We start from the raw sequence: 72,089 nt of genomic DNA, 5'->3' as shown, positions 1-72,089 counted from the left end.
GTGGATTATCAAATTTGTTAGACAAGGGTTTCTATAGTAATGTTTAGTGGTTTTGAATGCTATTATCACTCTTTCCAAATCTTCTGAAAACATTGTTTTTATACTTTTTAAGTAAAAATTTTAAATGATGGTATTAGATGAAAATAATTTTGAGACATTTTAGAAAATCTACTTTCATTTTTTAAAATACTATATATTCAAGATATGTGTTATTCTAGCCAATTTATCTCTTTTACTACGTTTTGTGTTATAGTCCTCTTCAAAGGATACTTTGATATGTTCTCTGTAACTTATAGAGGAGGGAACAGAAGTTCATGTAATACTTTCATTTAGTCAAGATATTTATTGAGCACCTACTATGTGCTGTACTGCTAGGTATAGTAGATAAAATGATGGCAAATGGGAACATGTTTTCAAGAATCCAACATAGAATCATGTTAATCATATAATTAAGATGGGGCACAGTGGCTCACGCCTGTAATCCCAGAACTTTGGGAGGCCGAGGTGGGTGGATCACCTGAGGTCAGGAGATCGAGACCATCCTAGCTAACACGGTGAAACCCCGTCTGTACTAGAAATACAAAAAATTAGCCAGGCATGGTGTCACGTGCCTGTAATCCTAGCTACTGGGGAGGCTGCGGCAGGAGAATCACTTCAACCCGGGAGGCTGAGGTTGCAGTGAGCCGAGATCACGCCACTGCACGCCAGCCTGGCGACAGAGGGACAGAGCGAGACTCCGTCTCTAAAAAAAAAAAAAAGTATATAATTAAATTATTGACTCTATAGTTACATTCTAGAGGAAAAGAAAATGTTCTCAACTTCTGCCTCAGAGAAGTTTGACCTTGGAAGATGACCAAAGAACTGAGATATGAGGGATGAGCAGGAGTGCAGGAGAAAGTCATCCATGCAAAGAAAATAAGTTTTGAATAGGTCCTTTGACAGAAGGGATCGTAGTGCACCATGAACAACTCCTTCGTAGACTGCACGAATGGAACCTCTGGGGTTACTCTTTGGCTACCTTATATGGCCTATGGCTATGGCCCTGAAAGTATGGCTCAAAGAACGACAGTAGTGCAAGGGGAGGATGGAATGACAGACAGGAGCTAGCCTATGCTGGGAATGTAAATCATTCTAAGTATTATTGTCCACTTCAGATTTTTAAATGGAAAAGTTACACAGATTTGGGAAAATCTCTCTTAACTAAGGTGCAGAGAATAGAGTGGAGGGAGTACAAGGTGAAATAAGGGAGAGCAGGTAAGCAGTTAGAGTAGTTGTTCAGTTGAGAAGATGGTGACAATGAAGGCAGAGATAGCCTCATGCACTGATAAAGATAGTATCACTCTTAAACTGTATTTAATCCTACATCCAAGCTAATGTATACTCCTCTCTACACAATCACTACCAGGTTATTATATATGCCTCCTCTTGAGCACCTTCCAATGTTGATGTAAACAAAAATCATATACAGGCTAGTATAACTGAGCAATAAAACACCTAGATTGGATTCAGAAAGTTTGGTTTTAAATCTACTACCACCTTGCATGGCTATGGGAAAGTCTCTTAACCAATCCATGTCTCAGTTTTCTCTTTGGTAAAGTACTGAAAATAGTTTATACTTTAGAGAGTTATGAGAATTGACTAAAACAATGTACTTTTAGGATCTATAATAATATTTAGCAGTAAAAGCCCAATAATTAGATTTTCATATTAATAAATGATGAAATTTGATTTGTAAAGCTATAAAACAAACATTTGAATCAATTGAGCATACTATTTTATGATCATTTCAGGATAAAGTGAATATTTTACAGTGTACTATATTGTAGACTTTCTTTTCACATATTAGGATCCAAGGTACTTTCTTTCATTAAAAATTCTATTGTTCATTTTTTATTGTAGTGTTCTTGACACAGTTTTGGTGTAGGAAAAATACTGGGATACCAAATAACCTGTCTTAGCTCTGGATAATTAATACATTAATATATCTTTAAATGTTAATTTATATTAATTATATTTAAAACTCTGACTTACATCTATAAAATAGAATGTAAAATGAAGTTAAATTCAGCTATAATAGAGAAATAAAGCTGCTAACTTGAGAAGAGTAAGATTTATGGAGCTTGTTAATCCTCTAAAATTACTTTATTGTTTCTCATCTATAAGGTGAGTCCCACAGAGAGAATATTGCCCAATTTTATGCCAACTGTTGTGGCATAAAATATATTTACTTTTTATTGAAGTATAATATTTCTTATTATTGTGATATATTTTTTGCCAAAGACATAAGAATTTGTGTATCTTCCCAAGGAGAGACAATTCTTCATCCTTTCTCTTTAACATAATATAGGTTTTAAGGGCAGTAGGATGACGAAAGTAGTGATAATAATAATTTCTGAAAAAGCCAGTTCAATTATCCTCATCATCGAAAAATTCCGTAAACATGTTTTATGTTGTCACATTTCTAAAATACAGAATGTTGTATGTGTTTTTAAATTTTGTGAAATAGTAAATTTAAGCATAATCTAGCATTCTATTTATAGTGTTGGTTACTCATTTTACTTTTTAATACTAAAGGAAATAAAAATTCTGGCTACGTTATTGCTGCCTCAAGTCATAAGTTTTATTTATGGCCATTCCTTTGCAATGAACAAAGATAATGCTTAATGTCTCTTTTACTCCTTAAAAGATTGGTAATTACTGACAATGAAATATAGAATGATTTGAGATTTAAGAAATGTAAGAATTCCCTTTCCTATAATTTATATTTATTAATTCATTAATTGTTTCAAAAGAATTTACCATGTGCCTTTTAAATGATGGCGAAATACACTCCACTGAATTCTGAGGGTATAGGTGTTTAAAGAAAATAACCCTTGTCCCTACACAGAATGCTTTAAAAGTATGAAAGTATAATGTACACAAGTAATTTATTATGCATATAGTGTACATGGGAAAAAGATCAAGAGATAACTTGGACTGCTAGTTAGGTAACACATCACAAAAGGCCATATGCAAGATATTAGCTCTAACATAGATTAAGGGCAGTCAATGAGAAAAAAATTTAACAAAGAAGAATGATGTTCATACTTCTTTGTATTCAAAAGATCATTTTGGCAGTATCATGGAAGATAGATTGCTCTGCAATAGTGTAGAAGATGGTTGAAACTGAAGCAGGAGTACCAGAAAAGAGAGATAATGAGAATCTTAACTAAACAGTAATGATGAGAAAGCGAAGTAAGGACAGATATAAAATATATTCAGTAGGAAACATATATAGTTTATTACGAAGAGAAAAAAAATGTGTATAGTGAATCCCAGGTTTTTGACTTGGGCAACCAAGTAGATAATGTAGCCAAACAGTAAGAGGGAACCAGGAGGAGGAACAGATTTGTGTGGGATGGAAAGATATGTTCATTTGAATTAAAATGAAAATATCATGTTGTGGCTATATTAAATGAGGTTGCTTTTTATAAAAGTAGTTCTGTGATTCCCTGCGTTAGTCATAGTACATTTATTTATTCAACAACAGTCCCTGAGTAATAGCAATGCCGAAGCAGCGTAATGGATAGGGGTGGATAATACAATAATGAATATGTATGGTCCCTGCTTTTAAAAAGTTTATTGAGTATGAGAGTGGAAATAAGTTACACAAATAATCAGTACTTATCATTAGAGATGTCCAAACCAATTGCTATGAGAATTCAGGTAAGAAAGAATTTATTTGGTGGCAAGTTTAAGGAAATACACTTTTTAAAAAATGGGATTTAAATTATACCTGAAAGACAGAAAGAAGAAACAGAATTTTGATAGGTTAAAAAAAAAAAAAAGAAAAAAAATGTGGGAAGGACATGCTAATAGAGGGAAGAGAATGGGCACATGCAGGGAAGGCGAACCACATAGAAACATCTAGTGGTTACCCAGTTTGACCAAAGTGGAAATTATATATAGAGTAATGATGAGTATTAGTACTGGAAACCAAATTTGATCTTGAAAGAGGTCAGAGAATCAGGATTTGACTTAGTAGCAATAAGAATCTACTGAGAGTTTCTGAGAAGGGGGATGAATGACCTATCAGAGCTGTTCTTACTAACACTAATTTTGAAGCTGGTTTACAAAGAAACCATTTAAGGGACTCTAGCTAGTATAGGAAAGAGAAAAGAGGAAGACCAATTTATGGGTCTTGTTAGATTGTTAGAATTGACAGAAATGAAATAAAAAAAGACACGACAGTGTCAAACCAATATTACTGGATGTATCCTAGTGACATTAACTAAAATTAGAAGGACAGAAAGTTTTTTTGTTGAAAATAATGAGATAAGCCGTGGATGAATTTCACTGGTCATTCAAATGGTGTTGTCCAACAACTTTTGCAAACAAGAAACAAAAGTCAAAGAAGAGTTTAGGCCTGAATTTATATGTTTGTGGGATTATGAAAATCAGGAAAAAATATGATATCCATTGCGGGAATAATGATTCAGTATTTATGATATATATTCTGAATCATCTATTTACAATGTTTTCCTTATTTCAGGTGACTAAACTCTGTAGGTACAGAGATTCTTTGTATCCCAACCACCTAAAACATAATGTTTGATCAGGCTCTTTTGGCTGCAAGGAACAAAGTCATTTAAACAAGCTCAAGTAACAGAGATTTAACATAAGGCTCAATGAGAGAGATGAGACATACAGAAATAGCTGAGTAAGATCCAGAGTAGAATCAGGACGTGTGGGGTTGGAACTAGATTCAAGGCAGCACTAGGGACATCAGAAGCAAAAATTCATGATTCTTCAATGAACACGATCCCACTAGTTTCATTCCTGTGCCTCCTTTTTGGAGTCTTTATTTTTTTGGTTTCTCTTACAAACTGATTTTATAATTTTCTTATTTTTTATTACCTCAGCTATCCTGCTTATTGATAATTTCTGTGTTCTCATAACTTCTGCTTTAGCACGACCCATTATGATCCTGGAATTCATGGTATCTGCATCCTTTCATTTCTAGCTCCTGCTGTTACCTGCCTAATTTTCTCTGTGGATACTAATATCTGCTCCATAGTGTACAATGTTATTGGTCCAATTCATCCCAGTTTTTGCAGAACTTTTCAGGCCTCTTCACCCTATAGGCTGCCTGATCAATCAATAAATCCTCTGACTTGAGTCAGCTGCCCACCCTTTGTCCAGTCAAAAGAAGCCATCTAAGCGGGAGGTCTTATAATAGAAAATATACCACTCAGTGTTAAAGTAAAATAGTTCCTGATTCTTGTATTTTAAATATTTAAAAAATATATAGTCAGCTGTTTCTTGTTAGTATAATATCGTCTGTGATCATGTTGAACTTATAAAGTTAAATTGAATGCAACAGGTGGTAACATATTTGGCTTGATGTCAACTTGCAAATCACAGAACAGGGTCTAAAATGTAGAGGCTGACTTCACTTTGTGGCATATTCTATAAATATTCTTCAGTTATTTTATCAGTATTGTTTTCTTTTTCCAATTCCAGTATATATACTTCAAGTCTGGGAGTGTGTTTTTAATTAATACTGTATTCTCTCACAAAGTTTAATAATATTGAGGTAGACAATTACAGGTATGTTGTTGGATGCTGGTTGATTTCAGGTTTTATAAATTCATATTTCTCAATTTAAAGTTTAAGAGATTTAATATTTATGTGGATATATATGGGTACAAGCATGCACACACATGCAAGCACACATATTGCTAAATACCTCTCAATTATAACTAATATCTCTTGCCCCCAAATCTACATAAATGATAAAGGAATTGTTTTAGGGCAATTTCATAATCAAGCACCTATATATAATTGCTCTTTCTTATCTTATATTGTTTGGCATTTGAATTTTTAAATATACCCTATAGAAATATTAAGGTATACATAATAGAATTAGAACAAGATCCCTTGGACCTTTCTGTTAACTCATTCCTATTGCATGAAATGATCTAAATATGTTTATCATTATCTTTTTTCTTTTTCATTTAGCTAATGTTAGCTTACATCTCTATTAATTAACTCTCAAAGGCTAATAGTGCACTCACAAAAACAGCGTGACTCACTGTTTACTTTAAATGTGTATATATGGGTACTGAAGATTAGAATCCAATTTCCATGTCAGTAAAACATATAATTACTTTTTCCTACTTCTTTTACTTTCCTTTTCTTCGTATTACCAATACAATCAAAAAAGAAGAAATAAATGAATTTTAAACGAGAAAAAGTTTATATTTTTAAACCATTATAGTGACCCCTCAGAAATACCTTTTTTATTCATAAAAGAATCACAAGGATGTTGTATCAAAGATACAATAATCAAAGATGGTAAGTATTTATTATTCAACATGTACTTGGGCACCTCTGTGAGCAAGTAGCATGCAGTCATTGGTAATACCAAAACGAGTAAGACCAATTTACCGCCTTTCAAATGTTTACAATCTACATGAAGAAGACAGAACTGCCAACAAATAAAGTAAATAAAGTGTTATAGGACCCACACTGGAAGTTCAACATGTAAAAAAAATTTAGTCTTCAACTCAATGTGCCTGAAATGTGATTATACTTTTTCCATAATTCAAACTTTTTTTTATTTTGGCTCCCCTTTTGCTGAATATTAGAAACTTAATCTCAGAATCTCAGTCAATTTAGGATAACCTCAGAAAAAATTTTGGGTTTCCTCAGTCAATGCCGGGTTTCCTCAATTCAGAGTCTATCTTCCCACTGATCCTTGAAATTAGATCTATGTTCCAAGGGATTCCTCTGTGCCCAAATATAGTAGAGTAAGAAACAGCAGGAAATGGAAAGAGGATGGTCTGATTAATGGTTGTTATCATATAGTCACACTGGTTTCTGCTAAAAATGTCCATATTCTCATTGGTTCTCTGGTTGTTGGTCCATGTAAGTTGCTGCTTTTCCTTCCTTAATCCTACTTAAACCATAATCTAGATGACTAGATCTCACGTATGTGTGAGACCTTCCAAAGCATATAACAAACACTTGATTTTCACTCATACCACACTGGATACAAGAGAACACTGGAGCCTGTCTCAGGTACCTCTGCTCAGCCACTGCATTTTTGATCATGTGTTACATGGCAATAGAAAACACAGTTAAAAACATTCTGGTCCCAAAATGAGGAAAATGGAAGCAGTTTTAAATCCAGCTGCGAAAACTCCATTAGGTTTCAAGGCCTGGGAACATCTTCTGTAGATTTCCACTGTGTCCTCTGGATCTTGGCTTTGAGTCATCCTTTCTTTTTCATAAAAGGTAGCATGTGTTGTTGATGAGTAGTTTTAATAGCCCCTGCTTCCTGCCTGGATAAATTCAGGGTTAAGAGAGTCTCCTACTTCTTCATATTGTCTCTGTCCCTTTCAGTCTCAGCTGTGAGTTCTTCTCATAAAATATTCCCAATTACTTTGTGGGCTTTTTGTAGATTTCACAGTTCATTCCATTAGACAAAAAGTCATCCACAGATTTTTCTGAGATAATTCATTCTCTATTTTTGGCTTCTGCTGACATGGCTGAGGGACGATGCCAATAAGCTTCCTAGAGGCTCTCTGGTTTGATTGAGAAGAGCTATGATAAATACCTTTAATCTCTTGTATTTAACACTCTGCCCTTTTGATTTTTCTGAGGTTGCGGCAAAAAGTTGTACAGTCACATCCTGAGTTTCTCTCTGTGGCATACTTTCAGAAGCAATCTCTTAATTTTTGCATCTTTTGCCATCCATATAGGCTGAGAATTTCCCAAATCATCAAGTATGCTTCCTTTGAATTGAAAAGTACTTTCCTCAGTTTATCTGCCTTCTCACATTTTACTATAAGCAGAAAGAAGAAACCAGGCTTCACCTTCAACACTTTGCTTAGAAATCTCCTCAACCCAATATCCAAGTTCATCATTTATAAGGTCTGCTGTCTACATTTAGCAATTTTTTCTAAGCTTTCTGCTACTATATAGCAAGGATCTCCCTTCCTCCAGTTTCCAATAATATATTCCTCACTTCCTTCTGAGCACCGACCAGCAGGATTTTTTTTTTAATTTTTATAGATCAAGGGGTTACACATGCAGTTTTTGTTACATGCATATATTGTGTAGTGGTGGCATTGGGCTTCTAGTATACCCACCACTGGAATAGTGAACATTACACTTAGTAGCTAATTTTTCAGACCTCATCCGTCTCTGATGCTTTTCCCTTTTGGAATCTCCAGTGTCTATTACTTCCCTCTGTATGTTCATGCATACCCATTGTTTAGTTCCCACTTATAAGTGAGAACATGCCGTACTTTATTTTCTGTTTCTGAGTTCTTTCAGCTGGTTAAATCAAAGTTTTAAGATCTGGGGTCCTATGACATAGAAGGGCATCATTCCTTTAAAATTAACATAGAATTTGTGTATGTGCGCTTTTTGCTTTTTCTGGTGAAGCTTTTATATTGTTTATCAAATTATTAAGGGTTTCCATTTCTGTTACTTTACAAGTATGATCATAATGTTTTGTACCTTATCCCATAAAGAGGTGAAATCTGTTCCCCCACCTCTTAAATCTAGGCTGTCCTTGTGAATTTCTCTGGCAGAAGTAAGACTGAGTTCCAGAATCTAGTTCTCAAGAGGATTTATGCATCCTTCCTAAACTCTCAGGGAACTCTGAAAGCACCATGTTGAGAAGAAGCCATGGGTAGAAAGTGCACATGGTGAGAGCAAGAGGAAGACTGAGGGTTGGGGGAGGTGCCATATACTTTTAAACAACCAGATCTCATGAGAACTCACTCACTGTAGCAAAAATAGCACAAGCAAGCCATGGGGCACAAACAAGTCATGAGGAATTCACCCCCATGACCCAGACACCTCCCACTAGGCCCCACCTCCAATACTGGGTATTACATGAGATTTGGGTGGGACAAATATCCAAAACATATCAACCATCTTTATATAAATATATAGAATCTCCAATTTGCACTTTTAAATGTTATAAGGGAGGATTCTTTCTCTGAGAAATTAATCATTTTATGTTCACCATGTCCTGACTCAAAAATAATTATGATATATCTATATCATCTACTCTATATCTTTTTTTTCACCCTGTATCGGATCCTTAGTATAATAGTATTGAAAGAAATAATTAATATTTAGGCTGGGTGTGGTGGCTCACGCCTGTAATCCCAGCACTTTGGGAGGCTGAGGTGGGCAGATCACCTGAGGTTAGGAGTTTGAGAGCGGCCTGGCCAACATAGTGAAACCCCATCTCTACTAAAAATACAGAAAAAATTAGCCAGGCATGATGGTGCGTGCCTGTAATCCCAGCTCTCAGGAGGCTGAGGCGGGAGAATTTCTTGAACCCAGGAGGTGGAAGTTGCAGTGAGCCAAGATCACACTACTGCACTCCAGCCTGGGCGACAGAGCGAGACTCCATCCCAAATAATAATAATAATAATTAATATTTAATAGTATTTAATCAAAATGAGGTCCACACCTTAAAATCAAATTTATGTTATTTCTTTCCAAAAGGTTGTTTTATATTTCACCATGACATTTGAAAATTCCTACTATCAGCATGTTCACAATCTTAGTCTATTAAGTCTGTCACTTCATTCTCATTTATTTGTAGACACAAAGAAAAATTTGAATAATTCCAGATCTATTATATTTTACTAATTCTCTAAAGTATATTTATTTAAATATCACTGGATTGGATTAAATTGTATTTTAATCCCATTAACTATAACTAGGAGAAATTGGAACATTCACATATAAACATTATGTCTTTCATAGGGATTCTTACTGCACTATTTATTCCCAGTCAGAATAAACACATATAATACTAATTCAAGTGTGGTCTAATTTAAGTACAAGGTGATGTTTTCAATTCAGTTGTCACTTATGACTTGCAGATGAAGGGCTTTCCTTTTTGATTCATAATCTATTCAAACTGTTATGGGACATTGAGATGCTTAGCTAAACTTTCCACACACATATTCATTGAAATAAATTTTAAAAAATCCTTCAGTTATCAAATCACTACCTCTTTTTCTATTTGATTTTCCTTTTCATTGTTAATTTCTTTGTTCATTTGTTATCAGTGTAACAGAAATATCATTTTAATATAAGTTTTACATAAAGTTTCCTCCTTAAAGTTTAGGATGTTAAGATGAACAAAAGAGAACTACTTGATAAATATTAAGTCGAAGGCAATCTGTTTCCAATGAAGTGAGATAAATCTCATATAGGTATTTTCCCCAGGAGCTAAAAGAAATCTTGATATTTTATTCTAAATTCTTAACCCTTCTACCATTTTCTCAATAGGTAACACTATTCCTAGTTTTATCTGATTTCTCTCCAGTATCTATTGCATAATGAATCATTTCAATAATGATATGCATATCCCTAAATAATGTTTCCTTGGCCTTCTGGTATTCTTTTTTTGACAATCCCCAGCCCCAGTTTGCCTTTATTGTTTGCATTGTGTTCCAGAGATACTGAGAATACTATAGAAAGCCTCAAAGTTATGCAGACACTTCTAATTTCTTCCTAATATAATTTATCTAATTCTTTCCAATATTAATAGAACTCTGATTTTTTTTTAGAGCAGCAATGTGTCTAGCTAATATAATCTACTTCCCTACCTACCTTGTGTAGTTCTGGTAAATTAGATGTGAGTACAAATGTGCTGACAATTATTCAAAAAGTTTTATTTTCCTGATACAGGTGCCAGTTACCACTTATTCACTACTTCTTCCCTCATCTGTTTCTAATGGATAAGAGGAGCTGGTGGTAGAATGCCATTTTGAGACCTTATGGGGTGACCAACCCTCCCGGTAAAACCAGGGACTGCGGAGTTTTCCTAGACATGTGACCTTTCATTTTAAAATAGAGAAAGCCCCAGGCAACATGGAAGAAGTTGGCTATCTTACCAAAGACTGAAGTGAAAATGAAGATGAAAGTTACTCAAGATGGCAGAAGAGAAAGAAGGGCAGTTCCTGATGGCATCTTAGAGCTACCATATAAATTATGGGCTTTTTATTAGACAAGAGAAATAAACTTTTACGTATCAACTCATTAAATTTGGCTTTTGTTACAAATACTGAAACATGCTCTTTAACTGCATTCACAACCTGGATGTACTCTAGTCCATGGGAACCACATCATAGTCCATTTGAACGGGGTCGCCTGAAGTTGTGCAGCGCACAGCCTGTGCAGCTAGCTATACATGGTGTCCCTGACCAAGACTACACTGTCTTAAACCATAAAACCTTTAATGCTCAAATGATGGTTCCACCTTACAGACAAGCTGTTTCTCAGATGTATTCTCTCTCTCAAACATCTCCAGACCATATACCCTTTTCTTTCTTCCATGAGGTGTCTTAGAAAAAAAGAGTCCCTCTCTCTTTTAAAGTGTATGTCTCTAAGTGTGAGGTTGATTTCTTTGCTTCCCACCTCCTTGGGGTCTTAATCCACTTCATTTGGCTGCAAATAATTTACTTTTCTTATTAGCTTTTTGAGATTGTAACAATAAATTTGGTGGGACTCTCACATAAAATTATGATCCCCGAGTTCTATTAAACCAGTTTATCTCCATGTTTAAATACTGTAGCACTAAACATGGACTCTTGAGTGAAATATTAATGCGTTTGTTCACCTGAATTATTTACATTTTAGCTGGGTACAATTTTCTTAATAATATCCAAATATAGAATATAAATATATAGACAATAATGAGCAAATATACAATCCTCCATGAAAAAAAAAAAGAAATTAAACAAAAGCTTTTCCCTAAGGTAAATGCTGGAGAAACAATGTTTTTCCTCCTTTTTAAATTTTGAATCAGTTACAAACTCTAGGCATTCAGAACTTACATAGCATTACTGAGATAATGTGCTTCTAATTTAGATTGCGTTATCCTCCCCTCCCCTCCCCAGCATACCATTCCCTTTTTTTTTTTTTTTTTTTTTTGAGACAGAGTCTCACTCTGTTGCCCAGGCTGGAGTGCAGTGGTGCAATCTCCGCTCACTGCAAGCTCCACCTCCCAGGTTCACGCCATTCTCCTGCCTCAGCCACCCAGCGCCTGTAACTGGGACTACAGGCTCCTGCCACCACGCTCGGCTAATTTTTTTTGTATTTTCAGTAGAGACGGGGTTTCACCGTGTTAGCCAGGATGGTCTCGACCTCCTGACCTCATGATCCGCCCGCCTCGGCCTCCCAAAGTGCTGGGATTACAGACGTGAGCCACTGCGCCTGGCCACCGTTCCATTTTTATATAAAACTTTGCAGGTGAATTGAGAGGGGAGCTTCTGACTCTCATGTATTATGAAGCATTATGCTGGAGCCAGATGCTTTTTGTATGTTTGGAAATAATAAATGGCTGTCTAATAGGCTAGAATCAGAGGCTTCCTTGCTGATGAAAGGTTTCTAATGAGATAAGGAGTATGTAATAGAGAGAAAAGACACTTGGAAATAAGCATGCATTCTCATTCAGTCTATAAGACTTAAATTCATTTAACCTTTATCTTGTTTCTCTAATTATTTTGCAAATGGATAATCTATGTATCAAATAAAACCAGGATGGTATAAACAAGGGCATATTGATTCATTTCTCCAGAGCTATATCATTTGCCGAAGTTGGCTAGATGTTGCCTGGGGCTAGAGTCATCAGAAGAGTCCCCCCACCATCACCCTGCCCACTGGGATGCTAGGCTGGGCCTCTCCATCTGTCCATGTGATCTCAGGGCCTCTCCCCGTGGCTTCCTTGTGTGGTCCCTCTGCATAGCCTCTTCAGCAGGGTAGCCAAATTTCGTTAATGGTGATTCCTACAAGTGAGCATTCCAAAGTAGGATGCAGAAGCTACTAGTCCTCTTCAAAATTAGACCTGGAACTGGCACACTGTTACTTCTGCCACATTCCAATGGTTAATGCAAGACCAGATACAATATGAAGTTGACGGCTTAAGGACATGAATTCCAGGAGGCATGGCTCACTGGGGGTATCTTTGGAGTCTAGCTACCACACACAGCGAGCTGGAAAAAAGGCATAAAATCATGGCTTCCTTTTCCAAGAGTGTGGAAATCTACACATGTACGTAGAAAATAACTGTAGGTTGGTATTTTCAGTATGTTTGTAGAACAGCAATAATCTCTGACAGGGCCCTGTGCTTCATAGTTAAAACACTTGGGGCTTGGTGCACTGGCTCATGCCTGTAATCTCAGCACTTTGGGAGACTGAGGCAGTGGATCCCTTGAGTCCAGGAGTTCAAGACCAGCCTGGGCAACATGGCAAAACCCAGTCTCTACTAAAAATATGAAGATTAGCCAGGCTTGGTGGCACATGCCTGTGGTCCCAGCTACTCAGGAGGCTGAGGTGGGAGGTAGCAGTAAACCGAGATTGTGCCACTAGACTTCAGCCTGGGTGACAGAGCAAGACCCTGTCTCAAAACAAAACAAAAACCACTTGGCATACAGTGTTCCTCAACCAATTTAGTCTAGACTTGTGATTCCAGTTACATCTTTCTGACAGAATACTTTTCGAAAACAGAAGGGATTTAATCAGTATTAAATGAAAATAGAAATATATATTAACATTCCAAAGGAATGATCATATATTAAGCTGACTGGAGAGCACTAATAAGAAATATAGGCACCTAGGTAAGATACACTGACTAGTCAGGATATTTTGAATTACCTTTTGGTGGCCTTTTACCACCTAACTTAGAAAAAACAAAAAACTTTCTGAGTAGTAACCACCAAGCCATAGGCTTGTTGGCTCAAAGTACGCAGCTGTCCCTGCCCACATCATCACTACAGTTCCCTGGAAATGTATGTAGGACATGAAGTGTGGTATTTACAAGAGCCTCTGTGGCCTTAGGATGTTATAAGATGTGTTACTCCCACAGACTCTTTGTTTAATTTATTTTTATGCTTTCTAGTACGTAATATTAAACTTCCAAACTAATACAATCTATCTTCCCGACGTTACCAATGCCAAGGCATACTAGTTTAGCAAGTAACAGACACTTGGACAAAGAAAAAATACTATGTGGTTCTACAAAACAGAGAGTCTGAGGACAATAAGTGAAATAGTATCTCTCATTTACTTGGGAATCTGTCAAATGAATAAATTATTTGCAGCAAGGCAAGTGATTAATTTATTTAATGATTCACCAAAATCCAGTCAAAGGATGCATAGGGGACATAATTGAGAAAGTTTACCTTCACATATGACATTGAATTATTTTCAAATTAATATAATTACATGTAATTATTGCTATTATTGTGTGTGACCATATGACTGACACAGGACTTGGGGATATGAGTTATTACTAAGCCAGTTTCAGCAGTTCTTGGATATTTAAAATATAGTTCAAAGAATACTTCATGGAGGGTATTTATTGGCATCTGAGATTTGATGAAAGGGTGAGATTTGATGAAAAGGTGACTTTGTGGTTGGTGTAGGGAAGTCATTTAAACTACATATAGACTCATAGAGGAAAAGGTAGGAAAAAGTAGTTCTGGGAATCCAACAGAGGGGCATGTTAGATAATCCTAATTTGCTTCTTTAAATTTCTTGCTGCATATTTGAGGTGAAAGAGAATATGAATTTCAGATCCATGCTGTCATGTGTACTGTTGGTGTAATTTTGGGGTCCACTAAGAGCTTTTGCTCTATCTAGGAGCATGGGAAAAAGTGAAGGGTAAAGGTGAAGCCTTGTAACTAGCCACCTAATAACCATAGCCAATGAGTCTTTATTTCCCTTCACTGGTAATTGTGCAAAATAAATCTTATTTGGGGATTTGTTTAATTCTTTGAAGAAAAGGCCTATATCTTACACATTTTATAAGCAACAGCTATTTTTAGGCTTGTTTTCAAGGACAGGAATGAATACAGCTGGCAACAATTACTTTTAAAATGTAAGGCTTAAATAAGCATTCTTTTAAAAGGGTATTTAAGAGGGTAGCCACAGCTGGACGTTCCTATCATTATGCCTCCCATGTCAATCAAAGTTTTTCTATAGTCTAGGTCCACATCAAGTCCAATGAACATACTAACAAAATGTGTATTTATGTAAACATAACAATGTTATTAATAGTAGCATTACAATAATGGTTTGGTGGACCTTCGTTATTTCCAGCTTCTGCCATGGTCTCCTTAAATAGTACATGAGATGAAATAAACAGAGTTCTTTAAATTTGTGGGGAAATCTGAAAGGCTGCCAGTAATAACTCTTTTCCAGATTCAAAGTAACTATCCTTTGAAGGACAGTATGCAGACTGCTAGTTGAAAAAATAAAATATAGCTTGATATGGGTGGTTGATACATAAACATATACATATACACACATAGGCATATACATACATATACATATACATATACATATACATATACATATACATATACATATAATATATACCAAATCCTGGGCTTGGTAGTAACCAGAGAAACTCTCAAGGCTGCTGATCCTGCTAGACACGTGGCATAGCAGTTCAGTGTGCCCTGGCTTGCTGCAGCTGCCTTCCACGTGCAAGAAGCCACTTCTGAGAATCAGTAGTAAATGGAGAAAATTACATGTGAGGTATATCTGAAATATGTGAAATAGAGACTGACTTATCCTGTAGTAGAGTATATAGCAAGTAGGCTGAACTCTTTTTATATAATGCAGAGTTTTTTAAATTTGTGGCATAACCTGAAAGACTGCCAAGCATAAAACATCACTTTGTAAATAAACCTCAGTGACTTACACAAGTTAATTTAGAGGACTAAAATGAGTCCTCTAAATTTTCACAGCCTTTCATGTAAAATCATTGGAACTCTAAAATCATAGATTTCAACTTTTGTAGCTTTTAGGTATTGCTATAATTATTACAGAACTTGCAAATATAAAGAAATTGAAATTTACCTCTACCAAACAAGGAACTGAATGTACTCTATGATGAGAACACAGACATTATAAAAGACTTAATTTTTGAAACTTAGAATTGTGCTTTGGAATATCTCAACTTGTGGAATCTTTTGATGGAGCTGTTGCTTTTAATTGGATGAAACTATATTTTGTATCTAAATGGATTAAAATTGAGATGACATAATTTTGTAGTATTTAAACTTGATTGAAACCATCAAAATAAACGTACATTTTCAAGACTTATATAATGAGCTTTGTTTTGTAAAAACACTTGTTGCACAATATAACTGAGTGAGGTTTAAAAAAATACAACAGCTAGGAAAAGATTTGAATTGAAAAATTTGTACATTTCAATGTAGAGAAATTAGAATGGAGAATATATTTTATTTAGCAGAGTGTGTTTTGAGCTTAATACATATCTCACCACTTAATTTTCCATTTAAAACATTATAGTCTTCAGAGAAGCATTCGTTAAAGCTGTCAGTAATTTCAAATTTATGTGAAACTGTGATGATTTCAGGAAATTTTATGAACAAATTAAAAATAAGAAAGGCCACATTGAAAAAAATTGCATTCTTTGGAAAAATGCGAGTATCTGGTATTGGAGAAAATACAACTAAGAAACTGATTAAAGTATGTGAATATGTACCAAGAGTAAGTATTCTGCTTATGCCACGTTTAACATTTACGTAATTGATAAAAAGAAGTTTCATAAAATTATATATGTGTGTATATATACATATACGTCACTGTTAAGGGTTTTCTATTAAAAAAAGCAAAAAGCAATAAAAATAAAATGTGAAATAAATTTTAAAGCAAAAAACATAAAATTCTAAATAGGTCTGAAGATTAATTACAGCTTAGTTACAGCTGATGTTATTTAAAACAGCATTCCGTGATACTGCTTAGTTATCATAAATGAGGCCCACTAAACAAAAAGTTTCGGTAACTTCTCTACTGGGCAGAAATTATTTTAATTATCGTGTTAGCAAACGGCTTAATAGAAATGATAATGTGATATACATTATTTCTCATTTAAATTTTCCTCTAAACATAAAATTTTACAACCATGAAACTGAAGGAGTCAACCTGTTCAATGACTATAAAGCTGCGTGGCAAACAAGCTAAGTGGGAATTAAAACAGCTTAGGCAAAAATAAATAAAAATTGTAGCTTTTTAAAAATCAATTTTCATCCCCCTAATTCTGGAGAATTTATACTCTGCCTCTTTTGCTTGTGTTTCAGGAAAGAAGCCCAAAATTCAGGGTACATGAATTAAAATTAAATACTAAGATCAGTAAACCTCAATTGGCACGAATAAACAATATGAAAGAGTAAGCACAAACACGATCTATTTGTTTATCCATTTTTCTTATTGTGATAGCTATACTATGAAATTTCTAAAACTAGATGGGAGACTGGCTTAATATTTTGGCAAATAACCACATGCAAGTTAATGAGGAATGGGAAATAGAGCACTCTGGATTTTAGCATAAACAATTAAAATAAAAATTGCTACATTTCCTATTCCATCAGTTGACGGTATACTTATTTTCCCGGGAGAAATTTGGAATCTAAGCAACTCAGGTCCAGTAAGTGCAAACAACTGACGGGCTTAGTCCAACAGGCCCCTGTGAGCAGGCCCTCTAGGGCATTTCCTGACGCCACATGACCAAGGACCTTCCCCCCTTAGTGGACGCTGCGGGTGATCAAGTGGCCCTGAGGAGCAGGGGCCTGAGACCCAGTCTAGCCTGCTGTCAACCTCCATCTGATGGAGGCCACGTCCTTTTCATGAGGCTGGTAGGAATGTCGCCGTATACCCCCACTATTTCTATTTTCGCAACATTCTTCCCAGTCTTTTCTTTCCTTCTTTTCGTCCCAGCCAAAGTAAAAGCATCCCTGGAATTTAATGGACTGAAAGGAGACCGGACGACTGAGGGGTAGAACGGGGCCTGAAGTGGGGAAGCAAGGGGGTTAAGGGAGAGGCAAAAGGGTTGAGCAGAGAGAGGCAAGAGGCAATCTCCCCCTACCCAACTGCCCCTCCCAGGAGCAGATACGGCACCAACAGCCGGCGAGTCCCTCCGGCCTGGTAGACAAAGGAAGGATCAGGGCCCAGTGGTGACGGGGAGGGTGGGGGCAACGACTCGCGTGAGCTCGGGGACGTGAGAACGCAGCCCCCGCCCCGTTCTCCGCCTCCCTTGAGAAAGGCACGGCCCCCACGCCGCCCCGAGACAGGTCTCCCCGCCGCGCCGGCAGCGGGTCCCAGGCGGCCGCACACGCCCAGGCACGGGCTGCTGCGGGAGAGCGCGGTGGGGGAGGGGAAGGACGCGGGGGCGGAGCCGGCGGGCAAAGAAAGGCCGAGCGGCGGGGCGGGGGCGGGGGCGGGGTCTGGGCCGGGCGGGCGGGGCCGCTTAGCGGGGCGGGGCGGAGCCGGCCGGCCGGGGGCTGCCTGAGACAGTCACTGCCCTGACGGCGGCGGCGGCGGCGGTTGGCCGGTGGGGGCTGGGGCGAGCACGACCGATTCTGCTGGGAAAGCTGGAACTGGCAGCCGCCGGGGGCCAAGAGGAGGATCCGGAGCTGGGAGCGTGCCCCGGGCCCGGCGGAGGAGGCGGCTGCAGTTGGAGTGGAATCTCGGGAGCGCTGCTGGCAGCGACTTCTCAGCGAAGCAAGTGTCTGAGACTGAGAGTCCCTAACAGCGGCAGCGGCGGCCACGGCGGCGGCTGGGGCCGAGGTAACCGGGGGGCGGCGGCGGCGGTGGAAGCGAGGCCCCTCCCTCGGGTTGGAAGCTGGGAGGCCGAGGCCGGGGCTTGGACCTGACCCAACCACCCACCCTCTCCGGCCTCGAGCCCCAGATTTGCCCTCTTCCCTCGCACCGCCGTCGGCAGGGTGGGAGCGGGAGCGGGAGCGGGGCATGGGGCGGGAGCGCAGAGGCGGAAGCCGACCGGGAGGCGACCCCTCGTCTGGGATTGGCAAGGACCTCAGTCACCCCCTCCCCCTTCAAAAGACACACCCCAATCTCGGTGCGGGGCGGGGTGCAGAGGCGCTCCCAGCCTCTGGAAGGGCAGACCTCGGTGTGGAGGCTGCACCTTCGCTCGTGGCCTCTCCGAGGTGGCTCCCCTGTGGCTTCTCTGGGCGGTTCAAACCCAAGGTGGTGCCCGGCGCTGAGAATCCCGGAGTTCCTTTTGTCTGTCAGCTGAAACTGGAGGCCGGACCTGTGGGCAGACACCCACCAGCACCGAAGCACTCTACTCTTTATCCCTTTCCTGTCTTGGAAGGAATTTCTCTCTAGCAGCCTTTTCTCCGGCCAGACTGGTAGATTTTATCCCTGACCTCCATCCTTGGCCCAGAGGAAGGAAGGATTCACATTTTACTTGTGTTTGCTTTATCATTCTTATAAGAACAGTCATCCCCCATCTTTTTTTTTTTTTTTAGACCGTTTCCCATCCAGCTGCAACCCTGGTAATCTTCCCCTAGATTTTTGCACACTATCAACAAAGAAGTGTGGCTGGAGGAGTAGACAGTCCTTGACTGACTGGACTGTTTAAGTTAATAGAGCTTCCTTAGCTGGCGCTGTTCTACCAGTCTACTGTGAATGAGCGTTTTGCCTGGAGTTAAGGGTGTTACTGTATGTGCGTAAAGTATCTCCCCCCTCCCTTGCTATGGTGAAGTTGCAAAAATCTTGGGTAACTTGATTAAAATGTGGCTGTTTGGGAAGCATAACAATGAGGAAGAAAAATGCAGAAGGGAGAATGTGATTATTTCAGTGGTTTTTGTCCAACTTTTTGAAAGTGCCAAAGGTGAAGTACGTGGATTTTTGAGATTACGTTAACTGGTAAACTGCAACCTTTATTGTCCTTAATAAGTTTTTTAACATATGATATTTTGCACTGAGGTATTTTTGTTTGTTTTATTTTAGTTACTTGTGGAAATTGTTGATTACCCGGACGTCTTAAAACCAAGAAACCTGTGAACAGGTTCATTAAGAATCTGCTGTCTTGAAAAATGCATATTATGAATGCTTTGAATTAAGAAGGTGTTAACAGTGGTTGTCATTTCTGCCACATAAGAGACTATAATCTGAAACAGTTCCTGGCAGTTGCCCAGATGCCTGAAACTGGCACGATCTAGTACTCTTGAGTGATCATCCTTCAACCAGAAATACAGAGCTACTTACATACTGTACCTCATACCGTATAAATGTAATCTCTCTGATGCCATTTAATGCAGTGGACCTCTTTTCTGAATCTAATTGTCAGATGCAGGATTAACACTTGGAATCTGGAGAAGCATTTTGTACAAATTGAAAGATTGGGTTTTTTCTTTAGTTTTCCACATGTATTGTCTCATCTCTGTTCTTGAAACATCCACAATCACATAAACTTCAGTTATAACCATGGAGTTATGTGACTCATTAAAATTTAGGAAAAGTGTTGCTGAGCTGTGGAATCAGGCGTTTCTCCCTCAGTTCAACAACTAATACATAGACTGCTGATCAAGAATAAGGAACCAAATAAAGTCATGCACGTTCTGTTGACAGATGAACTCTGTGGCTGTTGAATTTTACTGTAACTAGTTACTCTGTCTTCAGAGTCAACTTAATATACAAGTTATGTCATAATGGATGGAAAGACCTGTGTTGATGTATCCAGACTCTAGCAAATGAAGATAAAAAACCTGTTATGACTAATCCTTGGGAAGAGAAAGTCTGCAAAATGGCTCAAACCAGTTTACTGCAAGGGAAGCAGTTTTACTGTAGGGAGTGGGTTTTCCACAAGCTTCAGCATTGCCTCCAGGAGAAAAGTAACTGCTGCAATAGTGCTGTCAATGCACCATCACTTGTAATGAATTCTGGGAATAATGCTAGTGGTATCTCTGGAAAGGGAGCTGCCTGGGGTGTGTTGTTGGTAGGAGGGCCTGGCAGTGGCAAGACGGCCCTATGTACTGAACTCTTATGGCCAAGTTCACCTGCAAGTTTGCAGAGAGGTTTACATCGCCAAGCTTTGGCCTTTCATTTCTGCAAAGCCCAGGACTCTGATACTTTGTGTGTTGGAGGGTTTATTAGAGGTCTAGTAGCCCAGATCTGCCGCAGTGGACTACTCCAAGGATATGAGGACAAGCTAAGGGATCCAGCAGTCCAAAGCCTCTTACAGCCTGGGGAGTGCGAGAGAAACCCAGCCGAAGCATTTAAAAGGTAACAATAAAAATGTCATGGTGTTCAGATTTCTATGCTGAAATTAAATTAATTTTTAGTTGTAGTTTTTTGTTTTAACTTTGTGGGTTACTTTTACTAGTGCTGTACATTTGGCCTTAATCTGAAGTTATGAGTGTACCTGTTTACTTTGAATATCAAAGGAAGTTAAATTTAGGTTTTGGTATTGCACAGCATATGGATTAAAATGGATTAAAAGTGTATCTTAATTTTACTTAATAACAGAATGTTACTTACATTGCCTATAAATGATAAGGGAAATTTGTTCTTATGGTAGAGAAGCACATTTAGCTGTCTGGAAATAGGTTACATTTTCAGAGGGTGAACTGAACTTAGAGTAATTATCAGTATAGCATCTATTATCTTTTTTTTTTTTTTCCTTATAGTAGTAGTATTTTTTTAAGTAAGAAAGGTTTTCTTTAAAGGAGATTATTGGCCACTGAGAATCTGAAGAAAATTTGCTGATGAGTTTCGGGATTTATTCTCCTATTAACTAACTAATTGAAAAACTGGTATTTTGAAGTATGTGAATTTATAAAATAGTGAAAATTTGGGATCATCTTACTACTTTTACTTTTAGTGAGTGGTACAAAGAAAGTGTTTTTTCCTAACTTCAGCAAAGCTTTTTTTCCATGGTAAATGGATTGGTCCAGGAAGTGAGCAAGTTGCTTTCCAGAGTGGTTTCAGATTCAAATCTGTTCAAGAAAACATAATTCCTTGAAAACATTTTTTTTTTGCATATCATGCCTCTGCTCATTGTAAAAGTAGCAGGCAAATTGTTAGTTTGTGCTTCACTTCTGCTTGAATTACCCATTTTGCCATAAGCTTTTTCTCTACAATAACATTCTTAGCGGGCAAAAGTTTGTTCTCCAAAGATTCTGGTATACTGTGCACTGGAGGTTTGTGTGTGTGTGTGTGTGTGTGTGGCTCTCTTCGGCTTGAGTGTGTTTCTAGGAGAGATTTGAATCACTCTAAAAAGAGTGATGTTTGTTTTTATGATATCCTCAAATCTAATGGGGTGAAATCTATACATTTTGAAAGTAATATTGAAAATATTTAATGGTAATTACAGTAAACAGTATGTGTCAGTCATTATTCTAAGTGCTTTACAAATATTAGATCATTTAATCCTCATAATAATCCTGTGAGGTAGTTACTACTCCCATTTTATAGATGAGGAAACTAAGGTACAGAGAGCCTAAATAAATTGTTCAAGGTTACAGACTAGTAAATGGCAGGGCTGAGATTTTAAATGTGTGTGTGTGTGTGTGTGTGTGTGTGTGTGTGTGTGTGTGTGTGTTAGTAATCTTAGAAATTCTCTGGGGGACTTGATGGGAAGAGGAGGGGTTTAGAAGGTTATGTATGGCAAAGCTGGAGAACAGGAGTTGTGTCACAGTGTGGTTTGAGTGTGGTTTTCAGATTACCCATATAGTGATAGAGGGAGTGGTATTCTAGAATGAGAGTTAGGGATGGTACAGAATTCAAATATGGGAGGAATTTATTAAAGTCAGCCAAAGGGATGTATCTTTGAGAGGTGTGATATTCTTGTAGACTCTTTAATATGTAAATTTAGTCCAATAAAACTAAAGGCAAATCTATTTTGTTGTTAGCCATCAAAGTCAGCGTTAAAACTGTTGTATCATTCTTAAATTAATGAGGAAATCTGTTAGTTGATGCCTGTGGCATGTGAGATGCAGGGTTTGATGGAGAGTGTTCAATATGGAATCACTGTACGGAATAAATAATGTAGTCTTTAATATAAAACTATACCTTTTAATAGAATTAAAACTGTACATAAGCAACTCTTTTCCTCTTACTGCTTTTTCTGAAGATACTAGTGGCAGAACAGAATTTTCATTTCTTTGTGATAAGTACTTTCATAAGCTATTTAGGTTTATTGACACCTACCAATAACTTTCAAAGAGCTTAGTCTGAGGTGAACTTAATCTGATGTAACCAAGGTATGTAATTTATAATTTATTGAAATTCATATGTAAATTTCTAATACCTGAATGTTAAATGTTTAAAAATCATGTCTGATTACTGTATTTTTGATATATTCTGATCCTTAGCATAGCTTTCTCTATGGTATCATAGATTTTCCTGAAAAATAATTCTTTTATTCAATTGTTTCTTTTATTTTTTCTTTTTCCTGTGTGATTCTCAGTTATTAGCTAATTGAAGAGGAAGAAGAAGCAATTAGAGCTGTGTGTAAAAACCATACCAGCCCTGCTTTTCCGATTGACAGAAGGAGCCAATCACTTTGCATTCCCAGTTTACACTTTAATAAAAGAGAAGGCTTTAGTCTTTCTACTTGGACCATTTTGGTGCTCTTCACTGATTTCTTACTGGACTTTTCAAAACCCTGAGTCACTTTCTTTCTTCATCGTTAATTGATCATGATATTAATTAGGGAACTATGGTATTGAAACACTCTTTTTGATCATTCATAGAGACACATTTCCATTACAACTGTGAAGCTATAATACAGCTATATTCACTTGCAAACCTGAGAGCACAATTCAAAGTTAAAAAGATACATTTTTGTTTGGTATGTGATATTACATGATCTAGGCTTCTACTTTTGGACAAATAATTCAAGATTTTATTGTAGGTTCTATTAGTGATTGACAGATTAAGTCCTTTAGAGAATTTTAATAGGAACATATTTTATTTAGGCATGGATAGATATAATTCAACAGGTGGAAAATGGGGCTGAAAACCATTGTTTCCAAAGAGTTACAATATTTTGAGGGAAATGGAAATGGAAGTAGCTAATTATAACATGACAGGAGATTAAATATAAATGTAAGCAAACAGCAGGAAAATATTTATTTTTCGCTTTTGACAAAAACTAAATCCAAAACCAGATTTTGCATTATTACTTTTTAACCTTTAAATTTCTGCTAATATTGATGGTTTCATATACAGACTTTTCCCAATTTATGATAGTTCAACTTAAGATTCTTTGACTTTAGGATGGTGAGAAAGCAATATGTATTTAGTAGAAACCTTACTTTGAGTACCCATACAACTGTTCTGTTTTTTACTTTCAATATAGTATTCAATAAATTACATGATATATTCAACACTTCATTATAAAATAAACTTTGTGTTAGATACTTTTGCTCAAGTGTAGACTAATTTAAGTATTCTGAGCATGCTTAAGGTAGGGTAGGCTAAGCGATAATGTTTGGTAGGTTGAGAGTTATTAGATGCATTTTTGACTTAAGATATTTTCAACATATAATGGATTTATCAGGGTGTAATCCTATCATAGGTTAAGGAGCATCCGTATTCATGTGTGAAACAATTTTAATAGTTATAGAAAGTTGATAATGAAAAAATCTCAGTTATTCACAGATTCACAAAGCTGGGGAAATTGCAGAGAAGTGATTTACTTGATGCTTTTTAAATCCACTTATCTTTTCTTCAGTTTACTTCTTAGCTTTCTTTAATTTTTTTTTGTGCCTAATGATAGTAGATAGAATACGTGATACATGAAATTATATGGCTAAATCGTAATTTGTTAATTACTAGTTCATAATAATTAAGGAAGAGTGAAAGGAACTTCATCTTAATCTAGTGAAACATTGCCACTTTCTTCCCTTCTGACATGGTATAGTATATTCTATAGTTTTTTAGATATAGTTGTCACGAAATTTCTTCTGACATTCATTCATTTGTATGACAAATAATGAGAGTGTTCTCTGTTTGAAGCATAGTTCATTTGCGTTATTTATTAAGAACCTTCTGTGTGTTAGGTAGAGTTCAGCTGGAGATAAATCAGGGAATAGAACAGACAGAATTCTGCCTTCATGGAACTTAAATTCTAACATTAATATTTATCTTATTCATATAGAGAGAGATAACCATCAGAGTAAATACTTGTTACAGTGTTCATGAAACACATGAACATTTAAACATTAATAGAATTTTGTGATCTGCTAAAGGGAATGATATGAAGACACATTGCTATCTTTTTTTCATTTTTATTTTTCGTATCTGGTTAAAGTACAATGCTATTGTTAATTTCTTGACAATATTTTATTTCCTCATTTCTGAAACTAAGTTGATGTTTATATTTTTACTTACTTTGAGAGCCAAAGGCTGATTTCTTTAATTCTGCCTCCCACTTTAGGCCTTTAGTGCAAAACTTTGTATATTTTACATTGACTGTGTCTTTTCTAGAGTTAGTGTTAGAGGTGGACTCCTAGTAGTCCTATAATTGTAAAACAAATTCCAATTATTTTTGACAAAAAACTCAAGCAACTAAGTTAGTGAGGGGTGGAGGGTGGTAGCATTACGTTTTGTGGCTGGTTTAGAAGATAGCTGTTTCAATCAACCAGAAACACCTTTCTGGACTTTGAACAGAAATCGTTTTGGAGATTTAAAAGGATATGGTGTTGGGAAATACAAATTTTTGTTCTTAGTGTATGTCATTACCTCACTTTTATTTCTTGTTAACAGTCTGCAGGACCAGATATGTGATGTCAGTTTTCCTATGTTGGGTAGAAATATTTTGTTCTGTGTAATGTTAATAGGAAAAATTAAATATCTTCAGGGGTAACACGGGTTAAGTGTAAATGGAGTAAAATTGCAATAAAGAATTAAAGATGAATAACTCTAAGTTTTGAGAGTTTAATAGAAAATTTGTGCTAATGGTGAAAGGCAGTATGCCTTGTTTGAAAAAGAGTGCAAACTGGGAGACCAAATACTGACATTTGTTTTGTGTGTCAAATGGGAATCATTGGATGTTTGAATAATCCTTCTAATCTTATCTCCTCCAGGAGCATTTATGGATCTTCACTTATATCTGTTTAGGTTTGTAGCTTGCGTTGCAGTTTTTTTGTTTTTGTTTTTGTTTTTTTTTTTTGAGATGGAGTCTCGCTCTGTTACCCAGGCTGGAGTGCAGTGGCGTGATCTTGGCTCACTACAAGGTCCGCCTCTCGGGTTCACGCCATTCTCCTGCCTCAGCCTCCCAAGTAGCTGGAACTATAGGCACCCACCACCACACCCAGCCAATGTTTTGTATTTTTAGTAGAGGCGGGGTTTCACCATGTTAGCCAAGATGGTCTTGATTTCCTGACCTCGTGATCCACCCACCTCGGCCTCCCAGAGTGCTGGGATTACAGGCTTGAGCCACCGTGCCCAGCCGTGTTGTAGTTATTTATGTATATATCTTTTGTTATCTTCCCTATTAGGCATATGCTTCTTCATAACGTTATTCATGACTGATGAATTTTTTACATTTACCATGGTGCTTTGTATGTAGCACTTTGCATATAATAATTGTTAAATGACTGTCTTTTGAATGAGTGCATAATGCTACTTGCCTATCTAGAATATGTGTGAACCTAATTGAAAGAAGGCTGAAGCTCTTGAATAAGAAAGGAAATTGAAATGTTATGTGATTTAGGTCAGTTTTAAATGCAGACCAGACTGGTATAGTGATTATTAATTTATTAACCTGCTGTCTGTTCTTTACCATGTATTAATATGGCATTAGTCCAGATAGTTTTAAGTGGCCAGATATCTATCTCCTGTCTCAACTGGCTCCAAGTATTTTTGGCACTCAACAAAGAGGCGAAGAACAGAAGGGGGTTGGAATGTGTGCCTCCTTCTTACCCTCACTTGTATGTTTTCAAGGCAAAATATATTACATTCATAATCAATCTTGTATAACTAGTGCTATTTAAAATAACTGTCATTATCTATTCTTAAGTATTGTCAAATTAAAAGATTATTCTAAAGTCCCATTACTATTCAAGTTTTAAATAAAATAAGTGAATCAATATAATTTCATAATCAAAACTTTACATGTTTGTCTTTTAGTCTAAAGATCATCAGCTTTCACTGAATGGTCTGTTGTTTCCAACTTTTAACTATGTCCTTTCTACTTTAAGATACAAACTTCTGTTTATTCAAATCTTCCCACTTTCCCTTCTGAAAATCTTTTCTTTTTACCCTAGCTTGTCTGTTCCTTTTATATTTCAATCTAAGTGCTGCTTCCTTTGGTTCCTGGTACTCTTTATCATTTGCTGAACCAGTCCTCAACCTCTAATCACTTCTGCTCTAATGACATAACATATTGCTCCTGTTTGCATACTTAGAACTTTGAAGTTAGCCACATTCTTAGTTCTGTTCTGCAATCTAATTTATTGTTTGATAACTCAGATTCCTTTTAGACCAGAGAGAGTGAAGTGGTGCTCTACAAGTTGAGTATGGGATTTTTTACCCCAATGCAGCAAATTTCATATACATATCCAGATTTTTGCTTTTTCTTGAAAAAAAAAAACCTGGAAATTTTGACAGTACTTGGTTCTCATTCCTTTGAGGCAGTACTTACAGACTTGAGTCAGCTGCTGTCTTTATATAAGCCCTGCATGCTCTAATTTGGTTCAGTCTTCACCATGCTCTATTATTCTATAGTAGGACCAGTTCACGTATTTACATGTGCCAGCTTGGCTCCTATAGTCATTTTCAAGGACAAATATGTTTTCTATTCCTCTGAAAAAAGTGCTGTATTTTTTATCACTCCCAGAATTTGCTCTCATACTGTCTAGAGTTCGTATGTGCAAGCGCTGCTTCCTCTTCCTTATCAGTTTCCCTTCCTCTTCCCTATCAGTTTCTTCCTAGCTTGCTGAAATCTAACGTTCATCTCTACACATTTACAGAAAGATGTTTATGCATGATTGCCTGTGAACTTACTGCTCAATTTGCCTTTAGGCTTTAAATGATGTATTTTAGGTATTTTTTTTCAGTATTTGCACTTTTTTCTTTCAGAATCTCGCACTGACTCCATTCTTTGGTGGACCTTCCTCTGGGTCCTCTCTGGGTGTTTGCCCCACAAGCTTAGATCTTCTCTCTTTATACATATGCCTTCAATTATTTTATTTACTTACATGGCTACCAATGCATAGATAAAGCTGTTGACGCAGATTTGATTGCTGTTGACGCAGATTTGATTGCTATCTTATTAGCAATCAAATCTGCGTCAACAGCCTTATCATTCTGATCAATATGTATCCTTTCACTTGGTAGTCCCTCACTAACCTATGTTTAAACTAGCTTCTCTTGAAGCATTTCTATTCATTGATGATTCATTTATTTCTTAATCAAGTATTCAGTGTCAACTATGTGTTAGATGTGTACTAAGTATTAGGGCTAAAGTATTGAGCCAAACAGAACACTAAGTTAAGTGAGGTAAAATACATTGAACAAATAGTCACAAGAATACATGTTTAGAACACACCTTTGATAAGTGCTAAGAAGGAAGAAAGAGGATGATAAAGCATATAATAGGAAGGTTGATTATTATCTACAAGTCTGGGAAAACTGACTCCTTATCTAGGTTCTATAATTATTCTTAGTTCATAGGCCGTTTTCTACTAAACCATGTGATCTTAGGATCATCAATATTAGCATCACCTGGGAGCTTGTTAGAAATGCAGACTCTCAGGTCTAGGGAATCAGAATCTGCCCTTTAAAGAGATCCCTAAGTGAATCCTGTGTGCATTAGAGTACTTTGAGAAGCACTGTCCTAGGCTGGATTCTAGAGTTTTCTTTGACTGTCTTCTGTCATAATATTCTGGTCTAAAATATTTAATATTTTTCTTGGGATAGTCCTTGAATTCATTTACCCTAATCTACAATTTTTATTCACCCATTCCAGTTGATTTACTTACTTCATTCATTTTTCTCACAGTTGCCTAATTAACCATAGTAAAACAGTGTTTTCTTTAGGACATTCCTCTGAGCCTGTGATAACCCACATAACAAATTCAAATTTCTCTGCTTAGCTTTGGAAACTTTTAATAATTTGGTTATGCCTCATCTAACATGTATTTCTATAACCTCACAGAGCGCATTATGCTCATTCATTCTTTCAAGAATTATTTTTAAGTCTATGAGACATATTAAAGCTTCTAGGGAATATGGACAAGTGAGAACATTCTTTTTCTTAGCATTTAATAAAACCTTTATATGAACAGTAGACATATGAAGCTTTTGTTTGATATATGTTGAGGATTTGATTTTTTTGCAGTTTGCTTTTAGGTCTCTTGTTTTTAGAAATTTTGCCTTTTTTAATTTTAATTTTGTGAAGTAAAATGGTTTGATTTTTATGAAATAAGGTAACTAGATACTTTTTTTATTTGTTTTTAAAAATCTCTTTGGCTGGGTGTGGTTGCTCACACATGTGGGAGGCTGAGGTGGAAGGATCACTTGAACCTAGGAGTTCAGACCAGCCTGGCAACACAGTGAGACCCCATTTCTATAAACAAACAAATGAACAAATCACTTTGAAGTGTATTCCAGTTGGTTGCCTGTCTTTACCCTCTGGTTGTTTTACTAGTGTCTTTGACCGTATAATTTTCATTGTTTTAAATTTCAAACCTGTATCTATTATGCTAACCTAATCTCAGAAATATTTCTAATGCCATTTTCTTTCTACTATACACATTTTAGCTAAGTATAGTCTTTAATGATAAAATAGAATTGAAAATGTTTATGTAATTGCTTAATAAAGCTAAGTATTAAGAAGAATTACATATTCCTCGTGGTTATCTTGAGGAATGATTTGGAGCTTTCCAGAAACTGGTAGCCTTTTATGGTTCTCTCATTTGTCTCTATTTTTGTCTCTATTCTTTGTACCTCCATCTACTAGTGGTGTTTGTCATAAGAGATTGCAGGTCGTTTCACTAGAGGAATAGTGTACTTCTTGGTGGGCGTGGTGGCTCACGCCTGTAATCCCAGCACTTTGGGAGGCCGAGGCGGGCAGATCACCTGAGGTCAGGAGTTCGAGACCAGCCTGACCAACATGGAGAAACCCTGTCTCTACCAACAATATAAAATTAGCTGAGCATGGTGGTACATGCCTGTAATCCCACCTACTTGGGAGGCTGAGGCAGGAGAATTGCTTGAACCGGGAAGCGAAGGTTGCAGTGAGCTGAGATCATGCCATTGCACCCCAGCCTGGGCAACAAGAGCAAAACTCCATCTCAAACACACACAAAAAAAGTGTATTTCTCTATCTTTTAATTCTGGCTCAGCCATTAAGGTTTGCTTTGGCCAGTGGATTAACAGACATGACCCAAACAGAAGCTTAAAGTTGAGCTTGTCTTGTGCTTCTGCCACCACAGTGAGAAGGACAAGATCTTGCTGGCCTGCTGATCCAAGGAACGTGAGAGAGCTATGGAGCAGATGGGACCCAACCTGCAACCCTGTAGTAAATCACCAAGAGCAGAGATGCAGAAGAAAGCTAAAATGCTTGTTACTTTAAGCCACAGAGTTTTGGGGTGTTTATGATATACCACTATTGTGAAAATAGCTAACGATACAAAAGTTAAATATTTAAAATGGGAAGTCATTAATTTTTATCAGAAATGTAGGAGTCACCATTGATAACTCAGTTTCATTCGTCATCTGCATTCAATCCACCAGTTACTTTGGTTCTGTCTCCAAGATAAAACAAATACCTCCACTTCTCTCTATCTCTATCACTACTACTCCCGTTTTCTATTGCCTGGACTATTACTGCACTAGACTCCTTAACTGCTCTTCTTGTTGTTATTGTTTCTCTTATTTTCACAAAGCAAAATTATCAGATCATGTTACTTTCCTGCTTAAAACCTTCCAGTGGCTTCTTACTATGTTTAGAATAAAACCTAAACTCTACATGGTCTACCCTTGCATAGCCTTTGACCTTATCCTGTACTACTTTATTCTTGCACATTGCTCTTCATCGACATTGCCCTTATTATGTTCTGAAATAAGCCATGTTCCAGCCAGCACATTTTTGTATGGCTATTTGCCCTATTTTCATTTAGGTACCATCTTTAACATTGCCTCCTCAGAGAGCTTTCCTTATTCACTGAATCTTTAGAAGTCCCCTAGCCAGTCATTGTCTTAAATCACATCACCCCATTTAGCTGTCTTTATTCTTAATTTTCAGTATCTGTAATGATCTGGAACTATTTTGTGCATTTGTTTCTTTTGACTTTCTGCCCATCTATTGGCGTAACAGAGTATTTGCTTTTCTTGTCCTCTTTGTATCCAGGGCTTATAATACAGTAGGAACTTAGTAATTATTTCTTGAATTAATGAATATTTATATTTTAATTTAAAACATTATAATTTTCTTCACACTGGTAATTTTTATTGCTTTAGCCATGTTCAGTTTTTAAGTAGTCCATGGTTTTTGTAGAACAATTTATATATGTAGATTATATAGTTATAGATGAAAAGGATTTCTTTTAAACCCTATTTTGGTTATTGTATTTGTATCTTTTGAAATTTACGTTGAAATTAATTTTTATCAAATAGAAAATCTTTTGAATAGCATTAGATTTATGTTATTTGATGAGAGTCATATGAGGTCACCTTTTGCCTCTTTTCCATAAATCCATAGTTTGATCTGTGGAATAGCTGTCATTCTTTCTGAGACTGTCACTTAAAATTAATATTTATTTGGAAAGGAGAAAAAACTTGAATTCAATCTCAATTGATATGTTGGTTAAATTGCTGCTTAGAGTGACACGGGTCACAAAGTCACAGGAATTCAAAGGGAAAAATTAATGGCCCCAGAGGATAAGAAATCCTTATAAGAAAGCAATTTGTTGGGGAAATAATAGATTGTTTTCATCCCCTGAAGCATTTCAGTGATACAGGAAAGTAAACAGGAAAGCAAACATACATGTACCTACCCAGTTTTTTTTTTTTTTTTTTTTTTTTGGTCATATCTGCTTCTAAATCTGAATTTTCTGTCTTGTTTTAAAGAACAAATAATCCACACTTAAAGTCCCTGGGTATCCTTTCTAATTCAGATCTACTCTACTCACACACACTCCATAGATGACCCTTCTTGTGAATTTACTTTTTATAAAATCTATGTAGTTTGACCATAAGGGGAGATACATAGGTATACACACGTAATTGTTACAAACTCTAGTTTTGTACATTTTTTATTCTATAGCAATAGTTTTCAAACTTCTTTTAATTCATTTACAGACAATTGTTTTTTACAATAACACAAAACAAGCCGAATACTTGGTGATAAATCTAATCACAGATGTGTTCAGTCTGTACACTGGAAACCAAAACATTAAGAAAAACTGAAAAACATTAAGTAAATGGAAGAGTATATCATTTTTATGGGTTAGAGGATTCAATATTGTAAACAGGCCAATTCCCACAAAATAACCTATGGATTCAATACAATCCTAACAAAAATCCCAATTGGATGGTTTGTGCATTCAGTCTCTTACAATACCTCACATCGTGTAGCCCCTGGAAGCTCAACCATATCTTCAGAAGAAAATGAGAGTGAAATAAGCAAATATTGTATTAATATTTCTTTCAAAATAATTTTGACCTCACAGACCCCTTGGAAAGTTCTCAGAGTCTTCCAGGGTCCCCATACCACACTCTGAGAAACGCTAACTATCCATTCCCTTGCTCACCTACTTGACCATTTCACACTTCTCTCTTCTCAACCTCTAATATCTCCCTGCCCACCTCCCAACCCTTACTCTTAGCTGTTAACTTGGCTTCCTATATAATAAAAAGTAAATAAAATGAAATAGTATATATATGTAATAAATAAAAATAAATAACATATATATACACACACACGTATGTATATTTAGAAGAGAACATCTACACATTTACTGGAAGATCTGTACTAACCCTCCTGCATTTATATCTACATAGTCTGCCTTACATTAACTATGGTTGTAGAGTATGGATCTATACTCTAACTATGGTTAAACCATCTGTTATCCTTTTCCATTCAATTATTTACCAGATCCCACCCCACCTCACCTACTCAAGGACATATTTAAGCACTTTACCCTTTCCCATCATTATTCAAATATCCTGTACTAGTACCCTTTTTAAAACACTCCCCCAGCCTATATCATTCTTCAACTACTACTCAACTTCACTGTTCCCTTTTACAGCAAATGCTTCAAAAAATTCTGTCTATATTTACTATTGTTTGTTTCATGCATTCATGGTCCTATTAGAGTATAATAAAGCTGTATTTTCCACTCTACAAGTATTCCAACACCTCCATGTTGCTAAATCCAATTCTCAATGTTCAACGCAGCAGAAATACCTGACATAACTCATCTCCTGCTGCCCATCCTCCACCCCACCCCACTTCTAGCAACACTTTCTTCACTTTCTCACTTGGTTCTCTCCTCTTATACCAGCAACTTTTTCTTCATATCTCACCACCCGTATTAGTCTATTTAGTGTTCCTATAACAGAATACCTGAGGCTGGATAATTTTTAAAGAAAAGAGGTTTGTTTGGCTCATAATTCTGGTTGTTGGAAAATCCAAGAGCATGGTGCTGGTATCTGCTCGGCTTCTGATGAGGGCCTTGGGCTATGTGACAGCATGGCAGAGAAGTGGAAGGGGAAGCCGGCACATGCAAAGAGACCTCACACTACAGGCAACCTCACTCTTTATAACTTACCTGCTTTCTTGGGAACTAATCAATTCCCTGGAGATCTAATCTAAAGAGAAACATATTAATCTACCTTAATAACCTATTCACCTCTTAAATTGACCACCTCCCAACATTGCTATACTGAGAATTAAGCTTCCAACATGAGTTTTGGCAGGAACACTCAACCATAGCACCAACCTTTGATTTTGAAATACATCAGGGTTAAAATCTTGGCTTTTCTTTGTTTACATTTGCTTCTTACATGAAGCTCATTAATGGCCTTAATTATCAACTGTATCTCAGTGGACCCAATATTATTTATGCAGCCATGACCTCTTCTCTGAATCTAGACCTATAAATCTAACTGCTTACTCAACTTCTTTGCTTAGATTTCTAATGTTGAACATGTTCAAAATTAGACTTCTCACTTCCATCCCACATGTTGCTGCTCCCTTAGTCTTCTCTTTTTTAATAAATAGCAACTTTATCCTTCTAAGGAAACCTGTAAGTACCAGTGCAGTAATTGAAGTGAGAGACAGTGGTGCTTGGATTTGATTTGGTGAAGTATCAGTACAAGTGAAAAGTGTACTCTAATTTATGTTTCAAGATTGATATGACATATTGGATGTGGGGTGTGAAAAATCATTAGATCCTCAAATAATTTTTATGTCAGTTATATCTATCAATGTGTTTGCTATATTTGAAATTTAAACTGATAAATTTTAAATGTATATATTCATATGTTTAATAATTCATTACATGTTAATATAAATAACATTTTGATAAAACAGTAACTATATTCTCCAAGACAAAAAAACTTAATGGCATTGTTTTTCATTTTTTTCAAACCTTTTTAATTTTAGTTTTTGTTGAAAAGCTTCTTGAAGTGTTATTTTTGCTCCTTTGGAGATAATGCCTTTTTTCTCTGGCTCCTTTTAAGGGTTTCTGTCTTTGGATTTCCGGCATGACATGCCAACATGTGGTTTCTTGGTATTTTTTCTATTTTATATTTATTGAGTTTCTTAAATCTGTGGATTGATGCTTTTCATAAGTTTGGAAAAGCCTTAATCTATTACTTCTTCAGATAGTATAGTGCCTCTTCATTCTTTTTCTTTGGGGACCACAATTGTATGTATGTTGTACCTTTTAACTGTGTTCCACACATCTTTTTCATTTTTTCTGTTTTCTCTGTCTTTTCTCTGTCCTTCATTTTGGGTATTTTCTATCAACTTGTTTTGAATTTCTGATCCTGTCTTCTGTTCTAGTGAGGGTGGTGTTGAATACATTCAGGGTTCCTAATGTCAAATATTATATTTTTTTTGGTTCTAGAATGGAATTTTATTTCATTATTTTTATAGGTTACATTTTAAAATTATAATTCTTTATCTATTTTTATCCATCTACTCTACTTTCTTTAACATATTAGTCATGGTTATTTTAGTTTATACTAGCAAAAATATTTGCATTATTCGTCTGCATCTATTATCTCTTTTTTCTCTAGATTGTCAATCTATAATCCTGACTTTTTTCTGTTTAATAATTTTTTATTTTATATCTGATAGTATGTTAAATGATTGTAGATTTCCAGGTGATGTCTTTTATCAGAAAAGGCTAATTAAAACAAAGTAACAACAACAGGAAAACCTTGGACAGATACGGTGAGGGGCTGATGCAGTCAGGCATTAAGTGGAGCTGGTACTTTTTTATAATATTACTAAGACCCTTGGTTTATTTCTATTATTTTTATGTGGTTCTCTTAAGCTTTTGGTTGGAGACTCAGAAGAGTCTTTTCAGCTCTGAAAGACCCTTGGTAATTCAGTTCTTTCCCCCAAGAAATTATGTTTAGCTCTTTAGCTTCCTGCCCCTTATACCTTCAAATTCTTGCAAATCTCCTGAGTTATGTGCTTAAAGTAAGCACCTTCCTTTTAGCAGAATTTTGTTTCCAAGATACTACGAGAGATTTCATGTTGGCTTTTAGATGCAGTTGGCCAAGTTGCCCAGCTTTTTAAGCATGGCCCGGAATTTAAGTAAACGTGCATTGAGGAAATTCAGCCTCGTGTTCAGGACACCACATGTTTGCACTTTGCTTAGAGGAATATAACTGACCCCTTGAAAGCTTTGCCGGTTTGGTTCTCCTGGTAGAGTCCCTGAGGGTGAGCCAAACCTGATTCTTAGTCTGTAACTAAAATCAGTATAGGCCTCCCAAATTAGCAAATAACCCCTGAGAAGAAATTAGCAGGTCATTCTTTTGCTCACTTTGGAAGAGCTCCTATCCTCTGAAATTCTAATTCATCTTATCTTCTTGCTTCAACAAGCCCTCTCATATCTTGAAAAATATAAATTTTGTAATTTATTCATTTTTTTTCTAGTTCTTGCAATGGAAGTTTTGGGCTGCTGCCACCTACTACATTTTATCTGGCAGTAGAAGTTTCTATAAACAAGATTTCTCTGGCTCTTTCCAATTTTATTGGATATGTACCTTTGTTAAATAATTTCTTTTTAAAAAAATTAACTTTATACCTATACATTTTCTTTTAATTTTTTGGCAGTTTTATAAATTAATTTGGATATGAATTCATATTCTGATCATTGATTTTGTTGCTCTCTCGGCATTGTAAGTTTTGTAATTTTTTTCACTCTCTTTTTTGGATTTCTTCTCTATTACCATTTCTACCTCTTTGTTCTTCCTGCTCTAATTGTTATTGATTGCCTCCACCATTCCCCATCCCCAGTATGATCTTGAATGAGGGCTAAAAATTGAGATATGAAGTTCCTACTCCAAGCTGATACTAACGATTTTGTAAATTCAGTCACTGACCCATGATCTTTTTAGGTTCAGTTCCTGTCTCCATTGAGACTAACTTTATGTGCTCCCTGCTGCTTCTTAAAAGCCATAGTCTTGGGTGGTAGTCAGCAGTGCTTTTTGTTTCATCTTTCTTTCATTATTAATAAGACATGCCCTAGCTCCAGCTGCTAGTTCCAAACAGTGAGCCTGAGTCCTGTTGCTAGAAGTGGGAGAACTTGTATTCCCTTTACTTTTCCATCAGCAAATCTCTAGGTTGCCTTGCATACTTTCTTGGCAAGCTAGAGATTTTATCTTGTTATGCTTCTTTTTCATTTCTGATAGTTTGAAATGTTTACCTTATTCCTGACTGGCTGTATTTTTCTTTTTATTTTCAATTCCATATTTCCCTGCTATGTTTTAACAAAGGGGAGACAGTTCATAAAAGCGTGAAATCACTACACCTTAGTCCAAAATTCAGAGACAAATTGTATTCTACATTTGGGCCAAACTCCTGGACTAATTTTAATTATCAATTTTACTTACTAGTTTTTTATCCTAGTAAATGCATAGATAATATTTGTTCCCCGACTGGAAGTATTAATTGTATTGCCTGTTTTTTGGTTGTTGTTGTTTTTTCCTGTTCCACTTGCTTTACTTTATTGGATGGGTAATTTTGCTCCTAAGAAAAGAAGGTCTAGGTTTGTTTTCCCAAAATAAGACAAGATATATTGGGTAAGAATTGTTAGTGCATTATTTTTTCTACTTCTCATCTTATATAAAAACATATTGTTAATACCTGGCTTTTTGCAAGACTTTAATCATTTGGTTAATAAAGTGATAGGCAGATGTGTCAGCATATACTCCCCAACTATTTTAGAAAGTTTAGTTTCTAGGTGAAATTTAGCATCAAAACAAATCTCATTACTATTTATTGAAATTATCATCAAAACGTACATTTAGAGTTTACCTTCTAGGTAGTAATGAGATTTCAGGCTTCAGAATTCAGAATGGATAAACTGCTAATGTTATATATAATTTAATTTTTTAAATCCTGTAAATATCAAGGTAACTGGTAATAAATGTAGGAAAAATATACAGATACTTACAATTGAAAACCATTAAATTGGAGGATATTTTTGTTTAAAAATCATAATTCTGCATTTAGCGTAGTATAAGGGGTAACTGAATAAAATAAAACTTGTGAGAGCAGGCTTCAGATATACATAAAAAGTATTCTGATACATCGCAGGTAATTAACTACAGATCCAGATTTAGTGAATTCAGGAGCTGTAGGTAATTAGACCCTTGATATTAATTATATAATAATTTCAGAAAAATCATTTCAAACACCTGCCATCTATTGATTTTTCTGGAATTTCAGTATTGAGATAAGTGATTTTTAGTAAAGAATTTGTAGCAAACAAACAGGACTGTTTAATACCCTCAGGAAAGTGAAATTTGAAAAGTAGCATATTCAGTTACAAGACCTTAAAAGTTACAATATTATTTCTTCCACAAAAATATTTTCAGCTAATTTAATTGCTAAAAAGTTAACATCACTTGCCTGGTTTAGCCAGGTTTTAAGAACTTCCTTGTTTAATATTGGACCTCATGCTCTTATCTTATACTCTTTGATATTTTCAGAAGCAATTTAACACAATAATTAAGAAGAGGGACTTCAAAATGAAGAGAATTCTATTTCTTCTTCTGCCATTTACTACTTGTCTCACTTAGCAAGCTACTTACCCTCAAAACCTTTGTTTCTTCATCTGTGAAATGGAAGTGATAATAGTATCTAATTTACAGGATTTGGGTGAGGGATAAATGGGTAAATCCATAGAGATCGTGCTTCTATATACTCTAGGCATAAATGTCAGTTTGTGTCTTAGTCCATACAGGCTGCTAAAACAAAATGCAATAGACTAGGTAGCTTATAAGCAACAGCATTTTTCTTTTGGTTCTGGATGCTGGAAAGTCCAAGCTCAAGATATGGGCAGATTTGAAGTCTGGTCAGGTCCTGTTTCTTTGTTCATAGATGGCACCTTCTTGCTGTATTGTGTCATCGCATGGTATAAAAGGGATGAGCTAGCTCTCTGGGGTCTCTTATAGAACATTAATACCATTCATGAAGTTTCTGCCCTCATGACTTAATTGCCTCCTACAGGCCCTGCCTCTTATACCATCACATTGGGGGTTAGGATTTTAAAGTGAATTTTGGGAGGGACTCAAACATTTAAACATAGCAGGATGATTTTTTTATATTTAGCTTGACTTCCTGAAGAAGAAAATTAATTAACGTACATTACATATGTATTCAATTTAAAAGACAAATGTATTATATCCCCCCAACCATTACCTCCCTCCAGAAAGCCAAATTGCTTTAAAATATTTACCAGTTAAGTCACTTTCCAACCATATATTTCAGTGTCTATATATTGAGTGTTTAGTACTTGAGAGTTTTAGTTCATTATCCACTTCCAAATGCAGAGCAGCCTGAATTAATACAAGTTGAGTATACCTTATCCAAAATATATGGGATCAGAATGTTTCAGATTTTGGATATATATTTTGTTTGATTTTGGAATATTCTCATATACATAATGAGAAATCTTGGGGATGGGACCTAAGTCTAAACATGAAATTCATTTATGTGTCATCTATACTTTATACATATAGCCTGAAGGTAATTTTTTATTTTTCCCTTGGGAACACAAATAAACTGTGTGTGGTGTGCCTGCATTTTGACTTCGGCTTGTCCCATGATGTCAGGTGTGGAATTTTCCACTTGTGTTATCATGTCAGTGCTCAAAAAGTTTCAGACTTTGGAGCATTTTGGATTTGTATTTCAGATTTTTGGAATAGGCATGCTCAACTTGTGTACTGCTTTCAAGTAGAAATCAGTGATCAGTAATTTTGGATTGCTGTTGCATTAGTTTTTCTCTTCTGCTCTAATTTTAGGACCTTTCACTAGAGGCACACAGTTTTTCCTAGAGAAAAGTGTATTTTTCATTCATATTGCACTGTTTGTAGGAGACTCAAAAAGGGCCAGGGGGAGAGAATTACATGAGACATCAGAATGTTTTAAGTGTACTGTTTAGAGCAGAAATGGGAAATCCTTGCTACAAACTTTGTTTTACTAATGTTACGCTGATCATAACCCAAAAAAATAATTTATTGAACTTTAGTATCTTCAGAGAGTTAAAAATGTTAAGTACTGTTCTCCTTTTTAAAGCCAATGGATAACAAACAGGTGCAGAATAACATAATATTTTGAATTGTAAGTGAAAGTGGGGAATTGCCACTCCATTTACAATTCAAACCATAGAGCCTCTTCCTCTATTTCTTTCTATCCTAGTCCTTTCTTCCTTTCTCTCTCAGTCCTATTTGATTGTTCCTCCTGATATTCCTCTACCATTTACTCTTAAGGCCATAACAAAGAGAATACATTATATTTATTGAGTTAATGTATGCCTATACTATTTAATAGAAAGTATAAGTGAGTCAGACAATGTATCTCTGAAGAATACTCACAAATTTGTTTGGGGTACATGAGCCGCAATTGATTCGTTCTTCCTTACTTCTTTCTATACTTGGTCTTGCCATCTCTCACTCAGGTCAGTGGCCTTAAAGAAATATAATTGTACTGTTCACCCCAAACTTACAGTAGAGTGTTCTAGTAGTATAATTTTTATCAAAAATTGTAAGAATTATTTAACAGCATCCCAAGAGTGGGGAGATGTTAAAGCCTACAGCAGTTAATTGTAGTAAACCATGCATGGTCTTTTTAAAATTTTTTAAGGTAACACTTTAATTTGTAAAGGTAATGCTATTTATTTTAAATAACTGATTATTTTATTGTACTGTTTATTGTATTGTCCTAGTTTTAATTACCAATATCTATTTTTTCTAGCTTATTAGCTGGAAATGTACATTTTTGGGGAAATGCTCTTACATGAAAATAAATCTGTTACAAATATTAAAAAAGACTTTTCTCAGAAGATTTGCTCCCTCTCCTCAAAGGTTAGCTGGTAATTTATATAATGCAGCTTAATCTTAAGAAAAGATCAGTTATCAAGAGTATAGGAAATGAGGTAATTGTGTGTTGCCATTTTTCTGGAAGCTGGGATTTCAGAGATGACATATGGATATTTCTCTAGTCTTGCAGAAGTCAAAGAAAGATGTTGAGTACTCATTGTTACTCCTGAGTGACAGTAACAGTTTTTGCCACATTTTGGCATATTCCAAATGTCCCTGCATTTGAGAGGTACTCCTCTCTTAATGACACATGAATTTTTTGTTTGTTTTTGTGTAACTCTAGCATTTCCTTTGGTAGCAGCTTAATTTGCTTCTTTCTTGAGCCCAAACCAAAAAAAATCATACAGCCTTTTATCTAGTACTTTGGAGTATGGTAAGAATAGACTAATACTGCAAAAGTGGGTGGGAAGATATAAATGTTTTGTGGGTACAAGTATAAGATATAGAATACACATTTTAAAAAACACAAATTGTGTAAGAGTAAATTTAATAAAGTAACCTATATGAAGGAAAATTTTTGCAGTAAGCCCTGTATTATGATTCTCTAGACAAACAGAGCCATATATGTATTAAAAGAGATTTATTGTAAGGAATTGGCTCACACAATTTTGGGGCTAAGAAATCCTAAGACCTGTAGTCAACAAGCTGCAAACCCAGGAGAGCCACTAGTTTCATTTCAGTGGAGCCCGGAGGCCTGAGAATCAGGAGAGCTAATGGTGTAAATTCCAGTATGAAAGCCAGCAGTCTGAAGACCCAAGAAGAGCTGATTTTTCAGGTCCAAAGGCAGAAAAGGACTGCTATCCCACCTCGTGCAGTCAGGTGGAAGGGTTAGCCTTTTGTTGTATTCAATCTTTGATTGGATGAAGGCCACCACCCACATTAGGAAGGACAATCTGCTTTTACTCAGTCTACCCATTCAAATGTCAGTTTCATCCAGAAACACCCTCACAGACATACCTGCATTAATATTTGACCAAATGTCTGGGCACCCTGTCGCCCAGTCAAGTTGGCACATAAAATGAACCATCACAAGCACCTGGGAGCTGAGTGCAAGCCAACAGTGAACTGTTGTTTTTGTTTAATCTTAAAGACGTGACACTGGAATGAATAAGCACTGTTCTGTATATCAATAATGAAATAAACCCATTCATTCATTCATTCATTCCATAAATATTTATAAATCATCCACTTTGTGTGAAGTTCTGTGCTAGCTGCTGGAAATACGGTGGTGAATAATATGTAGGTGGTTCCTTCTCTCCCAAAGTTTTTGAAAGTGGATGCTAAACTGCCAATTCCTTAGTTACTTGATTAATTACATTTGTTATAAGGGCTTTCATGGATGTTATAGGAGTGTATACATAGAGAATTTTACCTACTTTGGGTTGTCGGGTGAGAAATGTAGTCAGGGAAGACCTCTCTGAATTAGTGATATTTGAGCTGATCTCTAAAGGATAATAAAAACCTTGAAGTGAGGAGTGGTGGAAATTCCAGCATGTATGAAAGTTCTAAGGCCAAAGGGAGGATCTGTTTAAAGAACCAAGTGCAGGGCTGATGAGGTTAGAGAAATTGATAAGGCGCCAATTGTTGGTCAGATCCTGGAAAACAGAATCCTATAGTTTGATTCAGCATTCTGGTAGGTTTAGATGGGCTTCGCTGACTTCAGTGTTAATGATCTGATCTAAGAGCACTGGTCTGTTCAGAAGAACCTCAGAATACCAACTGGAAAGAAGACAACTCATTAACAGTGACTTGCTCAATATTGCACATATGGAGGACATAGTTAGTCTCCTGAGTTCTGAGTATTCTGACTCCCTGGTAGTACCAAGCTATGTCTTTTGCGTTTCAAAGAAACGTTAACAAGTAATAATTTTGCGTTATTTTCATTTTTCATACAGTAAAATTTACTGTTTGTAGAGTACAGGTTTATAATTTTGATAGATGCATGGAGTCATGGATCCACCTAGTTGTGATATAGAGCAGTTCCATCACCCCAACAATTCCTACTTGCTGTCCTTTTTAGTAAACTCCTTCCCCCACTCCAACCTATGGCAACCACTGATGTAAATTTTATTCCTACAATAGTTTTACTTTTTCCATGTGTCATATAAATGCGATAGTATGTGCAGCCTTTTGGAACTGGGCTCTTTAACTTAGAAAATTCATTTAGGATTCACCCATGCTGTTGTGTGGATCAATAGTAGATTTTTTTTCTTTTTTGTTTTTTCTCTTATGACTGAGTGATACTCTGTTGTATGGATATGCCACAGTTAGTTTATCCCTTCACTAGTAGAAGATCCTGTACACTGTTTCTAATTTGGGGGATTATAAATAAAGCTGCTGTAAACATTTATGTCATTTATGTACAGATTTTCATGTGGCCATACATTTTCAGTTCATTTTGGTAAATACTTAGAAGTGGGATTGCTAGGACATGTAGTAGGTGTACCTTTAACTTTTTTAGAAACCTGTCAGACTTTTCTGAAGTGGTTGTACCGTTGGAAATGGCTGTGCCATTGCTCTGCACCAGCACTTGGTGTTGTCAGCGTTTTTACTTAATTGCACAATTCTAATAGGTGTCTAGTGGTATCACACTGTGGTTTTAATTTGAACTTCTCTAATGACTGATGATGTTGAGCACGTTTTTATGTTTATTTGATGCCCTTCTCTCTTCCTCTCTAAAGTGTCTATTTTAATCTTCTGCCCATTTAAAAACAATTTGTTTTCTTAGTGTTTTGAGAGATTTATGTATTCATAATATGAGCCTTAGTCAGAAATTTGCTTTACAAATATTTTCTCCCAGTCTTCAGCTTTTCTTTTCATTATCTTAACAGTATCTAATAGCTATAGCTAATTTTGATAAAGTCAAGTTTTCAATTTTTTTTTTCCTTCTATGGATCCCGCTTTTGGTGAAGTGTCTAAAAACTCTTTATCTAACTCAGTATTACAAAGATTTTCTCCTAAAAGTTTTATAGTTTTATGTTTTACACTTAAGTTTATGATCTGTGTTGAGTAAATTTTTGTGTGACGGGGTGAGAGATATGTATTGAAGTTCATCTTTTTTGCATTTGGGCATCCAGCTGTTATTGTTTGTTCAGCATCATTTGTTGGAAAAAAACAAAAACAAAAACAAAAAAACAAAAAACCTGCCTTTCTCAATTGAATTACCTCTACAACTTTGTGAAAAATCATGTTCCTATATTTATGCTGCTCTGTTTCCAGAATTTTTATTTATCTGTCTTTAACAAATACATAGCATACTGTCTTGATTGTACTAGCTTTAATAGTAAATCTTAAAATTGGGTAGTGTGAGTCCTTCAACTTTATTTTTCTCTTTCAGAATTATTTCCGTTATTTTAGTATTTTATAATTATTTTTTGAAGCCACATACCGTATGTCAAACAACTGGAAAATAATTGTAAATGGTCTTTACCTGGAAATGGGCCTAGTTTTTGTTTTCTGCAGGAGGCTTTAATGTGGAGGAGAGGTGAGTTAAGCTAGTCAGGAGTCACAAAATTTGATATTTGTTGTTGCTGTGGGTACCCTCAGTGCACCTCTGACCTCAAATCTTCTAATAATATGTTGTATTTAGGGCAGGGGCTGATTTTCCAGGTGGATATTCTCAATATCTTGTCTACCTTCAGCTCTCAAATTCTTCTCTTCTGCAACTCTCTCAGCAGTGAGGGCAGAGAATGGGGACATTTTCTGTTTTTCTGATTAAGATTATATTATAACCCTCAGACTGGGGTGAGGTCTTCTGATCCTGCCCATCCCATTGCTGTAGGCTGCAGTGGGTTTCACTTGTGCCTCAAGGACAAGTAATGCTTATTCTATTCCTCCCCACCCACTCCTTGTTAAGGCTTTTCCATAGGGGTCATATGGGAGAAGAGCCTAGTCTGGGGGCGGAGCTTCATTCCATACCTTTCCCAGCCAGGGTGGTTGCTGTAGTTTTTAAACCCCTAAGGGGTCAGTAGAGAAAAGGCAGCAAGCCAGTGTGAACGCTCTTTATCAGTGGCCCCAGGGGCTCCACATTCTGTCTGTAATTCACAATTTTTCTCCCTCCAGCTTGTCTGAGGTGTTTTGTTAAAAGGCTAGGAGGGACATTCTTCCTAATAGTCTATGTCTGAACAAGTGAGGAAGAAAGTGAGCTGAAACCTGATGTTTCATAGAAACAATTTTAATTCTAAAGACACTTTTTCATGTTCAATCTGTTTATCCATCTATTATCTAATAGTATATTCCTTATAATTTATTTATAGTAGCTTTAAAAGCTTATTAATCTCCTAAGAAAAAGGCAGTAAGTAAATTCATTGTATCAAAGAAAAAGAACAATGGATGTCTTTTATTTCAGAGTTTCAGCTCCCTTTCTGCCAGGAAATCAAGAGTGTCACCACGAAAATGATAACTATGTGAAGTAATGCATATGTTAATTAGTTAGAATTAGGCCTTCCTCAGTGTATATCTACTTCAAAACATCATGTTATACATGGTAAATACATATAATTTTATCTGTCACTTTTTAAAAAAAAGTAAATCAATCAAAAGGCTAGCTACAGAAGGATGATCTTGGCATTCCTCATTTTCAAGACAATTGAAAATGGGGGAAAAACTAACTCGAGGATTTTAAATTGAATTAATAAAAAATTAAGAATGTAATAAATATTGGCTCAATATTAATGAAGGTAAGAAATGTAAGACATTTAGTTAAGATACACATACAAAGTCAAACCCTGTACAATACCGTTGCTTTTAAATACGGTGTTATCTTTGTATGATTGTGATAACCGACTGTCATTACATTATCTCATTTGGAATAATAATATACATGTATATAAATATTCACAAATACAGAAAAGTCTGTTTTAGACTGTCTAAATTATTTATGTGTTGTGTACACATACTTTGGTGGGATTTTCATTTTACAAATGATAAAATGTAACCTAACAGAAAAATGTGAATCTGTGTGTCACTTGATGTAGACATCCCCAAATAGGTGCTTTTGAAATAATTGAAAGGGAACTTAATATGGGAATTCTGAGTTTAGTAAATTTTTAATCCTTTGTTTTAAAGTAACAAAACTTTTTCCATCAAGTATCATTCATTCATGAAGCAAATTTATTGAGTGTTTGCGATGTGCTAAGAGTGGTTTTGAGTGCTGGGAAATTTAACAGTGCACAAGATAGGCATAGTTCCTGCCCTCCTGGAGCCTACATTATGGGCAAGGAGATGTGGAGGTGTGCAGGAGCTTCACTCTCAGCCTTGTAACAAAAGCAGTACAGAAGTAACACAACAAGTTAATCTAAGAATGTGATAAATGCTACAAATAAACAATTGCAGGAACAGTAATGGTGATGAGGGCTGCTTTAGATATGGTGGTCAGAGAAGGCTTCTTTCGGGAGTAAAACTTGTGCTGAAACCTGAAGGATAAGAAGTACTGCCTGGTGAGGGAGCTTTCTTGGTAGAGAAAAAAGCTCAGTGTTAGAAATAGGTCCTGAATGGGGGAAAAAAAAAAAAAAAGCTTTGTGTTAAAACAGAAAGGAAGACAATGTGCTAAAACGAAAAGGAGGACTTAGGAATGAATCCTATCTACTTTTTACATGACTAAGACCATTTTAAATAGTACTGGGAAATAACTTCAAGGCAAGAAAGTGAATGAAAAGCTCTATGTATTTTGAAACTATGAGAGACCTATAATCCCAAACCTCAATCTAATGTGAAAGTTAATATCAAATTGAGATGCAAAGCTGGCAGACCATTATTCATTGAAATAAGTGCATATTCTGATGAATATCAAGAGGACAAAAGCTCTCATTTGATCCCAGGGAGATAAGTTATAGACTTATGGTAGCAGTTTCCTGGACCCAGATAAGCATATAGAAAGAATGAAGAGGGGAAGGCAGAATGAGTCACACAGATGAGCCATGTATGTGCAGGAGGAAGGTATTGAGTGTAGTATTGGGTGTAGTAAAAGGTATTGGGTGTAGTAAACTCTACGGGTTGTGTACCTCCCCATAGCTTTTGATCTTAATTGGCTGGGGAGAAGTCAAAGCTCAAAGAAATTGTTTATACCTATAACTCTGACGCATAAGGAGACTTCTTGCCAGCCTAGACACTGCATACACTCAACTTTTAATTGCTGATCCAGAAAGAATTTACTCAGAAAGAGCTATCACAGGATACATAAAATATATCTCAAGAACAAATGGGGAAGGAATGTGAAAAACAGGGCATAAGAAACACCATAAAAAATGTTTTCATCGAACAAAAGGAATCTTTGACCAAATATATTGCCTTAAATGAAAACAATTAATGAGTGATTGCCCAAGTTAAACAGTTGCATGAAGCAGAGATATAAATGCTTGGAAAAGAGTTGGTGAAACAACAGAATGAGATGGAACATAGCAAAAATCTTTTCTTATTGTCACTGAACTGGGGAATCCCCTCAGAAATGTGACATAAAACTTAGAAGCTATAAATGGAAAAAAAAAAAAAAAGACTGATGTATTATCTATATAAAAGTAAAAAAAAAAAAAAGAAATTGTACATGTCCAAAAAAACCTTTCAAAAAGTCAAAAGAAAAATGACAAATGGTGGAAAAAAATTGTATTACATACAACAAACAATTTCTTTTTTTTTTTTTTTTTTTTTTTTTTGAGACGGAGTCTCACTCTGTCACCCAGCCTGGAGTGCACTATCTCAATTTCTTAACACTTAAAGAGTGCCAATAAGAGAAAAATTGGCAGTCTTTGGGGAAATGGGTAAAGTGTATGAAAACACAATTTAAAGAAAAAGAAATATGATTCCTAGGCACATGTGAATATGATTGCCCTTATGGTAAGGAATTATAAATTAAAAGCATGAAGGGGTACATAAATAGAAGGGATATGTTCTAGTATTCAATAATACTAGTTAACAATATTACATTTCAAAATAGCTAGAAAAGAAGAATTGTAATATTCTTAGTACACAGAATATATAAATGTTTGAGGTGATAGGTACCATGATTACCCTGATTTGATCATTACAGATTGCATGTAGGTATCAAAATATCACATATTTCGTACCCCCAAAATATGTACAACTATTATATATTATATAGTATATAATATTAATATATGTATTGTATAGTTTTTTAACTATAATGAGGATGCCATTTTTCACCTAGCTGTAGAAAAAGTAAATAACATTAATCACTATTATGGAGAGGCTAGGAAAACACCTACTGTTACACAACTGTTGCCTGTGTGTGTATAAATATATACATATATATGTGTGTGATAAATATGTACACACACATTACATATATGAGTATATATATACATTATGTGTGTGTATATATGTATGTATATGTGTGTATATATATAAAATTTATAAGGACAGCATCACTTTGGCAATATCTATCAAAATATACATAAAGGTGTCCCTTAATCTAACAATTCTATTCCTAGTAATATATCCTACTGACATACATGTACGTTACAAAATTATGTGGACAAAAACATGATAGATTTAAACTGTACCCTATTAACAACTACGTTAAGTGTAAATGATAAATATCTTAATTAAAGGATAGAATTTGACTGGGTAAAAATACAAGATTTAATTATATGTTGCCTATAGAAATTTCACTTCACATATAAAGAGGCAAATAGCTTAAATATAAAAAAATAAAAAAAATGTGCCATGCTAACCCTAATTAAAAGAAAGGTGGTGTGCCTACATTAATATCAGACAAGGTAGATTTTGGAGAAAAGACTATTACTAGATATAGAGTCATTTCCTAATGATACAGGGGCCAGTTACTTAAGAGGATATAACAGTCATAACATTTGTAGCCCTTAAAACAGAACTTCAAAATATAGGAAGCAAAACTAACACTATTTTAAGAAGTAGACACTTATATTCAAATATTTTAACACTCCCTTTTTAACAACTGATAGAGTAAATAAACCAAAAATCAGTAAGTACGTAGGACCCTTGGACAATACTGTTACCGAATGAACCTAATTGTCAATTACAGAACAGTCTGCCCAGCAACAACAGTATGTGCATTCTTTTTAAGTGCATACACAGCATTTGCTAGGATAGATATACTCTGGGCCATAAAATAAGTCACAATGAATTTGAAGCTATGGAAGTTACACAAAACATGTTATCTGATACAATTCTATTAAACTGTGATAATACAGATATAGATAACTGGGACATTCTCAATTATTTGAAAGCTATATAACTCACTTCTAAATAATGGATGTTTTAAAGAAGAAATCAAAGGGAAATTATTTTTAAGTGGATGATACTGAAAATACTTAGAGGGAAATTAACAGCATTAAAGGATTATATTAGAGGAGAAGGAAAGTATGAAAAATGACTTCAATTTCCACTATAAGAAACTAGGTAAAGAAGAGCAAATATCCTGGAATAGGCAAAAGAAAGGAGATAATCACTAAATCCTATTAATATTACTCACCAAATTTCTTTCAAATCTGTCTACTTTTTGCTATCCCCACTGCTACTAATTTATAATTTACTTTCTCATATTGGTTATGGCTAGTCAGTGGACCATAGTGGCTAAGAGTGGAGACTAGGGTGACCCCCACTATGATGTGCCCAGGACTAGGGGAGAAGGAGATTGGGAAGAGGCAGGGGTGGGTCCTGAGACACAGTACTTGAAACTGGGAATGTCCCAGGCAAACCAGGATGGATGGTCCCCCTTGTGTAGGTTCTGGAACCAGACCTTGGACTTGAATCCCTTTCTTACCACTTATAAAGTAACAAGTGACTGATCCTCTTGTGCCTTGATTACCTTTCCTGGAAATGAGTATTATAATAGTACCCACCTTAAAGAATTAATGTGAGAATCAGATGAGTTAATGGATGTGTGAAGTACTTAAAGCATATAGAGCACTGAATTAAAGTTGGCAGTGATGGCCTTGGTGATAGTGGTAGTTCTGGATGGAGATTTTTTTTTCTAAGTTCTAAGCATTGGCCTCATATCTCACTCTTTCCTTCTAGACTTACCCTACATCAGATTTTCCTTCACATATACCAGTTACCTTTCTAAACTCCAATATAAACATATCAATTTTCTGCTTAAAATATTTCAGTGGCTTCTTAATACCCTTAGAGCAAAGCCCACAATTTATAATAATAGCCAGCATTTACTCATTTTCATGCTTCTCATAATTCTTTCTTCCATACTTCACTGGTCTTTCTCTTCTTTAAGCCTTTGCATGTGCTGTTGCCTCAACTAGATTTTCTTTCCTGTGTGTCCTCCCCTACCCCCAGCTATTTCTCCTGACTAAACTCCTTCTCCTGGCTCATTACCTTACCAACCTCAATTCCCAATTTCCCTGACCTCTCCCCCAGACTTTCCCTGTCAAAAGTAACTTAAGATGGCTTCCTGTGTGCTATATCTGAAGTGGTACTTATTATGTACATTATTCTAGTATATTGTGTTCTCTATATATTGTACTATATGACTGTGTTACTGATTTTTCATCAGCCATCTTTGTGCTCATAATGGACAAAATATATGTTTAAGATACAATAGAGTAGGTTTTCCCAAACTCAGCATGTTCCTTGCCAGGATTACCCCACCTTCCCTCTACCCTCCTGTAGCAGTATGATTGTTTCCTCAAAACTTAGTTCATCTTGAGCACCTAATATATGAATATTATTCTGACATTCTCTTCCTTCCCTGCCTACTGCACTTAAGTTGGTCATTTCTTTTTATCTTGTTAGTAATTTTACTGCTTTTTCTTATAGCACTGAGAACAGTGCATTGAAGTTAATTCATTTTCCATTCTAGCTTGCAACAATGTCAAGTCTTTAGGTTCTACTGTGGGCACTATGCTAGGTTCTAGGGGTATACTGATAAGTAAAACCAATTTAGTCTCTCTTGATGCTTACAGCTAAAGAAAAATTTTAAAAAGACACTACATAATTAAATATAAAATTGCAAATTTGTTAGTGGAGTGGAAAAGAACTACTGTATTTGACGTTATGGAAGCATGTAATAGGGATTTGACCTTGAGAAGGTTACTCTCAACTTAAAATTGAAGATAAACTACATGAAGAGAGACGGGAAGTGCATGCCAGGCAGAGGAAACTGCAAATGAAAAGGCCCACGTGTAATTGTGTCTCATGAAGTCATTGAAAGAAGGCTAGTCTGGCTGGAATAACATTTGAAGTGACCCTGGCTGCAGTAGAAACTCACAGGAGGTGAGCTGTTGGAGACATGTAGATTGTTAGGGTAGCCCAGGTAAAAGAGACGAAGAATTGAGGTAGGTTGGCCTACAGTGATGATGTTACAGGATATTTGAGATTTTTTAAAAAGAAATATTGATTCTTGCATGGTGATAAATTAGATCTTGGTGGCTATTATATTGAAAGACTAAGAAAACACACTTTTAGAACACATTATTTGTAAGTTTCTGGTGTGCATAACTGGATGGATTATGTCCTCTTCACTGTTGTATCTGCTCAGCACCTTATTGACCCCAGAGCACACATCAAGTAAATATTTGTTGAAAATGAATGAGCGTGTTGTATTTATGAAAAAGTTATATTCAACTGCAATATAAGTTACACACATAAGAAATGCATTAATTAATGGAGTAAAGCCTAATACTTTGTTCTTACTTTGAAGTTTGAAAATATGTCAAGTGGGATCTAGAATATAGTTCATCTTTGTACAGTCTTTTAAAATAAAATTTGTGGAAGACGAGCTTGTATAAACTGCAGTAATTTTGTGGGAAAATGGTGATAAAATACTTCTACTACAGAACTCTTGATATTTTGCTTTTTATTAAGGTGATCCCCAGAGTTTGTTTTGTTTTCCACTCTGCAACACATTTTAGCTTTGTCATAAGGAAATCACACTTTTTATCACTGACTCAAAACAATCAGAAAGGGAATATTGAAATATAGTTTTCTTCAGTTCTGAATGCCTTTGTTAATTATGCTGAATTACACACACCCACACACCCACATACTCTTGATTGTTCAAAATGCTGTAATTGGAAATACAAACTATTTGGGACCAATGTTGTACTTAAAGTAAGGAATTGAAACTTGTGTAATATTTTTTGTTCTAATACCTTATTTTATTCTTAAAGAATTTATAATTAATACTCTAATGTTTGAATAATAAATCTTAACATCATAGCCACTTAACATTCAAAATGCTCATGTGTATGTGTTTTACAGGTGTGTTCTACTCCCTCTTCTGGGAATGAAGCCTCCCCAGCAAAGCCTATACCTGCTTGTTGATTCTGTTGATGAAGGGTGTAACATTACTGAAGGTGAACAAACGTCTACCAGCTTATCCGGGACTGTTGCAGCACTTTTAGCTGGTCACCATGAGTTCTTTCCACCATGGCTATTGCTTCTCTGTTCTGCCCGAAAGCAGAGTAAGGCTGTCACTAAAATGTTTACTGGTAAGCATAATTACTTACTGCCATCCTTAAATGCTTTTCATTAATGAACTAGTTTCTTAGAGGAAAAAGTATGCAGTTGAACATCTGCGTGTTGCATTTGCTCCTTCTATCAGCTATTCTCAATTGTGCCTTTTGAAATTTATATAAAAAAGCCTTAGCATGTTTTTAAGATCATTTAAACATACCTTATTTTCAAGATTCTTTTCCTAAGTGCTTTAGTAACAGTTAGGAGTATCTCATGCCATATTTGCTGCTATACATCTTGGGGCTGCATTTGTTATGTTGTTGTATCATGATCAATTTAAACCTTTTTCTGATGTTTGAGATTACAGTCTATATAATATATAAAAGCACACTGTCAGAGTTTCTTTTTTTTTCTTTCTCTTACTTGTTTTACTTTTCTTTATTTGCTACCATAATAAAGTTGTGGTTACTCCTATTAGATTAACACACTCCTCTTTGTCTTGTGGGAAATAAAAGAAGTGTAAAACAAGGACATATCACAGGATATATAGTGTAATTGGAGATATATTAATTAAGTTAATGATTAATTAGCCATATAACTTTTGAGTAGTTCTATACATTTTACAGTATGTTGAAATCTTGTTAGTTTGTTAAAATAATTTTCTGTAAGCGGCTTTATTCCTTCTATCAGGTTGTCTGTCTTCAATTCCCTTGCTACTAAAGGCAGCACTTTTGGTTTCCACATATGGCATTCTTTCTTGTTGTTATTGATAAAAATATAGTTGGTAAAAGTTTAGTAATTTAAATAACAATAGCTAACACTTAACGTAGCATTTAGTATGTCAGGCATAGGTACAGTAGAAGCCCCTTTTGGTCTGTGTCACCGTTCCTTTCTTTTCCTCATTAGAGAAAACCAGTATTATTCACTTATTTTATATGCTTTCAGCTCATATTTTATATTATGTATGTTTATAGTTTACATAAATGAAACACTCCGTACACCATCTGAGCTTTTACCACTCACTAGCCATGTGACTTTACACAATTTATATTCTCTGTGCCTCTGTTTCCTTATCTATGAAATGGGGATTATAATATTACTTTTCTGATAGGATTTTTGTAAGGTTAAATGACAAATTACATATGAAGCACTTAGGACAATGCCTAATACATAGTAAGTGTTTCAGAAATATATCGTTGCTATTATTCTTATTATTTGATTCTCTTTTTTTAGCCAACAATATTTTTGAGCCATATTCATTATAAATCCATTTCATTGGTTTTAATTGGTAGATAGTACTCCTTCCCATCAATAAATCTCTTTTAATTTTTCCATTATCCTGTTCATGGACATTTAGATCATTTTCAGTTTTTTGCTGTTACAAAAAATGCTTCATGAACATATTTGTTCATGTATTCTTGTGCACATGTGCTGAAAGTTTACGTTATAAATCTAGACTTGTAATTGCTGGATTATAGAGTATGTACATTTTGAACTCCAGTTAAATTTACTTCTTTTTTTGGGATATTAATTATTAAATTGTTGGGCTGCATATAAACGTGACCACCTCTCTGTTCATGGTAGATGTGGAATTTTGAGGTAAAAATTTAAGGATATTGCTAAAGTTATTAATACATATTATCAAATTGCTTTCCAAAAGGATATATATCATTATATTCCTACCTGAAAGTGTTGGGTGGTTTCTTTTTACTTGCACCAGTATTGAATTATGTCTTTCTTTAATTTGTCAATGTGGTATGTGAAAAATACTCTATTATGTTTATTTGTACTTCTTGTTTACTGTTGAACCCCTTCTCCCTTATGCTTATTTCATCAATTTGCCTTTTTTCCATGAAATTCTGCTATCTGACCTTTGTGTTTTCATTGGGAAGTCAAAGTTATTTTCTTACTGATTTTCAGGGCTTGTATTTGATATTTTTTCAATTCTTTGCAACTATTTTCTTTAGCTTTTTTAAATTGTAATAATTATTTTGAAGTATATTATATGTAACCTCTAATGTATTGTGCTTTACTATTCTGTATTCTTAGTTTTACCTTTAATGATTTTGCCCATATACACTATTTTTTACTAAAAGGTATGAAATAAAGCTCTAACTTGAATAATCTGTAAAATCATAAATTTTCTCAGCAATTTATTGACTTCCTTTACAATTACTTGGTGATTTTTTTTCATCATACATTAAGTTTGGGTGTGTGTACATATAGATATGTCTGTGTACTATTACTCTATTTCTAAACTATTCATCTGCTCTTCTAAACTATCTGTCAGCATTATTATGCAAATAAAATGTTGGCTTAATTTTTGTAATTTTCTTGCACAATTACTTCCCAGCCCTCTTTGCCATCATTATTATTATTTTAAATTATATATTTTTACCTGTGCTCCTCTAGGTTGTAATAGCATATTTTAAATTATAACTGTCAGTGATATAAACCAAAAAATTATTAAGATTTTGATAAAATTGCAATTTAGATAAGAAAGAATTTGCTGTTTAAAATATGCTTTCTTTCTACTCATAAACATAGCATATCTGTGCATTTATTCAAGTTTCTCCTTAGATTTTCCAGTTTTCCTTCTATATGTCCTACACATATCTTTCTGGTCTTTGCTTACGTTTTAAGTTGAAATGTATGTGTTTTTAGTTGTATGCATTTGAAATTAAAATTGCAAGTGTATCATCATAGCCAGTAACATTAAGATCTTTACTATGTCTAAATTGGCTTCACCTACTCATATCTGAGAATTAAGCTTTTGGAAAGACAGTTTTTATAACTTTTCTGATGTATTCACTATACTGACCAGTAGCATTTTCATTAATGGCTTCAGATTAATCTAATGAAAATGACTTTGGCACTAAGCACAATTTTGACTACAACTAGGGTATTCTCATAGGCTGATCGTTGTTAGGCCTTGTTATGGGACTGAAAGAAATAGCAGCCTATTTCGAAACATTTTGTGCATAAAAAATTAACCCTCCAAGATTTTTAAAAGATTATTTATGTGTTTATTTTATCTGATTATAAAAGTAGTACAGGCTCCATTTAGAACATATTTTAAATGACAACATACACAAATATTACACCAGATAATAATAAGAGTGCTTAATTATTATTAACACGTTGTGTTAAATTCTGTATATGTTTCCCTTCCTAGTTGAGATCATGCTATATATCAATTTGATTTTCTGCTTTTTAAATTTAACATTGACAAACCTTTCAGTGTCACCATATTGTCTCTTTAATGACTATTTTAATGCCTACATATTTTATTTGTATATTAATATGCTGGCATTTGCTTAAACTTCTTGTTATATTTTTAGGTTTTATTTTCGTATTGCTTATCCTCATATATTCTTCATGATAATAAGTAATTTCAGTAAGCATCAATTTATAAATATTGGCACAGGTCTTCTCTTTCACTCTGTTTTCACCAGTACTGCGTAATGCGGTACCCTGAGAAATAATTCAAGCAAGGATAGAAAATAATAGAAATGTTTCAAGTAAGAATAGAAAAGTTCAAGTAAGAATAGAAAAGTTCAAGTAAGAATAGAAAAGAATAGAAAAATACTTCTATTCAAGTAAGAATAGAAAAGAAATAGGGAGGTAGGTGGTCCATCATTTCAGTAAGTCATGTTTTTATTCCCCTAGAAGTTTTGATTATTTTTCAGCCCTATCTTATGTTTAAAAGTGCTTTGATAGCTATATATTGTGTGTGTTCATAATAAGAGGATTACATGTGTATTAGTCAGAAGTTATAATTTTTAAAAGTAATTATTTTCAGTACCATAGCTCAAGATATTTAAGTTGTTGATTAATAGATATTCTTAGTTCTGTTTTAATGAACAGATAACTATTATAACCATCATTGGTAAAGAACATGATAATTTCTTCTATCTAAAATCCATATTATTAAGTATTTAGATTGGGGGGAGATTTAGTCTCTAAATTATAAATTCTCTGTAAGTTTTCTTTATGAAATTCTATACTTTCTTATAGAATTAATCCTATGTCCCTACTCCCTCCTCTTCATTCCCCTGTCAAACACTTGAGTTTTCTTTCACAGCTTTCTATTCTTGTTCCTATCTTAATGAAAAGAGCAAACTTCAAAGTCAAACAAAACAATCAAAATTTATCACTTTCTAGCTGTGTTACTGTGAGCAATTTATTTAGCCTTTCTGAGCTTTAGGTTCCTCATTTTTTAAAATAGAAATATTTATCTCCCAGGCTTAACAGACAAGGAAGTTTTATAAATAGTGAATACTTAAACTGCTACCTTAGTTGACTCTCAATAAATGTTGCTCTCCTTTATTCCTTTCTGTAGAACCCTACCTGTTACTGTGGAGATTCTGTCTTAATAATCTCAAGTTCCAATCATGACATCTTAGTTAATTAGGTTTTAATTTTAGATATTTATTCATAATGTATTATCTTTCATGTAAATCAAGTAGTGTAATATAAAGTATTACATTAAAGTAATGTAAAGTATTACATTGCTTCAGAAACTTTAAAACACTATATAATGTAAAATAGTATTATTTCTTAAGTAACTTATTTTATTAGCAATGTACTAGGTATTTCCCTTATCTAACTTAAATTTTAAAGTGAATTGATAAAGACAAAAGCAAATAGACACACAGAAAAAGATTTGGAGGCAAATCATCTCACATCACTGGTAAATATAGATTGCTGTAAATTTCTAGGTATGTTTTAAACCCTCCTTAGGTGAGCAGTGACTTTTTCACAATTGAAATTTATCTTTTGAAATTATTTCTGTTGAGGATTTAATAATCAATTGTGTGTGTATACGTATATATGTAAAATTAGATTCTATTTTTATATAGATTTAGGGCTATATGAATCTATATACAAAGGGCTATATTAGGACAACTGTTATTCATATTTTATTCTTGGTAGGTTTTTAATTTTTCAATAACTGTCCATTTTGTCTACATACTTAAAGCTTAGTATTACAAAATTGAGTTCATCAGCTTTTTCTCCAAACCTATTATTTGTCCTTCACTGGTCTCTTTTTCAGTCCTGTTGGCAGAGCCACAAGTTAGTGTCAGTTTTAACTCGTCCTTCTCTCTTTACTTCTCCACATTCACCAAACACTGTGTAATCTAGCTCTTATTAAAAATTCCCAAGTCCATCACGTTATTTTTGCTGCTGCTGCTGCAACTGCTGCCACCACCATGGCTGTTCAGGCTCATAGTGATTTTCATCTAGAGTGTATCACAGCCTCTTTAAAAATTGTTTTTCCTTTAGTCTTGACTTGCTCCAGTTCTTCTTTAGATGTTAGAATATTCCTTCAAAATGCAAATCTGGTCATGTTAGAGACTTGGTAAGTTCATTCACTTAGCAGTTTTTTGTTCTGTAAGATGAATACACAATTGTCTAATAAGTTCATATCTGTATATCATGATGTCATCTGCCTTTAGACAGTGAAATTATGGCTTCCTTTAAAGAACTTAAAATGAGTTTAAAATAGCTATAGCTAGTATATTTTAGGTTGGTTTAAATCTTATTATTTATTTTACAGTGCTGAAGTTTTTTGACCATAATTTAGCCAAAAAGTTGGATCTTAATTGGTTCAAGCTATTTATTGATGGTCTGAGATTTAGTTATTTTAGTTTGATAAAATGTACAGTAATGTAGTTTAAAGACAATGACTGGATATTCTAATTGGATGTAAATAGTCATAATTAAGGCTAGTGTATATTCAAGTGTATAGGTGAAAATATATAAATTATTTATATGGAAGAGATTTTGTAAAAAGAAACCTTACTTGTTATGTCTGCTGCAACTTTTCTTCCCAATCACTTGGGAGTTCAGATGATGTTAACTGGGTACTTTTATGGTTATGTAAGACTGTCTGCTTCTTAATTAGTATCTATTACAATGGAGCTGAGAGAGGCACCAAGCTACTAAAGGAATAAGTAGTTCGATTTGTAGGTAGGAAAATGAAATTTTTCTGCCATCAGTGTGTTTTTGCAGAAAGAAAAGAAAACTGATTTACATACTAATAGGTATTAATTGATCTGCTTATTAGTATTAATTTATTAATTGATTTATTTGTTTATTATATGTTGAAGACATTCTCTTTGAAGATATGGTACTTCTATAATCCTTTTCAACTGATTACATCTACTTTTTTATCTCTTCTTTAGGTTTTCGAAAAATAAGTTTAGATGACCTTCGGAAGGCATATATTGTCAAGGATGTTCAGCAGTACATTCTTCATCGTTTAGATCAAGAAGAAGCTTTGCGACAACACCTCACAAAAGAAACTGCAGAAATGTTAAATCAACTGCACATTAAAAGCAGTGGATGCTTTCTTTACCTAGAACGAGTTTTAGATGGAGTTGTAGAAAATTTTATTATGTTAAGAGAAATTCGTGACATCCCAGGAACTCTAAATGGTTTATATCTCTGGCTGTGCCAAAGACTTTTTGTAAGAAAACAATTTGCAAAGGTTCAGCCTATTTTGAATGTGATTCTTGCAGCCTGCCGACCTTTGACCATAACGGAATTATATCACGCAGTATGGACCAAAAACATGTCGTTAACTTTGGAAGATTTTCAACGCAAGTTAGATGTCCTCTCCAAACTTCTTGTTGATGGACTAGGAAATACAAAAATACTGTTTCATTATAGTTTTGCAGAGTGGCTTCTGGATGTGAAACACTGTACTCAGAAGTATTTATGTAATGCAGCAGAAGGACACAGAATGTTGGCTATGAGTTATACCTGTCAAGCCAAGAATTTAACACCATTGGAAGCACAAGAATTTGCATTGCACTTAATTAACTCAAACTTACAATTAGAGACAGCGGAGTTAGCTCTGTGGATGATATGGAATGGTACACCTGTCAGAGATTCCCTTTCTACTTTGATACCCAAGGAACAAGAAGTGCTACAGCTGTTGGTTAAAGCTGGGGCTCATGTCAACAGTGAAGACGATCGCACATCATGCATAGTTCGACAAGCCTTAGAAAGAGAGGATTCCATTCGGACATTATTAGATAATGGAGCTTCAGTAAATCAGTGTGATTCAAATGGGAGAACATTATTGGCTAATGCTGCATATAGTGGCAGTCTTGATGTAGTCAATTTACTTGTCTCTAGGGGAGCAGATTTAGAGATAGAAGATGCTCATGGACATACACCACTCACCCTAGCGGCTAGACAAGGACATACTAAGGTGGTTAATTGTTTGATTGGGTGTGGAGCAAATATTAATCATACTGATCAAGATGGTTGGACAGCATTAAGATCTGCTGCTTGGGGTGGCCATACTGAGGTAGTTTCTGCACTACTTTATGCTGGCGTAAAAGTGGATTGTGCAGATGCTGATAGCCGAACAGCTTTGAGAGCAGCAGCATGGGGAGGACACGAGGATATTGTACTGAATTTGCTACAACATGGCGCTGAAGTGAACAAAGCTGATAATGAAGGTAGAACTGCTTTGATAGCAGCAGCATACATGGGACATAGAGAGATTGTGGAACACCTACTGGACCATGGAGCAGAAGTAAATCATGAGGATGTTGATGGCAGGACTGCACTCTCTGTAGCTGCACTTTGTGTGCCTGCAAGTAAAGGGCACGCATCAGTTGTTAGCCTTTTAATTGATCGAGGTGCTGAAGTAGATCATTGTGATAAAGATGGCATGACTCCACTGCTGGTAGCTGCCTATGAAGGACATGTTGATGTGGTTGACTTGCTTCTAGAAGGGGGAGCAGATGTAGATCACACAGATAACAATGGCCGTACACCCCTCTTAGCAGCAGCTTCTATGGGTCATGCATCAGTTGTAAATACACTTTTGTTTTGGGGTGCAGCTGTGGATAGTATTGACAGTGAAGGTAGGACAGTCCTCAGTATAGCTTCAGCACAAGGAAATGTTGAGGTGGTACGTACTCTACTGGATAGAGGGTTAGATGAAAATCACAGAGATGATGCTGGATGGACACCTTTGCACATGGCAGCTTTTGAAGGGCACAGATTGATATGTGAAGCACTTATTGAACAAGGTGCTAGAACAAATGAGATTGACAATGATGGACGAATCCCTTTCATATTAGCTTCACAAGAGGGTCATTATGATTGTGTTCAAATATTACTGGAAAACAAATCCAACATTGATCAAAGAGGTTATGATGGAAGAAACGCACTGCGGGTTGCTGCATTAGAAGGGCACAGGGACATTGTTGAATTGCTTTTTAGCCATGGTGCTGATGTTAACTGCAAAGATGCTGATGGTCGGCCTACACTTTATATCTTGGCCTTAGAAAATCAGCTTACAATGGCCGAATATTTTTTAGAAAATGGTGCAAACGTAGAAGCAAGTGATGCTGAAGGAAGGACAGCACTTCATGTGTCTTGTTGGCAAGGCCATATGGAAATGGTGCAGGTCCTGATAGCATACCATGCTGACGTCAATGCTGCAGACAATGAAAAGCGCTCTGCTTTGCAGTCTGCAGCCTGGCAGGGCCATGTAAAAGTGGTTCAGCTTCTGATTGAGCATGGTGCTGTAGTTGACCATACATGTAACCAAGGTGCAACTGCACTCTGTATTGCAGCCCAGGAAGGGCACATTGATGTTGTGCAGGTCTTATTAGAGCATGGTGCTGATCCAAACCATGCTGATCAATTTGGACGCACTGCTATGCGTGTTGCAGCCAAAAATGGACATTCTCAGATAATTAAATTATTAGAAAAATACGGTGCATCTAGTTTGAATGGCTGTTCCCCATCTCCTGTTCACACAATGGAGCAAAAACCTCTACAGTCATTGTCTTCAAAAGTGCAGTCATTAACAATTAAATCAAATAGCTCTGGTAGTACTGGTGGAGGGGATATGCAGCCTTCGTTACGTGGTTTACCTAATGGGCCTGCTCATGCTTTTAGTTCTCCTTCAGAATCTCCAGATTCTACAGTTGACCGGCAGAAGTCATCACTGTCAAATAATTCCCTGAAAAGCTCAAAAAATTCATCTTTGAGAACTACTTCATCTACAGCAACGGCTCAAACAGTGCCAATTGATAGCTTTCATAACTTGTCATTTACAGAACAAATTCAGCAGCATTCATTGCCACGCAGTAGAAGTCGACAGTCAATTGTTTCCCCATCTTCCACAACACAGTCCTTAGGACAGAGTCATAATTCACCAAGTAGTGAATTTGAGTGGAGTCAAGTAAAGCCCAGTTTGAAGTCAACTAAAGCAAATAAAGGGGGGAAATCAGAAAATTCTGCCAAGTCTGGATCAGCTGGGAAAAAAGTGAAACAAAGTAATTCTTCACAGCCAAAGGTTTTAGAATATGAAATGACTCAGTTTGATAGAAGAGGACCTATAGCCAAATCCGGGACTGCTGCACCACCTAAACAAATGCCAGCAGAATCTCAATGCAAAATTATGATACCTTCAGCTCAGCAGGAAATTGGTCGATCTCAACAGCAGTTTCTTATTCACCAACAAAGTGGGGAACAGAAGAAGAGAAATGGAATAATGACAAATCCAAATTATCATCTTCAGAGCAACCAGGTTTTTCTTGGTAGGGTTTCAGTCCCACGAACAATGCAAGATAGAGGGCATCAGGAAGCGTTGGAGGGATACCCTTCCTCAGAGACAGAATTAAGCCTTAAACAAGCTCTGAAGCTTCAGATTGAAGGTTCTGACCCTAGCTTCAACTATAAAAAGGAAACACCATTATAAAAGGTAATATTTTGTCAACATAAAGAGTAAAAAACAAAAGTATAGTTCCCTCTACTTGGAATGCTCTTTTCCCTGATCACAAGGCCAATTCCCTCAGTTAATCTCTACTCAGATGTCATCTGGGCCAGACCTGCCTCATCACCCCTTTACATCAGAATCCTCCTGCCTCTAGCACTCCTTTCCCCCTTGCCTGCATTATGTTATCCAAAGCACTTACTATTTAAAATACTTCAGATGTTTTCTTTATTATTTTTCTCCTCTGAACTAAAAATACAACCTTTGTAAGGGTAAGGTTTTCTATCTGTTCACTACTGTATTTCATGTACTTGCAATAGTGCTTGGACCTATGGTAGTTTCCCAGTAAAAATTTGTTGAATAAGTGAATGAACTAATGAATGAATGAATGAATATACTACTTATGGATCCCAGATTAAGAATTCTTTCCTATTCAGTTATGTCCTCCTTTTAAAAGAATTTTGATGGTGTCAGAGGGAGGGGCTGTTTCAAACTCATCTTTTTGGTTTGAATGCAATAATGTCTCTAGCACATAGTAGATAGTAAATATTAATTTCATTCCTTTTCACTCAGAAAGAAGTCAAAAACTTAGAAGAAGGTAGTTTTTATGATGACAGATCTCTTGAGACTCTTCTAAGTAATGTTTTCACACATAAGGCATAGACGTGAAAAATGGTAAATGGATGTTTTTGCAGTATTGGTATTTAGGGCACTTTATACCTGGATAAAATAGTCATATTTGTTAAATAAAAATTTTTTTTCTCCTTCCTGTAACAAAGGATACTTCATTAATAATATAGGGGATGTTAGTGGGAAAATAGGTATGTAAGTTTTATATTTTAGATACTTTTTCAGAAGCACATTTCCTATATTGGAGATAAATCTGAAGATTTTATTAGGGGTCTTTCCTAGCTTACACTGCAGCTATATTTATCCCACTTTGCTTAATGATTTTTCTTCCTCTAACAAAATTATATATACTCTTTTTGCTGCTTCTGTCTTTGTAAATATATTTTAGGGATATAATAGGTGAAACACTATTATAGATAAGTTCCTCATATCTTCTAATAATAAACAGCCTTCAATGTGAATCTAGGGGTGACCAAATGTCATTCAAAAATAATTTGAATAAAGTACTTCATTCAGTCCCCAAATGCAATTCGTTTTTAAAATAATTAGTTCTGATGGTGCACCCTTTCAACTCTCATGATATCTGTTTTAAAGGCAAAATATAAATAAGTATTAAAAATGAAACACCAGAATTAAGGTAAACATTTTGTGGAATTTAAAAAGTGGCTTATAAGTTAAATAATAGTTAAGTCTGCTTTGTGCTTTGCATGGTAAATATATAGATAAAGATATATAGAGGTAAATGTATTATATAAAGTTTTAAAATGATATGTAGCTATATAATACAATGTAGAAAATAATTTTTTTTTAACTTTTGCATTAGTTTCCTATTCTGTGAAACAGAAGACATTGTGATGGAGTGGTTCTTCAGCTACTGGATGGAAACATATGCCTGTTGATGTGCTGAAAAAACAAAAAAAATGAAGAATGTGATCTCTGCAGTACAGTTACCTTAATTACTGTAATGTGCCTAAATAGTAAGGCTGCCTTCTCAATGTAACCCTCTGTGCTTAAAAAATTTCATTTTGTGTGCTTTGTATTCACTACACAGGAATAAGCACTTTTTAAAAATGCAGATACATACTGCAGTTCCCTGATAAAAGCTGAAAAGAAAATTTGAGTATTTTAAGTTAAGATGTGATAAAAAATGTGCATGTGCCATAATCAAATATATATGAAAAGGCAGTGTTCCTTGTATTTATTTTTTTTTCTTTTTGTGGCAAAAGAAACTTAAACATACTGTTTCAGTCACATTGCATTGTAGTGTATGGCCTGTTTCTTGTATCTTTAAAGACGTTGCTCAATAAAACAAATCTTGCAACTGTTCTATGTTCACTACACCTTCAGCATTGGATAAAAATCAGTTTCTATATAAATATCACATTGAAATGAAAAAATGATTTCTTGGCAGTTTAAAAAAAATATAATAGTTTAGGGAGCTGCTTTAAGTAGTTTAAATCTGGATTTTCCCAGTAGAATTCTTCTCATCTCTGGCTAAACATGTCAGAACAACCAACCAACCAGTCTATAGGCAGAACAAAGTCCTATTTCATCTGCTGGGATACAATTTCACCTTCCATTCACTTTGTCATTCCACCTCTAAGAAGACAGACTATCATTCCTGAGGCATGAAAATTCTCAGGGACAAAGCCATGCCTCAGTCACATGTGTGTGCAGAGAGAAATGCACCTGTCTATCTAAGGGTAGATTTTTGATCCCTGAATAATTCATTGACTAAACTGACCTCTTCCTCCTGGCTAAATAAATTAATTTTGCTGGCTTCTTTCTCAGCGGTTTCTATTTTGTAAATTGCTGCATGACCAAAATAGCCCCACTCAAAATCAATTGGATTAATTTTAATGGTTTGGTTGGATGAATATTCTGGATGAATATAAAATGTGCTGCCCTTCACAGATGACACCACTCACCTGTCAATCATAGCACATGTGTACTTTTTATTGTTACTTAATAGTGATGGATTTGCACTTTTCTATCCTCATACTCTTTCCTGTTTTCTTCTTTGTACAATTGCATGCAGGAGGGCTGGATGCCAGGGTTAAGAGAGAAATTCATGACAAGGAAGGTAAAATTGGTTCAAATGAGCATGTGTCCCACAGCCTTAGTCTCCTTACTCTTAAATCAGTGGAGCTGTAGCTTAGATGGGTCGTTTATATGTTGGAAAAGTTGTCATAACAGTTTAGAAGCCAAGGTTGTGGATTTGATCTTAGAATGGACCTGTTAATCTTATAGAACCCAGAAATTCTGTTCTTTTCATGTACTGTTGATAAGGAGGAATGAGGAAAGAGAATTTGGAGATTCAGCACAAAACCATTGCTACTTCTAGAACAAAATCTTTAGAATATGTCCTAATAACAAAGGTCAGTAATGTCATCTTCATATATGAAGGACACATGTGATACATTGTTCGTGGAAATAGAAATGTATAATTATGATAAATGTTTCACTTGAATCTTATTGTAAGGCTTTTCTTGCTTTTATTTTTTAAAGTCAGCAAAACTCATTTTGTCTGTCATCTATGAGTCATAGTGAGGACTACGAGATAAGTTGATAAGTTCAATTGATATTAAGGTGACATGGCAATATTAATAACTCAAATGTGAATGTTTCAAGTATTGAATTCTTGTCCCTATGGGACATTTATTAAATACACTTAATAGGACTCTTGCAAAGTAGCCTTAAAAGTGTTAATGAGTCTATTAATAAATATGAACACATACTATTATTAGAACCAACTTTACTCATATCTCAAATACAGTACATTTACATTACTGTAGAGGATGAAGCTCTAATTTCTATTACATGTATTTTTCTTTAGAAAGAGAACCCTGAAAGCTGCCAGTTTTTCTATTAACTTTGAATTATTGAAATTGTATTTATTTAATTTTATTGTTTTTACAAAATTGCACCTTGTGTCCAAAGGGCGAAGATATGACATTGCATAAGGGATTTATGTTTTTCAAAGAGCTAACTGTTTTCATATCCATACTATATACACTTGAAGCAATTGGTAGGAAGAGAACCTATTGGAAAAATACGATTTTCAAAAGTAAGTATTCCTCGTGATGTTTTTATGTAAATTATGTTTTGGAATAGAACATAAATGACTTTGAGTTAGGATAAGGATGATAGGATGGGTGCTGGAGATGCACTGCCTTGCTTATTTGTTTCTGTGGGGGATTTAATACTATAAATGAAAATGGCTTCTGCTCCATTAAAAAGTAAAAATTGTCCTCCAAATATAAAACTCCTTAATAGATATTTTTGAAATTAAAATCTTTAAATTTTATAAATCAGCTGTTGCCACTACACAACTATGATGGCATGTGCTTATAACATTTTTATAACATTCCGTCTGTGTCTATTCCCTAAATATCGTGAGTTTATAATAAGGAAAGTGATAAAAATACAGTAATGAAATAAAAATCTGAATGTTTCTAAGAAAGGTTTTGGAAGGAAAAATGACCTGAAATCAGTGTGTACTGCAAAGTACAGCCAATAATTTTTGTTCTTTGTTTTCACCACCACCCTCACTGGAATTCTCACCAAAAATAGTTTGATACTTAAAAAACAGAAGTAAATACTTTTCTCAATATTGTTTTGGCTATGCAAATATTTGTTTTGCTTAATGTCCTCCATTTACACTTCTCAGCAAATGTAGTTGCAAACAAATGCTTTCTTTTTATTTTTCCCTTGGTTTGAGGTATGTAAATAGCCTAAAATGTACATTGAATTTCACATTGTAAAAGTTTTATTTTATCCCTTGTATGATATTACTCAAAAAATCCCTGTGTATATGAAAGTGCATAATAAATATATTTGCTTTACAGAGAAGATCTTGTTTTAATTTTGTCCTTGAACGAGTAGGACATGCATGATATGCATATAGCATAAACAACTGTTAGTTGTTAACTTATTATCTTAAATAAATCCTGAGCAAATGAATTTGGAAACATTTTGCAAAGAAGAAAGTGAAATATAACACTGTCCAAAGGAAGGTAGAAAAACAGAAAGATTTAGTGTTTATGTCTTCCTAAGCCTTTTTAAAGACTTAATGTTCTTTTCCCCCCGTGACTGATTATATACTATATCACACCATGTCAGGTTTTGTGCCTCTGAGAATTGCAGTAATCCAATAAATTTTGTATATGTGTGCTCCTTGATCATCAGAATATTATGGCCATCTTATGGCGGATATTTTGGGAGTTTATTGCAAACATGGTCATTCATTTTCTAAATAAAATTTGTGTGTTTCTTCACTCAGTAAACTTGCGTCACTTCTTCATGACCTCTTTCCCCATCGGAACACAGCATACACATGCTGTATGTATACATACACACAAATGGCTTTTTGAATTTGTGGGTTCCACATCCCTGGATGCAACCAATCTCAGATAAAATATTCGGAAAAAAAATTCTAAAGTTCTGAAAAACAAATTTGCTATGTGCCAAGTACTACCTGAGTCCACCTGAATGAAGTGATGTGTAGGCATTGTATTAGGTATTGTAAGTAATCTAGAGATGATTTAAAGTATACAGAGCATATGCGTAGGTTATATATAAATGTTGTGCCATTTCATATAAGGGACAGGAGTGTCTGAGGATTTTGGTATCCAAGAGGAGTCCTGGAAACAATCTCCCTATGTTTACTAATGAATAACTATCCTATTACTCCAAAGAGAGTTTTCTAAAAAGGCCAACAAGGTATCTTCTGTTCTGTAATTTCATGAAAATTGTAGTGTTCTGCAGTTATATTTTTTATAAATTTGTTGAATTAATATAAGTCTTATTCTAAAAAATTAATAATATAACAATGTGTTTAAACAGAAATGTATGGTATACATAGAAGAATTTAAAAACAGACCGGTAGCTAAATAAACTTACATGGAGTTTTCTAGCTAATGGTCCAAGGAAATACACTGTGAGAACTTGGTGATAATTAATGTTTTCACTCCTTTGCCCTAGCAGTTGGAAGGATTACAACTACAGTCGTCCCACTGTATCCTGGGTGGATTGGTTCCAGGAACCCAGGTGGGTACTAAAATCTTTGTATGCTCAAGTCCCACAGTTGGCCTCCTGTATTTACAGATTCTGCATCTCTCCAATATTGTATTTTCCATCTGTGATTGGGAGAATCTGTAGATGCAGAATCCACAGATAGGAAGGGCTGAGTGTAGCAGTGATGAGATACACCCTGAGGATTATGTTGTAGAATTTCTGTGAAAAATTCATTTATTGTGCAAATATTTGTGCTAATCTTATTTTCAAGATATGGCCTCTGCTTACCAGTCTTGCTGTTATAGTAAAATTATAATTAGCCAATTTTAAAATAAAATTATTTGAAATTTACTGCATGTTTACATTTCTACTCTTAAATTCACACCATTATTACCACACTGGCAAAATTTAGCTAAGTTCTGAGGGCTGTATTCTTAGAAGAATATATTTGTAATGTTTAGAAGACCCCTGTGTGCCTATATTTTTTACTCATTATTGTTCTATATGTGTGAACACTGATAATGGTATATCCTGATGGAATTGATGTTACATTTTAACGGGTATGTCTGTTACCCCCATTTCATTCGTAAACTTACATTGAACTCTAACATGGATATTTAGGAAAGTACACAAATCCTAAGTTGCTATGGTATAATTTTTTACAAATTGAACAAACCTGTTTATTACCTGGATCAAGATGTTGGCTGTAACTATAATCTCAGAAACCTACCTTGCCATTTCCAGACATTACCCCCCAAGAAAGAAAACCACTCTTCTGACTTCCATTACCATTAGTATTAACTGTTTTTTTTTTAACTTTACATAAATTGAATCAAACAATATGTCCTTTCTGTGCTGGTTTCTTTCCCTTAACATTATGTTTGTGAAATTCATTTACACTGTTTTGTTTGTCCTTTTTGAATTGTTGCACAGTATTCCGCTGTGTGGATATACCATACTTTTTAAAATACATTTTACTACTAATGGACATTTGGATTCTTTCCAGTTTGGGGGTCTTAAGAATACTGCAATTAATAGTTTTGTACATATATTTGGTATCCGTGTGCATACATTTCTTTTTAATAATATGAACAGAATTACTGGATTTTAGGGTATGTGTATGATGAGCTTTAATAGCCAGTGCCCAGCAGTTTTCTCAAGTGGTTTTATTAATTTTTACTCTCTATTGCTCTACATCTTTACCAACATTTGGTATTTCATTTTCCTCTTTTTCTTTTCTTAATTCTGTTTGGTTCTATACTAGCATTACATTGAGGTTTGAATTTGCATTTCCCAGATGACTAATGAATCAGCCACTGTTACATATGATTTCTGTCCATTTGGATATCCTATCTTGTCAAGAAATTTGCACATTTTTTCCCCTTGAGTTTCTTGGCTTGTAGAAATTCTTTTATATTTTGGATTTAAGTCATTTTATACCGTATGCAATGCAAATGTCTTCTTAGATTCTATGCTTTGCCATTTCACTCTCATAATGACATATTTTTATAAACAAAGATTCTTATTTAATCTGGTATTTTTTAGTAGTTATGCTTTTTGTGTCCTATTGTTTAAAAATTGCCTATCCCAAGGTCATGATGATATTCTTTTATGTTCAAATAGTTTTACTTTTCTTAATTATCAAGTTAATCCAGCATTATTTATTGAGCAGTTATCTGTCACTGCATTTTAGTGGTAACTTTGTTATAAATCAGGTACTCTTATATAGGTTGGTCTTTTTGTCCTTCCTTGAGCCAATATTATATCCACTTAATCACTGTACCTTTATAATAAGTTTAATATCTGATAGTATAAATTCTCCCACTTTTTCCCTCAAGATTGCCTTGGCTTTTTTTTTTCTTTTGGCCTTCTGCTTTCCATAAAACTTTATAATAGTCTTCTTAATTGTTTTTAATCTGAAATTTGGATTAGGATTGCACTGAATCTACAGATAAATGTGGTGTTGGGTGAATTGATTTGTTTCTATTAATATCTTTACTCTGCCAATCAATGAAGTTGTTATATCCTTCATTGATTTAGATCCCCTTTACCTTAAGTAACGGTTCTTATTAGGTTGGTGCAAAAGTAATTGCAGTTCTTTCCATTAAAAGTAAAAAAAACTGCAGTTACTTTTTGCGCCAACCAATCAATTTTCTCCTCTTATCCCCAGCCTCTGACAACCATTGGTTTCATTTCTTAATAGTTTTATCTTTTTAGAGATGTCATATAATGATATATGATATAATATATCATATTATATATTATGATATAATAATGATATAATAAATAGTTGATTATGCCTGGCTTATTTTACTTAGCATAATGCTTTTGGAATGCATCCATCTTTTAGTATGTATGAGTAGCATAGCTTTTTAATCCTGAGTAGTGTTCTGTATTCCACTGTAAGCTTATACCACAATTTGTTTATCCATTCACAAGTTCATAGCATTTGAGTTGTTTCCAGTTGTTGGCTAGTATGAAAGAAGCTTCTGTAAGCATTTGCGTTTAGATATTTATATCAATATGTGATTTCATTTGTCTTGAGTAATATCTAGGAGTGGGATTCCTGGGTTGCTAGGTGTATAGTTAAAATTTAGAAGAAACTAACAAAACCTTTTCAAAAATGGGTGTACCATTTTGCATTCTCACCAGGAATGGATGAGATTTTTTGTTTCTCCACATTTTCACACACACTTGATATTGTCAGTCTTTTTAGTTGAAATTTTAATTTAGGTGATCATAGATTCACATGCAATCGTAAGAAATAATACAAAGAGATCCCATAGATCCTATATACCCTTTATCTAGTTTTCTCCCGTGGTGACAACTTGCAAAACTACAGAACATCATAGCCAGTATGTTAACATTGACAATATCCTCTCATCTTATTTAGATTTCCCCATTTTTACTTGTACTCATTTCTGAAGTGTGTGTGTGTTTGTATAACTAATACATAGTTCTGTTAAATGTTATCACACAGGTATAGGTTCCTGTCTCTACACAGTAGTCGAAATAAAAACAGTTCCTTAACTACAAGGAGCCTTCTTGTTGCCCTTTTTATAACCTCACCCACCTTCCTACCCAACCCCTTCATTCCTTTCTCCTGGCAACCACTAGTCTAGTCTCTATTTTTATAATTTTATCATTTAAAAAAGTTACAAGTGGAATAACAGAGTATGTAACCTTTTGAGATTGACTTTTTTACCCTGAACTCCCTTGAGATTTACCCAAGTTTTGTGTATCAATGGTGGTGTATTTTTATGTTGCTGAGTAGTATTCCACAGTATGTATATATCACAGCTATGAACTTGTGAATGGATGAACAAATTGTGGTATAAGCTTACAGGGGAATGCAGAATACTACTCAGGATTAAAAAGCCATGCTACTCATACATGCTACAACATGGATGCATCCCAAAAGCATTACACTAAGTAAAATAAGCCAGGCACAATCGCCTATTTATTATATCATTTCACTTATATGACATCTCTTAAAAGATAAATCTATTAAATGAAACCAGTGGTTGTCACCATTGATGGACATGTGATCTGTTTCCAGTTTTGAGCTATTATGAATAAAGCTGCTATCAACATTTGCAATGTAGGTTTTTATGTGAATGTAAGTTACTTTTCTGGGACAAACGTTCAAGAGTGTAAATATTGGGTCACATGATAATTGCATGTTTAGTTTTATAAGAAGTGAACTTTTCAATTGTGCTTTTACTGTTTTTCCTTTTTTGAACTTTTTTTTTTTTTTTTTTTTAAGAGAGATAGGGCTCGCTATGTTGCCTGGGCTGCTCTTGAACTCTTGCACTCGAGTGATCTTCCTTGGCCTCCCAAAGTGCTAGGATTACAGACATGAGCCACTACACCTGGCCTATTGAGCTACTTTAATGGAACAGGATACTGACTATTTAAGAAAACAAGAAATATGGCTGGGCACGGTGGCTCACGCCTGTAATCCCAGCACTTTGGGAGGCCAAGGCGGGTGGATCACTTGAGGTCAAGAGTTTGACACCTCCTGCCCTGGCCAACATGGCAAAAATATAAATACAAAAATTAGCCAGGCTTGGTGGCACATACCTGTAATCCCAGCTACTCAGGAGGCTGAGGCAGGACAATTACTTGAACCCGGGAGGCAGAGGTTGCAGCAAGCCGAGATTGCACCATTGCACTCCAGCTTGGGCAACAGAAGAAGACTCTGTCTCAAAAAAAAAAAATAGAGAAAGAAAGAGAAGGAAAGGAAAGGAAGGGAAGGGGAGGGGAGGGAGAAAGGGAAGGGAAGGGAGAAAGAAAAGAAAATAAGAAATGAACTTTTCAGGAGTGACTGTACCACTTTATATTTTCATTGGCAATCTGTAAGTGCTCCAATTTCTTCATATCCTTGCCAGCATTTAGTGCTGTCGTAATATTCTATTTCTGCCATTCTCATAAGTGTATAGTGATATCTTCATATAGTTTTAATTTATATTTTCCTAATGATTAATGGTGTTGAACACTTCTTCATGAGTCTATTTGCCATCTATGTATGCTCCTCAGTGAAATGTTTGTATCTTTTTCACTTTGCAATTGGGTTGTTTTGTTGGTTTGTTTATACTGTTAAGTTCTGAAAGTTCTTTATATAGTATAGATACTAGTTCATCAAATACATAGTTTGCAAATATTTTCTGTTTTGTCTTTTTATTTTGTCTCTCGTCTTTTTATTTTCTCTCGTCTTTTTATTTTCTTCACCTAGTCTTTAACAGAGCAAAAATATGTGGTTCAATTTATCATTTTTTCTATAATGGCTTATGTTTTTTGTGTCATATATAAGAACTCTTTGCCTAGTCCAGGACCCCAAAGATTTTTACCCTTTTTTTTCCAAATGTTTTACAGTTTTTACACATTACATTTAAGTCCATGATCCATTTTGAAT

The 72,089-nt window shown here is 35.2% G+C and overlaps 1 protein-coding gene across 1 annotated transcript; it reads left to right on the top strand.

Moving 5' to 3' along the window:
* The first annotated feature begins 18,343 nt into the window (after positions 1-18,343).
* ANKRD50 (ankyrin repeat domain containing 50) lies at positions 18,344-66,007 on the top strand. The gene is made up of 5 exons (XM_004040370.5): positions 18,344-18,621; positions 19,807-21,081; positions 51,583-51,812; positions 57,966-61,516; positions 62,982-66,007. Exons 2-4 carry the CDS (start codon positions 20,570-20,572, stop codon positions 61,511-61,513), a joined length of 4,290 nt encoding a protein of 1,429 aa, XP_004040418.5. The 5' UTR covers positions 18,344-18,621; positions 19,807-20,569; the 3' UTR covers positions 61,514-61,516; positions 62,982-66,007.
* Positions 66,008-72,089: the final 6,082 nt, after the last annotated feature.

This window comes from Gorilla gorilla, chromosome 3 (genome assembly GCF_029281585.2).
Source record: "Gorilla gorilla gorilla isolate KB3781 chromosome 3, NHGRI_mGorGor1-v2.1_pri, whole genome shotgun sequence".
In the NCBI taxonomy this organism is placed as follows: domain Eukaryota; kingdom Metazoa; phylum Chordata; class Mammalia; order Primates; family Hominidae; genus Gorilla; species Gorilla gorilla.
The sequence above is the reverse complement of the archived record's forward strand: the minus strand, read 5'-3'. Positions and strand labels throughout refer to the sequence as shown.

Bases quoted from the DNA above. Each gene is read 5' to 3' on its own strand.
- ANKRD50 (XM_004040370.5), top strand. From the start codon at position 20,570: ATGACTAATCCTTGGGAAGAGAAAGTCTGCAAAATGGCTCAAACCAGT. The intron at 21,082-51,582 runs GTAACAATAAAA...TGTGTTTTACAG, and splicing joins CCAGCCGAAGCATTTAAAAG to GTGTGTTCTACTCCCTCTTC. The intron at 51,813-57,965 runs GTAAGCATAATT...TCTCTTCTTTAG, and splicing joins TGTCACTAAAATGTTTACTG to GTTTTCGAAAAATAAGTTTA.